Source organism: Benincasa hispida, chromosome 10 (assembly GCF_027475165.1).
Source record: "Benincasa hispida cultivar pf3 chromosome 10, pf3_genome.v1.1, whole genome shotgun sequence".
NCBI lineage: Eukaryota > Viridiplantae > Streptophyta > Magnoliopsida > Cucurbitales > Cucurbitaceae > Benincasa > Benincasa hispida.
The window spans coordinates 58,213,013-58,285,101 of NC_143487.1; the positions used below are offsets into that span (position 1 = coordinate 58,213,013).

Consider the following 72,089-nt stretch of genomic DNA (forward strand, 5'->3'; position numbering starts at 1 on the left):
ATAGAGATTGAGAATTCATGATGAATTCCAACTTACTGGTAGAACTCAGTAAATTGAGAATTTTCAAATACCCTACCATGATCATTTCTAATGTATATCACATTTAGATCTTTCTCTTGTTGTAATTGAAAGTAGAGAACTTGAAAAGCAGTAAATGTATCTAATTTTTCTCAAAGAAAATGAACCCATGTGTATCTTGAGAGGTCATCAACAATACTAAAAACATATCGTTTGTCTTCTAGACTCTCTGATTGCATGAGACCTATAAGGTCCATATGAAGAAGTTCTAGTATACGGGAATTTCCTAAACTCACAGTTCGTAAATATTGTTAACATATTCTATTTATCAATAAAAATGTTGTTGAGTTTTTTATTCAATAAATTATTACTGATATTACATCCTTTTATGAAAATCCAATAAACGAATCCATGGCTATAACATGAATACTTTAACTTTATGTGGCGACATAAAAATGGATCAAGTTTTAGTATGTAGCCAACGGTTTATAAGTATATGGATGAGATTGAGTACCTCATCCTGGTGACACCACTGGATGTGGCCCATTTTATATACTAATACAAATAGTGTGATCCAAAAAATATTTATGTAGAGACATATGAGTGGGGGTATCCTGTGCAATGAGTTTGCATAAGACCAGACCTCGAAATAGTCATTTTTCTTTATAGCAACCGTTTACGGTTAAAACTGACTATCTCAAACTCAACGATCTAGGGTAATTCGATCTTAATCCTGATTTAACTATGAACTCCTGTTTATTCGGGATTATTCTTTGATTTGCATAGGTGAGAGTAGTCCAACACTGCTCAATAAGCCTCCCATTTTGGGGATAAGACTGGATAGATAGCAGTGGACATAGTTTTGCAATATGGAATTCGCTCCTACCCAGTTTAGGGTTAGCAGATAAGTTGTTCTCTTAAGTACTGATGCCTTGTCTTGAACAACGAGGCTCCGCCTTCACATGGAAGAGAGGGTTATGATTTATAAGTTGGACTATAAATCAATTGTTCAATAGAGGATCAATAGGAGCTTAAAAAGCAAAATGTATTTACAAGGGCAAAACAGTAATTTTTGACTCAGTTGTAAATACGAATGACCTATGAAGGATTGACTTACCGATTATGGTTAAAATGGACAGAAATATATCTATAGTGTGGAGAGTGCAACTATCGACACTATAGTGGAATGTTTTGGTAGTTAACAAATAGTGATTAATTCGGTTTAAAGAGTTTAACCAATTAATTACAAATCGTTGGAGCTCATGATCTATAGGTCCATAAGGTCCCTCTACTACCTTGTAATTTGGATTAGTAAATTGAGTAATCTTGATGAGATTTGAAATTAGGGTTTAGAATTTGAAATATTCAAATTTAATTAGGGTTTCTATTTATTGTATTCGATACAATTGAAATGTTTAATTTTATCGAAATTAAACAAAACTGAAGAATTAATCAATGTTTAAATTATGATTTAAATATTAACGATATTAAATTAAATTCATTATAGTGAAATTGGTATTTTATTAATTTAATATTAGATATTAAATTAACAAAATTAATTAAAAGGTTTAATTAATTAGGTTTATTTAAAATTAATTAATTGAATTAATTTTTATAAAACTAATAAATACAAATAAATTGGTTTATTTAAAAATTAGTTTTAGAAATCAATTTTAAAACAAAATTTGAAATTACAAAGTGGAAATTTCCACTATGGTGCGAAGCACCTTATTCATCCAATTCCATTTTGCCCATGAAGTAGGAGCTGACCTTCATGCAAACTTTGAATTTGCATGATAAGAGCTTTATAAATTAAAGTGCTAGGCTGAATAATTAGATTAAGCTTTCAAGAACTCTGTAGAATTCGAAACCCTCCAAACTTTCTTCATACCTTCGTAAAATCCAGCTCAATTTGGTGTTTCCACCATACAATCCTTGCAAAAGAATAGTAGAGAAGATATTCGTGGTGGTCTACTTATAGATTGAAGCACATTTAAGTGGAACTCAGCTGGTGTTGAAGAGGTTTCATCAAAGGTCTTGTGTTCATCAAACCATCTTCTGTAATAGTTACCTTGAAGCATGTTTTAAACTCAAATTAAGTATAATTAGAGTGTTTATTGATTCTGAATTTCTCTACTACATGTTAATATACTCTATCATGTTCAAGCAAACAAAAGATATAAATCAAATTCCTTTTAAAGTTTGGAACAATATACACATTGTCTAACAATATGAATTTAGAATAAAAAAGTAACTTGATGCTCCCTACTGCTACAGCTAATACGACCTCCCCCGTTCCTACCCTGAGTGTTATCTCTCTAGCCTCTAGCTGCCTCTAAGAACTACTTTTCTGTAATGAAGTGCAAACATGGTTAGTGGCTCCTGAATCAAGTATCCAGACATTGTTATCATGTTCCACTAAGCATGTTTCTAGAACAAGTAAATCATATATACCTTCTTTCTCCTTCTTCTTCTCGGCCAAGTAAACTGGGCAATTTCTTTTCCAATGTCCATCCTGGTTGCAGTCGAAACAATTTCCTTTTGTAGCCTTGACCTTTTTCTCTTTCTAGGGTGCAACGAGTGGTATTAGCTTTATTCTTTCCTTTTCATCTATTCTTCTTCTTCTAGTTCTTGGAGGATGAGGAAGAAGACACTGACTTGGTCCCAGAGGTGGAACCTCTGTGGAAATATTTCCAGGAAGTGGCAATGTTTGCCTTCCGGACATTTTTCTGGACTTTTATCAAGGACTCATAGGTTTGCAACTCGTTTAAGAGAGTGGTAAGGTTGTATTGAATCTTATTCATAACTACATTGCTGCGGAATTGAAGATAAGTCTTCGGAAGAGTCTAGAGTATAAAGCTAATTTGATTGGCTTCGTCTATGATAGTGCCATTCATTTCTGCCACGTGAAAGTAGACCATCATATCAAGGACATGTTCCCTGACACACGCCCCTTCAGGCATACGAGCATTAAAAATGGACTTCAAAGCATCATGCCTGAGATGAATGGCTGATTGGCCAAACATCCCCAATAGTGACTCTATGATCTCCCAAGCAAGGACCATGGCTTCATGCTTCTTGGCCAATACTTCAATTAAGGTGACCAGTACATAGATCTTAGTCTTTTCATTGGCCTTAGTCCATCTATCATAAGCCTAATGAATAGTTTGTGAAGCTGTAGGTCTAGAAGTTGGAGGGCATTCCGCCAATAAGACAAATTTCAAGTCATTAATCACAAAAACCGTATTGATTGTATTTTTCCATTATGCGTAGTTATCACCATTTAATTTAGTAGTTCCAACCAAGGTGATTACTGAGCTAGTCATGTTTGTTGTTACAAAACAAATCACTTATTTTAGACACTTATGCAAAAATTCATTTAACCAAATCATTTTTAGCAAAAACTAAATAATGAACCCAACATTATTTTTATTTTGTAATGAATCTTCAGTGAGGTAGAATAAGTGCTACCTTGAGGTGAATAGTTATTCCTTCACTGGATTGAGACATTCTCAATCAAATATTACACTTGAATAACTTTTATTCCTATAATATTTAATTATCATTTATTTGGTCCAGAAACTATTAGCTGTCTTAATATTTTCTTATAAGTCTTAACCCTTGATTTTCAACACTATGACCCTGCTCCAACTAGTCTACCTTAGGGAAGAACATAATTGGAGCTATTGATTATAGTGATCTTATCCATATTTGGAGTTTGATATGTCCCTTTCCCATACATACATCCTAAAGGGGATGCTCCCAGGGCACTATAAGGCCGAACATGAAAATGAAATTTCAAACCAATGAAGGAAACCATAGAATGTGTTAACACACGTCATTCTCCCACTTACTATAAACAGTTTCTCTATTCACCTTGATATTGACCCACGTAAATACCTTCCTAAGGGAGGGTGCGCCCAAGGCACCACGAGGTCAAGCATGAATCTCACCTTATGAACTTCTAGGGAGAACGTGGGTGGAAAAATGACATATCATATACATCTTTTTCCTCCCACTAAGTGTTTTTCAAAAGATGGGTTTATTGACTTAGTAAAATTTTACTAATTAATTTTAACTAAGTCTTTGTGAAATTTGCTCAATAAAACGCTTATATTGAATAGTTTAACTAATTTCAAACATTAAACTCTTTAATGAAATTAATCACTTATTACATGCTTATAAAATATTTGCCCAATTCACCTTCTAGGTTGGTTCTCAAATGGAGGTGTTTCATTTCTATCAGCTTAAATACCCCCTCCTAGACAGAACGTTCTTAAGAAAAAGTGATAACTTGTAGAAATACAAGTTATTATAGCCTTTTACTTAGGATAATGAGGGAAGATATGCATGATATGTATTGATTATACTAAGAATTCATGATTGACATTAATATTGTGCATGATATTGTAACCCTCGCTGACTGCATATCATGAGTTAAATTGCACCAAAGTGTTTATTTTGCAAGTTACTGCAGCATCTGTTCGCATGCACTGATCTTCTACCTGATGAATAAATAGCTTATCACATGCCTTGGGATCTCTGACCCTGTACCAACTAATCTTCTGCCGAAACTTTCAAAATTTTGACCATGATAGCAATGTTGGCATCCTTACCTACCGCATCAAAGATGATGATTAATCAGAGTGGGAATTCCAACAATTGTCCGTGCATGACTCTATAAATAGAGCCTTTATGTCAATGAAGAAGGGTTTCAAGAGTCGAGATTTTTCCTAATACTTGCACCATGAGCAAAGAGAGAACGAAGAGCATTTTTCTTAGAACTTCCAACTCCAAACTTCTCTCTGATACATCATCGAAGCTTCACCGGAGCAAAAGTTTGAGAAGGCCTTCTCCACTCCACACTACCATCTCTTCACCAACAGCCTTGACATATATATATTGGAAGCAAGAAATTGCTGACAACTGTCATTTCCCTTACTTCTTTACTCTTGCTTATTGTTGTATTGCATTTTGAATAACAGATTATTCATTTTGTAAATAACTACTCTATTTTTATCTATATATATCAGCATGTCTACTTTCATCATCTTATCTATCTTTACATTCGCTTTCTCATTTACCATGAGTTGTTAATCTTCATAGGGTAAAGGGAAAGATTAATGCTATGAACTAAGTTGAACCTTTAAAGGTTAACCCTGTTTGCTTAGTGTATGGCTATTTAAATACTTATCTATGATCACTAATTGAGTCAAGTAGCTATGACTAACTATCTAAGAAGTTAAGTAGTGAATTTCACTAAGTAAAATATGAAGTGTATCTAGAGATAGAAATAACCATATGCTCAAATTCAACATCACTCACGCATCATAGAAATATGATAATTGTGACTCGCCTTCTTCATATATTTTACACACGTTAAAGCTGTTGTATATCTCAATTTTCTTAGAACGAAACTCAAAGCATTCCTTGCTTGGTTAGATATTTTCATCACATAGATTTGATTAATCGCATAATTTTTAACTCTCCTATAATTATCTTAGTTCTTGACGCATTCATATACTTTCCAAACATTCTTAGTAAAAATCCCTGAGTTTGATCTCGGCTTACACCGAGGAACTTATAGTTTGTTTATACTTTGCAAACTATAAGAAAACTTATGACAAGTGCATGATTAACTACACTTAGTGCATAATAAGTTCAATGCTTCAGTCTAGTGTAATTCACGATAGACGCACACACAAGATCGCAACATAAAGGTCTCTTATGTACAATTATTTTATAAATTTAATTCTTTTGACAGAATTCATTTTAATCCTATTAAAACGAATTAAAAGATTAACCTATTCAAATCTTATGAGAAACGTTTTTGACATAAGCTTAGGTGAATTGATTTTAAACCATTTTAAAATTAATATGGACCTATGTTTGCATGCAACTCTTGATTATAGATTTAAATTCTAATTTCATTATACTTATAACCGTTACGAAATAATGAAACATAAAATCTATAATTTGAATTTTGTGACATTGATTAAATTTAACAATTATGTTAATCTAAGTAACGTCATGCTCTATGAAAAGTTCATTTTCATTTAAAAATATAAAACTTATATTTATCATCCATGAAAATTAAACATACATATTCATCATTCCATCATACATTATAACATTTATAACATTGTATGATGTATGAACATGCTTAATGAAACATGCATCCATATAATATAACACTTATATTATGATGCATGAGCATGCTTAATTAATCATGCAACCATATAATATAACACATATATTAAAATTGATGCATATGAAACATGTTTATCCTAAGGTGGGATTTTATACTATATGACATACATGATTCATATTACATCTGTTGCATATTTAATTATATAAAAGTCATTAATAGACCGATAGTTGGGTACATAGAATTAAGAAATTTTTAAAAGAAAATAGAAAAAACAAAAAAGAAACCTACTTATGTTCGGCAGTGACGGTGGATAAACCAATGCTCAAAATGATGATCTAGCCGTTGAAAATGAGGCTTTAGGTGTCTTTAATATACTGACCAACTTTAAGCACGATTCAACGGTTAGAACTCGACATTCGACAAATTAGTGAAAGTTATCCTTGAAAAATAACACTGCACCGTTTCTCTCTGTTTTCTCTTGTTTCGCATTTGTTTTCCCGCGTTATTTTCATAGAAGTTTCTTCCAAAATCTACACGAACTTACAGACTCGATTTACAGTAAAAATGCCCAAAAATAATGGGCCCTTACATGATCAAATCAAGTATGACGAGTCTATGTGCCAAATACCAAAAACATCTATTAAGCAAAAAAATGTCCAAATGAAATTTACTGTACTCATCTCATGAAAACAATACACAAAAGCACTCACCATGTTCTCCGTTTTTTGTTTCTAAAAACCAAAAATCAAAACTGCAAGAATTGTCTCTGATACCAATTGAACGGAGTCAAATTCTCGTGGAAGCGTGAGATCGCCTTGTATTTTGTTTTTTAGTTTTTAAGGAAACAAAAATAACAAAGAAAACAGAAATAATAATGGATAAACATTTTAGAAAGAATGCTTTTAGAAAGAATCTCAAACTTCTCAATAAATCCTCTTACTTTGATCATGAACACCTCTTCACGATCAAGGACACCACCGTAATAATAACCTTATTATCCTCTACGAATCTAAGGGTAGAAGAGTGGTCTCTATCACCTTGGAGGAGGAAGAATAATAGAATAGTTGAGAGGAAAAAAATTGAGAGAAAATCTAGATTGGAGGCTAGGGTTTTTCACAATCAAATTCCATCCCCTAAAAATTGGCCATAAAGGGATATTTATATAGAGAAGGGTTTACCTCTTCTGTAAGTCTTTTCTAATTTACCTTTAAGCCCAATTAATTAAATAACATTTATTCAATTAATTAACATACCAATTAAATAACCATGTATATTAAATCCAATTTAATATATATAATTCATTAATTAATAAATAAACATCACATGTTTATTTACTTTCACCTCTCAAAATTAATTAATGAATTCTTCAAGGATTTTATTTATAAGAATTTAAAATTTGAATCTTATTCAAATATTTCTCTCTTAGTTATAGCTCACATCTATAATTAACCATATCATATTAATCTCATTAATATGTTATTCCATTAATTGACTTGAACAATTCAAATCATTCATCTCATCTATCATTTAGTGAGCTAACAAAGGGACCTTATAGACTTACAAATTATAGTTCCAATGATATGAGATTAATTAATTAAACTCTTTAATTAAGGTCCCGTTTGATAACCATTTTATTTTTTGTTTTTGTTTTTTAAAACTAAGCCTATATCATTCACATTTCTTACCATTTAATTTTTACCAAACTCCTAAAACAAAAACAAATTTTTAAAGCTATTTTTTCTTTTAGTTCTCAAATTTTGTGTTTATTTTTTAATCTATTGGTGAAAAGTAGATAACAAAGAAAGAAATTTAGATGTAGTAGTAGTGTTCATAGGTTTAATTTAAAAAACAAAAACAAAAAATAAAATGGTTACCAAAGAGAACCTAAATGTATCAATCTTCTTTAACTACCGTTCACTCCACTAAAAATCGATAGTTGCACTATATGCATTGTAAATATACTTCTATGTCTATGGATATAACCATTCAACAGGGAATGGACCCTTCACAAATCGCTCATAACTACAGCTGGCTCAAATTACTGTTTTACTTCTATAGTTATCTCTAACTTCTTAAGTACCATCGATTCCTCTAATAAACAACAGTTTATAGTCCAACTATAAACTAACACTTCTCGAGCCAGTAAGAGGTTCAGACCTCACTATTCAAGACCCAAAATAAGCTATTAAGGAAGCAATTTATCTACTTTCCCTAAGGATGGAAAGGAGTGGATTCCATCTTGTGTGGTTGTGTTCCCAGCTCCGTACTGGGACAAATCGTCAAAATAGTAGGCTTGTTAAGTCGACTACCAAAGCCACTCTCACCCATACAAATAAAATGATTACCCTTATAAACAGGAGTTCACAACTCACTCAGGATTAAGGTCAAGTCACCTATGCTCATCCTAGTGAAATGTATGTCTGTTCTAGTAATGGTATTATATTGAGAGACTATTCATTTCATAGTCTGGTCTTATACAAGATCTTTGTATAGAATACCTCCGCTTGCATGTCTACACAAGAACGATCATGATCTGATCATCTGTAGCACTTTACAACAACTGTAGCATCTACAAAGCGGGTCTTACTCGTAGGGTCACCATGATAAGATACCCAGCCTTATCCATCACTACAAACCATTTAGGTTATCACTTAAACATGATCCACCTGTGTGTCTCCACAAGCATGTTTAAGTTTCATAAAATAACCTTGGATCTTAGTTTATTGGATTGAATTAATGTAGTCTGAACATCAATAAAATACCTCTTATTTTATTAGATATAAGATTTGTATTTACAAACTACAAGACATATGAGATTTAGGACATCAACTTAAACATTACATGCACTGTAGCAACAAAAACACTAACAATAAGTAAACAAGTAAAGGCACACAAAAATTGGTAACCCAGTTAAGTTATAATTCACCTACGTCTTAGGGGTAAGGTGCCTAGGAAAGCTAATCTACCAATATTAAAGAGTTAAGCAGTTTACAACGTAGCACTTATATGTAATACATGATCACTATAGTGACTCACGTAGAGCTCAACTCACTAACTACCTAGGCTCCCCTAGATGTAAGACTCTCTTTCAAGTGTAATTAGGCTCCTTCTAAGTTTGATAATGTTAGTTTTAGATACTTCGAATTCCGACAGTGTGTGAGACTCTTCTCATTGAGATGTCTTTCCCTTAGTCAGCGAACTCTCTTCACTAATGAATCTAGGATCCCACTAAGATGGAGAACTCCTTCTTTGAAGTTAAGTCTTAGGCTCTCCCTAAGATTGAGAATCCCTTCTCTGGCTTCAATAGCTTAGGCTCCCTTTAAGACCGTGATTTACTTCAAAGTGTTGAACTTCAATAGTTGAAGAACTTGCATGGCAGAATAGTGAGCAACGAGCAAAAATACAATGTAGAATAATTTAGTCGTCGAATAAAAATTGTCTTGCTCAATAAAACAAAATATGGCTAACCTAAATGGATAATATAATTCTATTTAAATAATAGATTTCAAGAAAGGAAACAAATCCCCATTTGGAATAAGAAGGCCACACTTCAATAAAGGAAAATATTAGACGAAATATTACAGCCGAATATTTCCAGATGAGGGAAATATTCGGTAGGAAGATACTCTATTGTCACAAACAAATATTAAGACTTTATTTAAGACATCTGCACAAACCACTGCCTTACAAAAATATAAAGTCAACTAAATAAATCTCCAACAATCTTTTTCTTGTGATAAAGCATTTAAGACCCATTTGATTATTTAATGGTGTTTAATTACAATTTTGGAGACAAATTGTTCTCTATCGCTCTTTTAAGTGGTGGCTATCTTGAGAAATTGGTGTGAAGCATAAAGATTAACAAAATCTCGTTATTAAATGTGGCTGAGAAGTTTGAACAGACTCAGTATATGATTAATGAGGTTGATCTCAATTCAATTAAGCACACAAGAAGGGAAGCACAATGTTGCTAAATTGTAATGGTGCTCCAATCTTAACTTCTTTTGCACATTCTGATTCCATAGATAAAACAATGGTTAAATTCGGAGGACTTCATACTAATTAAGATATATTTATATATCAAGGATTTGTCACATCCAATCTCAGATTACACTATTATAACTAAGATAAGTTGTACAATCGAGAATTATACTGGAATCTATTGTCAAATCTCTCTTAACTAAACACTTAATTTCATTTATAACATAGATATATGTCAAGCTCGTTGAAATATTCTAGTGCACATCTTGTTTTTCAATGACATTTTTTAAAATAGAGTATACAATGCAACGAAAATTATATTTTTTTTACCAAAGTCTCAATATCTAGCTACATTTTGCTAGAAAATGTATATGTGAAAACTTATGAGATTGGTGACAATTTCTATTAAGTATTTTTTTTTTTTTTTTTTGAAACTCGAGCAATTTGATGTAAAAGTAACGGTAAAAGAATGGGTTACCAAGCAAACTATTTACATGCTAAACAAGAGTTCAAGCTCTAAAATTTCACCGAATTTTGAAGCTAATAAGTTTAACAAGCCTAATAAAATTAAACCCTAATCATGTCAATTGAGATCTTTTCTAGGACTCATACCAACTTATGTACATCTCGACTACATAGTCACCCTGAATTGAACCCATGACCTCTTAGTACTTTATTAAGGAAACACAAATGATGAACGTGCCATTAAAATTCATCTATCTAGCCCATGATAAGAGTTTAATTGTGTTACATTATCTCTAAATCCTAAAGATTTAATTGATGTGTTAAGATAAATTTAAGGGTTGTTTTCAAAAATAGGAAAATGCATCAACTTATTTATAAATATAACAAATTTTCACTGTCTATAAGTGATAAATACTGATATATATCTATTAGTATCTATCATCGACACCTGTCTTTTTAGGTTTCAGCTTTGGTTCAGTGCCTTCATCTTCTTTAGATAATCTCGTAATATTCTCTACATTAACCTCTCTTTCTCTGTTGTATGCTTTCATTCTTTGTTCTACCTCTACTAATTGTTTTTTGAGAATCCTATTCTCATTCTGTAGTTGATTGGTTTCGTTCCATAGTGATTGAATGATTTTTCTGCTAACGTCATTTAGGCATGATAAGTCTATGACCTCGACTGGTTCTGTATCTACCCATAGTGTATCCTGATATACAGGAATCCTTTTGCTCTCCAGCTTAATCCCTATCTTAACTAATGTGTCTTTCTTTCTGATGTCAAGAGTGTGCCAATCAACCTTGAAGTTTGATGTAACCTGTACCTTTTCTGTACGAGATGGGTCAGCGTACTGTGACTCAAACCATTCAGGATATACCAGGTCTTTTGCAGGTCCCTTGTACTTGAGAACTGTTTTTCCTCCTATTGGTATGTAACAATAGGATTTAGGGGCTAAAAAATATCCTTTCATTATTCTGTCCTCTAGCTTAAACATTCCTAGGACAGAATTGGAAATCACATCTTTTGGTAGTGGATGACCAAGCACAACAGAGTCAGTGTCCGTGTAGTAGCAGTCATCTTTGGATATAAAGGGGTACATATGGATCCGACCTGATGCAGTGATAGCCGCTGCTAGTTGTACAGCAAAATTCTTCGGTGGGTTCCACAATTCGGTATTTTCGGTATTGCTATAATAGGTAACGATGTAGATGTTATTGCTAAGCATATCACTGGATATGAACTCACTCTTCCTGATCAAATCTTTGAATCGATTCTCATCACAGATCTCGGTTAGTGTGCTTTTAGGGTTAATACCGAATCGACCGTATAGAGAATTCATAAGGATCTTGTACACATAGGACAAGGACTCATTACCCTCTTTCCTAGCAGAAACCCTGCTCTCAAAGAGAGTGCTAACAAAGACCTTGAAAGGGCTTTCCATCTTCTCAAAGAGATATCCATTGATTGGGATCACAGTGTAGCCAAGTCTTCTAGCAAACTTTAACTCCTCACTATAATACACTCCAATAAATTTACCGGTTGGAAAGATTAGAGTGTTATTCTTGTCCCGATAGGGTAGAAAAGGCCTTTTTATAGTATTAGGACATTCCACATATGCTTTAATAAAGCCAAAGACGCTATCATCTAACTCCTTACCCACCAGATTACCATGCCAGACAGGTTTTCCGCCAGGCATTGGAAATTCCTTCATTACAAAGGGATAGAGAGAGTTCACATCGTAGTAGTCAAGGTTTGAACCATAAGGGATGTATGTATCTGTATGACCACCGTAGTAACCACTCCTGAGAAATTCATCCTCATTCCTATTTGGGATGTGGATAGGCCAATTTACATCATCGTAGAATTTCATACGAAAGATACTCAGAGCTAGAGAAGAAAGGGTTATTTTACTTTCTATGTCCACGTTATAGAGATTCCAATAGATCTCTTGAGCTTTTTGCATTACACCACCAAGCAGAAGGATGTCCTGCTTCATATACTCACACAATTCCCTATGTCTCTTCTCCTTACAATTTATATATATTTTCTCCTTTTTCTCATTTAAAAGATAATCCTTATCAGTAGTCAGATAATCCAAATTAATAATCTCATAAGGGATTGAACCTTTCAGGCCTAGTTCAGGGCAAAGATTCTTAGCTAGTGAGTTAAGTTTGCCGGGGAGAAGATGAAAGGAGTCTCGTAAGCGGAATAGAATCTTTGTATCAGAATAGACTACTATCTCGTAAAGACGATGGTTCCTAACCAGAGGTTTGAGTTTGTAATTCTTATGATGACATGCTAGATGCTTAAGTAATAGAATACCATCAAACCTAGAGAAATTGTGAAAGTAAATAGTTAAGTTTTTTCCTTTCTAACAAGAAATACGATCTTTGACACCAAGTCATAAAGGACCTTAGTACTCCTTTCTTCAAAGGAATCTAATATTATTGAGTGGTCCTCGCTGAAATTAGTATAGATCAGACGATCGGTGATCTGTTCACCTGGACGAACCAACAAGAGACCCGCAGCATAAGGCTTATGCAGTTATATTTGTAAATATTTTCAATAGTTTTGTCATTTAAAATAATGACTATAAATTTAATTATATTCTGGGATGATAAGAGAAATAAGTTCTTTTTAAAAGTTTATTTTTTAAAAAAATAACAAGAAGAATTTGGATTTAATTAATTTCTTATTAATTATTAGAAAAACCTCAAATAACACAATAAGGAATTTGTTCAAAAAATACAAGATTTTTTTTTAAGAAAAAAAAAATCATACCAACCTAGATTTTATTCGTACTCGAAATATATTAGTTGTCAATTTAAGAAACACCCTTGACCAAATTAAATAAACTAAAGCCTAAAATCATGGAGAAATTAAAAATAAATAAAAAAATAAACATATTTCAAAATCATTATGAAGTAAAAAATACACGGTCAAATCTAGTCGCTAATTAGTTAAATAATTGTTTCTACGAAATTGCATTGTATGTCAAATACATTTTAAGAAATCAAAGCCATGACTTCAACTTTTTTATAATTGCAGATGTGATAATCACATAACAATCACATAGAAATCAAATAGTAATCACATAAAAATCAGATAGTAATCAAACTTTCAAGTGGAAGTTTTTTGACATGTTTACAAAAAAGCAAAACCTAAAGACAAGCATCCAATATTTATTTCTTTTATTATTAAAGTTGCAATTGCCTCTAAAAAAATTTAGGCGGTTTGGTAGCCTTTTTTGTTTTTTAAAATGAAAAGTGTTTTTTTTATTAGAAATTGAAAAAAAAAAAAAAAAAAAAAAAAAAAGACTAAACATGCACAATTCAAAAAAGTTGTAAAGAAAGATTGGTTGGCAAATAAAAAAATTACAATGTAATTTCCTCCTTGAGGGTTTTCTATTTTTCCAAAAATCTTACATTAGGATCATAAATAAACTTAAGTAACTACAAATATGGATGTAGCATTGAATATTTTAAACAAAATTGTGGGAATTTTGAACAAAACTTCGGACCTTGGGGTGGTCCACGACCGTATTGGCGTTGGCGATGGCGGATATTGCTACTGTGAACAGAAAGATAAAGATGATATGAGAGAGAGGGACAATTATGAGAGAGAAACAAGAGGAGAAAAGAAACACTTACCGATAGTGGAGTACAAGCGATGATAAGGAGGCAATCAACGTCGGCAACAATCGATGAGACGAGCGGCAGCAACCATAAGCAGTTAGGTAGTCCACAACAGTACTGGCTATGGGAGAGAGAGGGACGATGATGAGGAAGAAACGATGGGGGAAAAGAAACCCACTCACTTGTAGTGGAGTATAGGCGACGGTAAGGGAACAATCGAAATTGATAACAAGAAGTGACAATCAATAGTTCGATGGTACATTTGTTACTACAAGGCGACGTGAAGGTGGAGCGAGAGAGTGACGGTTGGAAGAGAGAGGGTCCCTAAAAAAGAGAAACGAGGGTTTTGAAAAAAAATTAAAACACTATATGAGATTTTAAAAACAGGTGAGATCCTGTTTCAAATTCATAACAAATTGCTCTAAATCTTTTGATATTAGTGGTTAGAGATTTGGTTTGTTGGCTTTATATTTTTTTTTAAGGTAGTAGTTCTGCTGATGTCTTAAATAAAGTCTTAAAATCCAATTGAGACATCAAAATATTTTACTGCAGAATATTTTACTTATTTGAAAATATCCGTCATTTTTTAAGCTCGACTTTTTGTTCCAAATAAAGACTTATTTTCTTAATTGGATTCAATTATTTAAAGTGAGTTTTGCAATCCTTTTAGAGTTGTCACATTTATTTTAATTGATCTAAACATTTTCTATACTTCGACCAAACTATTCTACATTGTGTTCTTGCTCGTTTGCTTTCTATTCCGCTATGCATGTTATTCATATATTGAGTGCAACACTTTAAAGAGTTTTACGATCTTAAGGGGAGCCTAAGTCATTGCTGCCAAAGGAGGGATTCTCAGACTTAGGGGAGCCTAAAATTCAGCTTAAGAAAAGGAGTTCTCTATCTTAGCAGGACCTAAGATTTGTCAGTGAAGGGAGTTTGCTGATCCAAAAGGAAGATAATCAAGTTGAGAGAGTCTCACACACTGTCCGGTGTCGAAGTGTCAGACGCTAATATTAACATACATAGGAGGTACCTAGGTTCAGTTGAATGGGAGTCCCATATCTAGGGGGAGCCTAGGTGACGTGTGAGTTAAGCTCTATGTGAGTCATTGTCATAGTTGGTATATTACGGATAAGTACTATATTATAAACTACTTAACTCTTTAATATTAGTGGATTATCTTTCCTGTGCACTCTGCCCCCCAAACGTAGGTGTTTATCATCGAACTGGGTTACCAACTGTTGTGTGTCTTTACTTGTTTACTTATTGTTGGTATTTTTGTTGTTACAGTTGTTGTCAATGACTTACTTAGCATCCGCATATTGAGTGACGAGTCATCCTATTGCCTTTTCCAATTGGTATCAAAGTGGGTCACCTTTATTTTAGGTGTTTCGATCATGGATGGAATAAAGGAAGGAGGTTCTACCACTCGTCCACCTATTTTTTATGGAACAAACTATTCTCACTGGAAAGATCGAATGACTACATTCTTGAAGCCGATTGACAGCAAAAATTGGAATGTTGTTGTATCCGGATGGACTCATCCTACCATCAAAGTTGATGATGGGAAGGAAATTTTGAACCAAAATCTCAGTGGTCTAGAAAAAAAGATGAAGCCTCTTTGGTAAATTCCCATGCCTTGAATTCCATATTCAGTGGTGTAGATCACAACATATTTAGATTAATTAACACCTATGTCTCAGCTAAGGAGGCATGGAACATCTAGTCTGCTGCTCATGGGGGAACGACATAGTAAAGATGTCTAGGCTATAGTTGATAACATCAAAGTTTGAGCATCTTAGAATGCACAATGAAGAATCCATTGCTGAATTCAGTGTACGTTTGTTAGATATTGCAAATGAGTCATTTTCTCTCGAAGGAAAGATTTCAGAAGAAAAACATGTCAAGAAAGTACTTAGATCTCCACCTAAGAGATTTGACATGAAAGTCACTGCCATTGAGGAAGCTCAAGATATAACAAAGGTAAGAGTAGATGAATTATTTGGCTCCTTACTCACTTTTTGAAATGTCCCTTGATGGGAAAGTCGAAAATAAAAATAAGGTAATTGCCCTTCAATTTGCGATTAAATAAAAGTTGGTTAGTGACAATAGAGAATCAGATAATCTTCTTACTGAATTGATTGCATTGCTTTCAGAATAGTTTAACCATGTGCTCAAACGTTTTGGTAAGAGGTCTGGCTCTTACAATAACAACAAGTCAGGTAGCTCTACTCCTCTCAATCAATTCAGATTCCAAAATAGTAAAAAGAAAGCTGGCAAGTTAGGTAATCTATTCTTGCACAAGGAAAAGAACTTCATATGTCGAGAGTGTGGTGGATTCGGTCATATACAGGTTGAATGTCCCACTTTTCTAAATAGACCAAGCAAAGGATATGTATTAACTTTGTCTGATACTGATTGCAAACATAGCAGTGACTCAAAGGATGATGTAAAAGCACTTGTTAGCAATATCTCCTTGATATATCATCATGTGATATTTCTAAATATGATATGTATGCAAAGACCGATCATGATACTACAAGAACTGAGTCTACAAATCCCTCTTATGATACTCTTTTTCTCAAATGGCAAGATGATCAGAAAACCCTTGATGTACAAAAAGTAATAATTGAGACTATGATAGTTGACAATCATAGACTTATGTCTATTATTACAGATTTGAGGCATGAACTCTCTTAAGTTAAAGCTGAAAAGGATTCTGTATGCAAAAATGTCAGAATATTGAATATTGGCACTGAGTCTTTAGAAAACATTTTGACAAAATGAAAATCAACTGGTGATAACTCTAGGCTTGGTTTTTCTAAAAGAGGAAGTCAACATTACAATAAGTCGAAACTAAAAGGGAAGTAAAAGATTGAGTTTGTTAAAGCTGAAGATCCCGAGTCTTATGGCTTTACAGGTACATCTACCAACAACGCTGTATTGAACTTGACTAGACCAAGATGAGTTTGTCCTTATCGTGGAAAGGTGGGGCACAAACATCCTTTTTGCTACCAATTATTGAAGATTCTCTAGAAACCCACCTATTCCAGGAATGCTCCCTACTTCTCAAAGAACCATCACAAAAACCAGACAAGAGTCAAACAAGTATAGAGAGAGAAAAATGTTCAGAACAAATGTAACGTGGCTCTAACTTCACTTAGATGGTCTGCTAAAGGTGATTGGTATTTTGATAATGGAAGCTCTAGGCACATGACTGGTGAAAAGAGCTATTTGTTCGATCTCAAATCTGTCATTTCTAGAAATGTCACTTTTGGTGATGGTGCTTGTGGAAAAGTCATTGGAAAAGGAAACTGAATTATCTGAATCTTCCTCCACTGAAAGATGTAATGATGGTTGAAAGTCTTACTACCAATCTTATTAGCATTAGTTAGTTATGCAACCAAGGACTGAATGTGAGCTTTACCAAAGACAAATATGTTGTCACAAATGATGTCAAAGCTCTCGTTATAATAGGTTTGTATTCTACTAATAATTGTTATCTGTGGAATTCTGATCATTCTTTGTAGGTTTGCCATATCTCTAGACAAGATGAAGCGAGCCTATTGCATAAACGTTTTAGGCATGTAAGCATGAAGACTATTCAAAAGGCTCTTGTAACTAATGTTATAATCGGTCTCCCCACTTTATCAGCCTATCCTAGAATTATTTGTGGAGATTGTTTATCTGGTAAACAAACTCATGTTTCTTACAAGCAATCAGGCCACTCAAGCTTTTCCCATGTTCTGGAACATCTTCATATGGATCTGATGGGACCCATGCAATCTGAGAGTCTTGGTTGTAAACAATATGTTCTAATTGTTGTTGACGACTTCTCCAGGTACACCTAGATACATTTTTTGGGTGAAAAATCAGACACTTTTTATGTTTTTTGACGTGAGAAAAATCTGAATGTGATACGTATTTGAAGTGATCATGATAGGGAGTTTGAAAACTCTCAATTCACTAAGTTCTATCAGTCTATTGGAATTCACCATGAATTTTCAACTCCTATTACACCATAACATAATGGAATTGTGAAAAGGAAAAACAGAACTCTTCAAGCGATGGCTCGTGTGATGATACATGCAAAACATCTGTCATTTCACTTATGGGTAGAAGCTTTAAACATGGCTTGTCATATACATAACAGAGTAGTTTTACGACTGGGAACTTCAAGCACTATTTATGAAATATGAAGAGGTAGAAAACTTGATGTGAAATATTTCCATGTCTTTGGAAGTGTCTATTACATTCTTGTTGATAGAGAGAATAGAAGAAAATGGCATTTCAATTCTGATGAAGGGATTTTCTTGGATATTCTACAAAAGTCGAGCTTACCGTGTCTACAATAAACGAACTCATACTGTAATGGATTCTATTAATGTTATAATTGATGATAATGCGGCATCCTCTAATTCTCCTTCTATTGAAGGAGAAGATCTCAATATCACTCTAATTGTTAACACTAATGTTCCTAACATCTCGTCTGACATGTCTTCAGATATGAATTTCAAAAATCTAGTAGAGATTAGCCAAAATACATCAGAGGAGGTAGAAGCTAGTAATAGACAACCTTCCAGCAGGGTTCGTAAAAATCATCCTTTTAGTAATATTATTGGGGACCTGGAAGAAGGAGTAATGACCAAAAGAAATGATAAAATTAATTATCTTGACATGATCAACAACATTTGCTTCACTTCTCCTGTTAAACCAAAAAATGTCAAAAAAGCTTTTGAAGATGAATGTTGGGTAAATGCCATGCAAGAGGAGCTCGGGCAATTTGTGAGGAATGACATCTGGACTCTTATCCCCAAGCCTGAATCTGTGAATGTTATTGGCACAAAGTGGATTTTTAAAAACAAGTCTGATTAGAATGGAAATGTGACCAGAAATAAAGCAAGATTAGTGGCTCAAATACACACAAGTTGAAGGTGTAGATTTTGATGAAACCTTCGCTTGTTGCAAGATTAGAAGCCATCAGACTCTTGCTTGACATGAAAAGTGCTTTCTTGAATGAAATTCTAAATGAGAAAATGTATGTTACTCAACCCAAAGGATTTATGGATGCTTCTCACCCTGAGCATGTGTATAAACTTGACAAGGCTTTCTATGGCCTCAAATAGGCTTCCAGAGCATGGTACGAGCATCTAACCCAATTTCTGGTCAACAATAGGTACAAATGAGGGGGAGTTGATAAAACTCTCTTTGTAAATAGATATGGTGAACAGTTTGTGATTGTCCAAGTTTATGTTGATGACAGTGTTTTCGGAGGAGCGTCTCAGGAGATGGTTGAACTCTTTGTGAAACAGATGCATGATGAATTTAATTGAGTATGATGTTAATTACTTTAGATGAAGCAGATGTTAATTGAGTATGATGTCTCACAAGATGTTATGACTATTTTCACTGACAATATGAGTGCAATTAATATATCCAAAAATCCAACTCAACACAGTTAAAGTAAGCATATTAACATCACCATTTTATTCATGATCTTGTAGAAAGTAAGTAGATTGTGTTAGAGCACGTTAACACAAAAAATTAAATTGCTAAAATTTTTACTAAGGTTCTCGATGCTAATCGTTTTGAGGCTCTCACAGCAGCCTTGGGTTTCTGTGTTTTTAAGGCATAACAATTAAAGTCTTGGGTCATTCAGCTGAGAATCTTAGCCATCAGTGGAAGCCCATAAGGCAGATCATGCAATTGACTGCCTTAATTATGGTTGGTGAGAACTCGAGGAAGGTTAATCGGGTTTTAACTTCAAATTACTGTTTGAATTCAAATTATAGAAGGTTTGATCATGATAGGTTTCCTTGTTACATCATGGGTTTCTTTCTCCCTCTACTGTATCTGTTCAAAATTTGTGTTCTTGATTATTTCACTTAGTCATCTTTAATGGTGAGTACTCGCCAAAGGACTCACACATTTGACAGCAAAATGGTAAGCTACAAAGAAAAAGTTAAATGCAAGATGCATGTTGTTGATGAAGTTTCATCGCCCTCTATAAACAAATATGGTGTTTGCGTGCAAGGTTTTCCTGTTGAAATTAAAAAAATTGGCATTCCACTTTCCTTAGCAAAAAGAAAATGTTCCAGAGCTAGTAAGCCATCTAAAACTAAAGAGAAAGAAAAGGTAAGTTCATCTTTCTTAATGCTGATTGATTTAATTAGGGCTGGTGTTGAAATTGTTCCAAACAAAACCCCTTCTCGTGGTGAGTCTGATCACATTCATGATTATATCGTAGCACCTTGAAACTCTAAAGAGATTGTTGAACTTTTGTAGAAGCTCATGTAGATGTTAGGGTTTCTGAAGGTAGTTTAGTTGATGATGTTATTCTTGAATCTAGTTCAACTTTTGCTGGTACGACTGTTTAGACTTCTGCTTTTTAGTTGTGTTCTAATGTTGTTATTCCAGATTGCCATGAAACTGAAAAGTTTCTATTCCTACTTCACCTTAATGTCAGTTCATGATAATGTTAAAATTGTTGTTGATTTAGAAGGAAACAATAGTGTAAATACTTCTGATGAAAGTATTTTGAAGTTTGTGGTTGAGAATATTGTTTTGGCCTCCTCAGAACTCGATGTTAGTGATTCATAAAGCGTTCCTATGGTTCTGACTATTATTGGCACTAGGTCAAGTGACGAGGCTAAAAATGTTAAAGAAAATGTTAAGACTTCGTATGAGTCTTCCACTTTACCTAACCAAAATTCTAATAATGTTAATTTGTTGACCTCTACGACTTCTGAGAATATGATAATGTTGGTGAATTTGAAGTTGACATTGATACTAGTGACCCAAGTTTAGAGAATTCTCCCCGCTTCACTCATTCTGATGATGATGACGATATCCCATTTACTGCTTTTTGATCTAAAAAAGTTATTGATTGTGCTAGTATTTCCAAAGATGGTAATGATGATGTTGATACTTCTTCTAAGCCTCTGATCATGTTTCTAAGCAATCTGCTTCTGAGGAAGCCTCTGACTGGGGTTTCGAGAGTAGCTCAGACAACGAAGCCACGGGCTTTGTTCGGGTCACTAGGGCCACTATTTAGACCAAAAGAAAATAACCATCTGTGACTAATGTCCCTTTTGTGCCTCTAGATGAGGTCTATTTCCACACTAAAGAGAGTATAAGCCTGTGGAAATATGTTATAAAATGAAAAATTGTGGATGAGAAAGAATTATTTGATCATACTTAATAATGTGTTGAGCTTATGGAATTGATTCAAACTACTGGTCTTGAAAAATTTGTTTTGAACTTAAAGCCCTACTATCCTCAGCTGGTTCGTGAATTCATTGTGAATCTTCTCTCGAAAGTTGCAAAATCAACTAGTTCAGATTTTTAGAAGGTTCATATTAGACGACATGCTTTTTTGTTTTCTCTACTGCTGTGATCAACCAATTTTCTTGTCGTAATGTGTCTGAAAATGTGAGAGAACAACGTCCTTCTTTAATAGATTTGATGTTTGAGTTGACTGGAGGAGCTTTTTTTACTTGGTCATGTAAGGGTCAACTGTCTACAGCTGCCTTAAGTGTTAAATATGCCCTTTTACATAGGATTGAAATTTATAATTGGTGTTCTTCGCGAAAATATGGTTTGTCTATTGCTCTTGCTACCTTAATGTATCAGATTGGAACCATATCACAATTCAATTATGGTGTGTTTGTAATCAATTAGATTAGACGTCACATTGGGTCCACAGCTCTACAATTGCATAATTGTTTTCCTCGCCTTACCTGTGGTATCCCATTGTCTCAAAAGCCCGATCTTCTCACCGCTTTAGATGTCGTTGGCCCATCTCCAAGTCTTTTCTCCATCAATTCTAAACTTCTGCAGGGTCACCATGTTCCTGATTTGGATACTACCACAACCACTTATCATCTTAATGGTTCAAGTCGAGATTTAATAGCTTCTTCATTCGGTGGTAGTATTCTTCAACTTTCTTCCACTAAATCTCTTGATCTTGAGTCTTTAGTATTCCAGCTTCATGAGAAGAAGGTTGAAGTGGATGAGGTATTACTGATTATGCGATCTATTTTATTTAGAGATGTGGGTTCTTCCTCTTCTCACCATGGAGTTGATGCTTCTATTTTTTTCCAGCGAGAAATGAGGAGTGGTTTTATGGTTGGTTGAGTGGTTTTGTGGTTGGTTTGGTGGTTGGTTATGGTTTTGAATTGGTGGTTGTCTGGATTCTATATGTTTTGGCTTATTTTGTGTTGTATTGTTGTTGTTAGTATTTTTGTCAAGACTTTCTTATAGACATATGTGCTTCTTGTTAAATGGTAATTTGTTGCATTCTGCCTACAAAAAAATTATTATAAGCCAAATGGGAAGATTGTTGGACATTTGGTTTGTTGGCTTTATAATTTTATCTAAGTTAGTGGTTCTGCAAATGTCTCAAATAAAGTCTTAACATTAAATTGTGACATCAAAATATTTTCCTATAGAATATTTTCCTTATTTAGAAATATTTGTCTATGATATTTAGTTTGATGTGTTTCTTTTTTGAAGTGAGGCTTTTTATGCCAAATAAGGACTTATTTCCTTGATTGGATTTGATTATTTAAAGTAAGTTTTTCAATCCTTTTAACGTTGTCGTATTTGTTTAATTGAGCTAGATGTTTTCCATTTTTCGACCAAACTATTCTACATTGTGTTCTAATTCGTTTGCTTACTATTTCTCTATGCATGTTGTTCATCTATTAAGTGCAACACTTCGAAGAGTTTCACAGTCTTAGGAGGAGCCTAAGCCATCGCTTCCAAATAAGGGATTCTCAGTCTTAGGGCGAGCCTAAGATTTAGCTTCAGAGAAGGAGTTCTCTATCTTATGAGGACCTAAGATTATACCACAATTAAATATAGAATTGAGGGTGTTGAATGAGAATTTTTGGACCAATCGCAAATTGGCACGTTATTTACTAAATTGATGACGAATTCTAAATAACTAAATTTGAGACTAATTAGAAGTTGGCATGTGTCCCCAATTGAATTTGAAGACATAAATTGGTGATTCAGATGATGACACATGTTTCCTTCATGACCATGGATCGAATAAAATTAATTTGGTCCAATTTGGTATTATTATTATTATTTGGGCTAAATTCCAATTGAGCCTAAAAATAGGCTTAATTTAACCCAAATAACAAATAAGGCCCAAATCCAATTAATTAGACCCAAAGGCAAGGTTCATAGACCAATCAAGCCCAAGCCCACGAAGCCCATCTGAGAACTCTATAAATAGAGGAGTTTGACTACACTTGAAAGTTGAAGTCCTCTGGAGATAAAACATTCTTCCAAGACTCCAACTTCAAAAACATCGTAACGCCCTGCTTCTATACATCAAGTATACATATTCAACCAAGAGAGAATCAGAGGATTAAGTACTAAAGATTGAACTACATCCACATCAAATCTACATCAACACAAGTTCAACTCCACGAAGTACATTTCTCCAGAAGCATCGTGCGAACACTAATCCTCTAAGAAGATCATCAAACCCAAAGGTCGATCAACCAAGAAAATCATCAAGCCTAAAGGCCGATCATCCAAGATGATCAATAAGCCCAAAGGCCGATAATCCCAGAAAATCATCAAGCCTAAAGGTTGATCATCCAAGAAGATTAACAAGCCCAAAGATCGATCATCCAAGAAGGTCAACAAGTCCAATCATCCAAAAAGGTCAAAAAGTTCAAAGGTCGATCATCCAAGAAGATTAACCAACTTAAAGATTAAAATTTATTTTGAAAGCATCAAAGAATTATGTATTAGAGATTGCACTAGCTATATTGAAATTAATTGTAACATCCCAAATTTTTGTTCCTATTGTATTTTTGGTAATTTCTAGTATTAAAGGGCATTTTTGAAACTTTGGAAATTTAATTGGATTACTGAGTTGTAATTACTAATAAAGGGGTGTTTCAATTTAATTGTTTAATCAGAGAAAATTGTGAAATTTGGACTTTTGTCTTTTGAATTTAATTTTGGAATTATTGTTGAAAATTGAAGTCATTTTGGAGAAAAGTGGCTGAGTTTTGAATTGGAAGTTGTTGGAGAAAAAAAGAAAAAAGAAAAAGAATAAGTGTTGACGGGAAGAAATAAAATAACATAAAATAAAATACAATAGAATAAAATAAAATAAATAAATAATATTATTTTATTTTATTTATTTATTTTTAATTTATTTTCTTTTCTCTTTTCCCTTTCTTCTTCTTCCCTCACGCGACCCCCTCCCTCTTGTTTTTGCTTCGTTTCACGCCGCCAACACGCACGCAGCTGCTGCCACCATCCGACGAGTTGAGGCGCCATCGAGTTGTCCATATCTGAAGCCGTTCATTGCGTTTCTTCCCCCGGACGCCGCCCAGCCCTCGTCTGCCAGCCGCGACCATCTGCTCTAGAACAGCTGCACGTCAGATCTGAAGGCCCCAGCCGCGAGTGTTCGTCGCCCATGCTGTTCGCGAGTCTCTAGCCACTCGATCTGTCAGCGTCGCCTCGGCTTGCGCCGCTTTACCTGTTCCGTGTGCTCTGTCCGGCATCGAGTCCTAGCCGTAAGTCTTCAACCGCCCTACGCCGCGCGTTGGGTCGTCTGCTAGTCGCCACTGCCAAACTAGCGCCAACCTTCAGCCCGATGCCCAGTGGCCCAGCCCCCTTCATCGCACTAGCGCTGTTCGAGCCAGCCTTCCGTCACTGGCGCCATCATTTGGGTTTCGTTGGACTTTGAATAATTTAGGTAAGAGCTGAGTTTTGGATTTTTTCTTTGAGGGGTTTGATTATTCCATTTGGTTTTGGGTTAAAATTGTTAATCTCTCATTATGTTTGGACTATAGAATCAAGGATTGAAGATTTTGAGACATTGCTTTGAAGTTTAAGACCAATTTCAGTGGAAAATTTGTTAAGGTTAGTAAATCTTTGTGAGTTTTGAAAATTAACTTTGGACCAAGCCATGATTTCAAGAAAGTTAAAACTAGAGACCTTGAGTAAATTGGTTAATTGGAAATGACTCAAGAGATTAATTTAAATATTGGATTTATTATAGGCGTCGCTTCAAGGCTCTGTTTGGCAAGGAGGGCATAAGCTTGCTTGAACAAATTTGGATTTACTTTAAGCTAAGTAATCTTACTACTGGAATTGCCCTAGTGTCATGCAATGATAATTATGATGTATTGAGGATTATTAGTTAGCATGATATTTATGTATGCCTTCATTGACTGAGGTTCGAAAGGACTGGAGTCAGGTATTGATAAATATGATTTACTGAGTATATATTGATGGTTTGATGTTTATGTATACCTTGCTGACATGAGGGTTTAAAAGACTAGTTATGCATAGAGATGTTTGAATACTAGTATGATTTGAGTATATTATTATTATTGGAGATCCTGCAGAATCTGAGGATGATGAGATGTATACGTATGTTATAGAGCTATGATGAAGAAATTTATGTGTGTTATAGAACCATAATGATGAGATGTATATGTATGTTATAGAATCATGATGACGAGATGTATATGTAGGTTATGAGACTAGGATGACGAAAGGTATATGTATGTTGTAGAATCATGATGATGAGATGTATATGTATGTTATGGGACTAGGATGACAAGATGTATAGGTAGGTTGTAGAACCATGATGATGAGGTGTATATATAAGTTATAGAACCATGTTATGATACTTGTGATGTTAGGATAGCGATAGTGTCCTCACTGATTAGTTAGATACCCACTAGAGGTTGTGTGTCCTTCGGGATTCACTAGAGATGGTGGTTTCCTTCGGGATCTATCAGAGGTTGTGTTTTCTTCGAGATTCACTAGAGGTGGTGCTTTCCTTCAGGATTCACCAGAGGTTGTATTTCCTTCGGGATTCACCAGAGATTGTGTTTCCTTCGGGATTCACCAGAGATGGTGTCTCCTTTGGGGTTCACCAGAGGTTGTGGGTCCTACGGGCCTTACTAGAGGTAATGGGTATACTTAACTACAGTAGAATGAAATTCAATTATTCATGTATGTATGTGTCCCATGAGGACTAAAGAAGTTTATATGTTTCGCCAGAGGTAAGCATCTAAAGGACATAGATTCCTAACCTGACCTGGTTACTTATTATACTCATCCTTTCTCATGTTGTTGTTTCAAGTAAAGGTAGAGATGCACCGGCGATTCACAAGCGAAATCCGTGATCAAGCCACTGGGACCAGTTCTATGCTTTCGCTCATGATATTTAGATTTCTTTTCATGTTCTTCATCTTTCAGTTTTGATGTTTGAAACTTACTATTAAGATTTATTTTCATACCTATTTATTATCATTTATGATTTATGGGTACCCTATCGTCTATTTTTAATATTTGAATTTAATAAAGGTCTTTTGAATTTGTCTTATTTATTTAGCATTTATTTCACTATAAAAGGGTATCGTTTTAAGTTCCATGCATGCATATGTTTAGTAACAACCTAACTTGGGTCCTAAGGGGTCGGGTCATTACATTAATACAAATACAAAAGTTCAAATTCCACGAAACAAGTTTCTTTGAAAACACTGTGTGAACAAATTGACACACCCAATAGGACCTCACTACCTCTCATCTCTATCTCGTCATCTAAATCAACAAATCAAAAAATGACAACAAAGGAAGCCACATCCAAAGTTACCATTGCAAGCGACGCTTACACGGGATCTATCACCCGTAGTCATTCAAAAGATATCATGGAGGAACAAGAACAAGGTTCTGTCTTCACAACGAAAATATGGGAACAATTGACGAAATCTACTAAAGGCAAGATCTTTATCAAAGAAAATCTCTTGTTCGACAATTATGCTCCTACTTCTAATCAATTAGAGAAAGAATCACACTTTGATGTAGTGTCTGACATGATAGAGCTGACAAACACCAAGCAGCAGAAAGAAGAGCTAGTTCGATTACATCATCTGGTGTAGAGCTCTGAGTCTGGATTGCAAAGATAAAGTCAACGAATTATCTGTAGTGGAAATGTGCCCTGAGGGCATGCATTGGGAGCTTCTCCATATCCTACAAGGAAGAAAACATCGTACATTTGAGAAGTTGATGGCACACGTTCATGACGTGAAGTTGAGCATCGCCAATAGGGGAACCAAAGATTCCCTAGTCTTTGAAAGGAGAAAAGACAAGAATGAAACCAAAGGCATTGAAAAGATTGCTCGATACATATAAAATCATTAAACAAACACATTAAACATAGTAACGACCTAGAATTAAGAAGAAGAAAATAACAAATTTTTGGAGCTATCAACACCTTCGTTTGAAAATTCTGCAAAAAGATTCAATATCCAAATTTTGGTTAGCTACGTTTCTAGAATCCCTAGCAACGGCACCAAAAATTTGTTGCGTTTCAACTGTGTTTGTGGTTTTGAAGTTAAATGATGATGAAAATGAATGATTATGACAAAGATTTTTAATCTATCTCTTGGTATAAAGATGATGTTATACATCAAACTAATGATAGATTTATGTCCATACATATCTTGCTAGTTGCATACAAGTTCCCTTAAGCTAGATACAAGTATAAATCTAACTTAAGTGTCCTGGTAAGTTCTGTTGGGGATGATGCTCTAAGGTCTCGTGTCCTGTAGTTTGTAAATAGTTTAATGCTTGTGATGTATAATATATGATATTTATTTCGCTTCTTGACTTTGCATATTGGATGTTTTATTTGCTTTACCACAAACCAATAAACTAAAATCCCTGGTTGTCATTATGTAACTTAAGCATGCATGTGGTGACATACAAATGGATCATGTCTTAAATGATAACCAAAATGGTCTGTAGTATATGGATATAGGAGGAAAATCTTACCTTGGTAATGCTACGGATGCGGCCTGCTTTGTGGAATGGTTATAAGTGATGTGACTTGCCATAGATGGTCTGATCCTGATCATTCATGTGGGGACATGTGAGTGGGGGCATCTTATACAAAGAGTTTGTATAAGACCTGACCACGAAGTGTTAACGTCTTGTTATATAACGCAGTTCATGACAGAGACTTCACTTTACTAGGATGACCATAAGTAACATGATCTCAATCCTGAGTGAGTTGGGAACTTCTGCCATTGAGGGTGGTTCTTTGATTGGCATGAGTGCGAGTGGCCAGGCTACTAATAACGGGCAGAAATTCACATTATCATAGTGCTAAGTTCTTAAACAATGCTGACTTGCGTTGATAAAATATGTTAAATTGCGTCCAAAAAGCATCAAATTCATAATATTGCAGTCGCATGCGTTCATTGCATAGAAACAATTGATTTTTTTGGTTTTATGCAGAATATGCGTTGACGCAAGGCGCAAATTGCGATCATAGGAAATCATTGGTCGAGCGCAGCATTATCGCAAGACTTTGCGGTGATTGTGTTTGTAAACATTTGCTTAAGAAGGATTGTCGCAACTTGGTCAGCACAATTTGGTGGGCGCTTCTGAGTGAAAGGCATAATTAATCGCGATGGGACAAAAAGTTAATGACGGTCAAATCCGAATTAAGTTGACAGCCACTAACGATAACAAGTACATTCAGATTTTCAGTGACAAATATTCGACGCATCAGTTAGGGAATTAAAGTTATCCCATCTGTGCAATCATAAGAGAGAAGCTGCCTTCACCCCGAAGCTCTATAAATACTAAAGGTATCCTTCAGAAAAGGGGTTGACCAGTTCACGAGTTCACCATCTCACGAGCTCTGTTTATAGTTTAGCCTTGTTCTTAGATTTTCTTTTATTTTAAGGCAAACGTGAGAGAAGAAGGTTGTGCCAACAGATCGTTCCGATAAGCTTGGGAGAGCGCCGAAAGCTTCAAGAACAGAGAGAGGGTCGACTCCTGCGGAAGCAGGAATATCTTTTGAACCAAATAGAGATTGACAGTGTAAAAGCCTCGGTCAGCAAGAAATTGCTACTAGGCTCTCTACCTTTATCTTCCATTGTTATTTTGTACTCAAACTCATTTATAAAAATGAAATTTCCTTCTCTATATTTGTTCACTCTCTGTTATTTACGCATGAGTAGCTAAATCTGTTGAATGTGTTGAGAAGCATTTAGCTTGTAACGATCGGATCCTTACATATTATGGTCCGACCGCTACGACATGCATACTTAGACTTTTCTATCATGAGATGAGTTTTGGCAAAAATCTCAAAAGAACATATCTAAGATTTTATTAATTAGGTAGAAAACTATATAAAAAAAAAGTTTATTTTACAAAACACCAGGATCCATAAAACATCAGCATAGTGATACAAAAATGTATATGCCTATAATAGTGAGTTTGATGGTTGGCCATTTGAGCGACGTCCAGTTCTGCTACCTATGCTGTGTCCTTACCTACAAAGTCTGTAAAAATAGGATGAGTATATAATATACCTAGTAAGTAGTTCTCACATAGTGTAGTGACCAAATGCACAATCACATGTAACATGTTCTGAAAACATATGATTGGAACCGAAAACATATAATAACATGTGGTGGTCGGTTATGCTTCTAACGTAAATTTCTCCACCCTGATAGGAAGATGAGAACTTAGGTGGAAACTAACCCATATGATGATTAGCGAGTCATGCAGTCAGTAGGGCCAGAGTTGCATCCAACATTAACCATTAACATAAACGTAAGATTGGACTAGAGGGGTGCAACCATACATACCCCGTTAGTCCCTAGCATAATCTTGACATAGAATTGGGTCTAGAGGGGTGCAACCATACATGCCCTGCTAGCCCTAGAAGCATAACCTTTATCTAATTAAAATTTAATCTTATTTCATCGTTGTGAACAAACATAATGCATGGGTTCCCTTGTCGATAAACGTATTTTAAACATGTAATGCACAATAACATAATTATGCAACATATTAAAGGTACACTACCATGAAATACTTAAAGAGAGGGTGAGATAAACTACTTACCTTGACTGCGATCTTAGTTATTCCTTATTATTCCTTATGGTTTAATTAATAGAGCTTTCCCTCTTAAACCAGAAGGAAATTTGGGCAGCACTTCCCTTGCGTTTCCTCCTTCAAACTAACAGAATTACTTCACCCTTTTCACACGATTTTTACTACTGAGTTTTGTTTGAGAATGAGTTTAACTTCCAGCCCAAAGCCTCCTATTTATAGCCATTTCTATCTCTTCTCTATGTGACAACTCATCCTACAAATGACTTCTTTAAAATTAGTTAGGATTAAGAATTTCTCTTAATGAGACACCTAATTTTGGCTAACGTTTGCCCTTACGTCTTCAACCTTTGTTTGAATTCAATTTTAGGGTTCTCCATGTATAATCTATAAGATTGTGGCTAAATTCAACGCATAATCTATGCTTCTGTCCAAATCTCGCTCTCTTTGTTCTTAGAATCTTGCTCTCTACAGCTTTCTCGCTGGTTTGGCTCTCGTGGTTCTCGCTCTCGCTCTCGCTGGTTTTACTCTCATGGTTCTCGCTCTCTTCCACTTTCTCGTTGAGACTCTCGCTCTCTCCAATTTTCTCTTCAATCTCGCTTTCTCCAATCTCACCAGTGTGGCTCTCTCCTTCATTCTTTCCATCTTTTCTCTCCAACTTTGCTCTCTCCTAGTTTTCTCTCCAATATTTCTCTCCAATCTCGCTTTCTTCAGGTTTCTCTCCACCAATCTTGCTAATTTTACCGCTTATGACACGTGGATTCCACTTCCTTTTTTTTTTTAACTCTTTCAATTTTTATCCGTATAATTAATTCACCTCCAATTCTTTCAATGGGCAGTGCCCAAACAAAAAGTTATCTACTGTCCTTTGTCTCCCGAATTAGCTAGCGTCCAACTTCTAATTAATCCTCCCTGATTCTGCCCCCTTATTAATTATTTTTGGATAATTAATAAATTTCTAATTTTTTTCCAATTTTAAATTTCCACCCGATTTTCCTATTAAATTTATATATTTTTCATTCTTAATTATATATTTTATTTGTTTTCTTGCTTTCTAAATTAGGATTAGGTATTACATTTACTACCCCTTTAAATAAAATTTCGTCCTACTTACCATTTGATATTTAATTTCCTGTAGTGTATGCCTACAAATTTGAGTTGTTACATTCTTCCCCCCTTAAGAACTTTCGTCCTCGAAAGTTTCTTGGTTCTTAAACAAGTAAGGGTATTTGGCTTTCATCTCTTCTTCTCGTTCCCATGTAGCTTCTTCTACTTGCTGACTTCTTCAGAGAACCTTCACTAAACTTATTTCTCGATTACGAAGTGACTTTTTCTCTCTTGCTAGGATGCAAACTAGAGTCTCTTCATATTCCAAGTTTTCTCTTATTTGTAGAGGTTCATGATTTACTACATGTGATGGGTCGTATTTTCGAAGCATCGATACATGAAAGACATTATGTATTGTAGAAAGAGTGGGTGGTAATGCTCATCGATAAGCTACTTGGCCAATACATTCTAATATTTCAAAGGGTCCAATAAAGCGGGGGCTAAGTTTGCCTTAATGCAGGTCTTGCAATTAACTGTGCTATTTGAGTTGTGAAGGTTCTTGGTATTAGTGAAATCTCAGTTCTTTCAAGGTCATCCATTATGCGTTTGGAGATGGTACTTAGGGCTGCTGTATGAGCTGACTTTCTGCTAAGAGCATCAGTAACAATGTTAGCTTTTTCTGGATGATAGAGGATCTCACATTCATAATCTTTTACTAATTCTAACCATCTTCGTTGCCTCATATTTAACTCTTTCTGGGTAAAGAAGTACTTAAGGCTTTTATGATCTGTATAAATTTGGATCTTTTTCCCATATAAGTAATGTCTCCATATCTTTAAGGCAAAGACTACGACAGCTAACTCCAAGTCATGAACGGGATAATTTTGTTCATAAGGTTTTAGTTGTCTTGAAGCATATGCTATTACCTTTCCGTGTTGCATCAATACACAACCAAGCCTCTTTTTCGATACATCACTGTACACAGTTAAACCCTATGATCCGTCAGGTATAGTGAGAAGAGGGGCTGTGGACAACCTTTCTTTTAGTTCCTGGAAGCTTTGCTCACATGCTTGGTTCCAAACAAAAGGATTATTCTTCTCGGTGAGGTTAGTTAAGGGTAATGCTATACTTGAGAAATTCTTCACAAATCGTCTATAATATCCTGCTAATCTAAGGAAGCTTCGTACTTTGCGGACTGTTGTTGGGCGAGGCCACTTGTTAACTATTTCAATCTTAGCAGGATCCACTGAGATTCCTTCTTGCTTTATAATATGCCCTAGATAAGCAACTTGCCGCATCCAAAACTCACATTCGGAGAATTTGGCATACAACTTTCCTTTCTTAATATGAAAAGGACGTCCCTAAAATGTTTTTCATGTTCTGCCTCAGACTTGGAATAGACCAAAATATCATCTATAAATACGATCACGAAGTTATCAAGATAGTCCTTAAAAATTCTATTCATTAAGTCCATGAAGGCTGTTAGGGCATTCGTTAATCCAAAGGGCATTACAACGAATTCATAATGCCCATATCTTGTTCGGAAAGTAGTCTTGGGTATATCAGACTCCTTGATTCGTAGTTGATGATATCCAGATCGTAAGTCTATTTTGGAGAATACTGAGGCTCCTTGTAATTGGTCAAATAGGTCATCAATGCATGGGAGTGGGTACTTATTCTTTATTGTCAACTTATTCAACTCCCGATAATCTATATATAAACGCATTGATCCATCTTTTTTCTTAACAAATAATATAGGTGCTCCCCATGGAGACACGCTAGGGCGTATAAATCTCTTATCTAACAATTCTTGTAATTGTATTTTGAGTTCTTTTAATTCCGCAGGTGCCATTCTATATGGTGCTTTAGATATTGGTTCAACTCCGGGAATTAGATCTATACAAAATTCTATTTCTCGACTAGGTGGTAAATCTGGTAACTCTTATGGGAATACATCTTCAAATTCTCTTATTACAGGAATGACCTTAATTTCATCCTTTTGGTTTCGTAAATCCACTACACTTGCTAAATATGCCCAAGCCCCATGGTTGAGCAAATGTTTAGTTTTTAAGGCTGAAATTATTCTTGGGGCTGAATGTGTATTAGAATTCTTAAACTTAAACTTGGTTACTATTGGAAAGGTGAATATGACCTCTTTATTATGGCAATCTATGTTTGCATAGTTTGCTGCTAACCAGTCCATACCTAGTATTATGTCAAAATCACTTATGTCTAGGATGATAAGGGTCACCCCTAGTTTATGTCCTGATACTGACAATTCACAGTTTTCCACTACTGAGTTGGCCAACATAGATACTCCGGCAGGAGTAGCTACGGATAGAATGTAGCCTAAGGGCTTTGATGTTAATTGAGCATGTTGTGCAAATGTTGTAGAGATGAATGAATGACTAGAGCCCGAATCAAATAAAGTGAAGGCATAATACTCGAGGATGGGTAATGTACCTGTAATAACTGCATCTTGATCCTTTGCCTCTTGACATGTAACAGCAAACACCCGTCCTTTCTGTTGTTGGGTAACCTTGTTACTAGTAGGCTAGGTGGTCTGGGCAGTTGATACTTGGTTGATGAGCTTTAGGCAAGCCTTTACATAGTGACCCGTCTGGCTGCAGTTGAAACACACCCCTAAGTTCCGTAAACATTACCCCTGATGGTGTTTTCCACAATTTCTGCACTTAGGATATGTGAATGTTTGTCTCTTCTATTGTGACTGTACGCCCTGAGTGCTTTGGGAAATTTTTGCTTGCCATTGTGAACGTTGGAAGCCTTGTTGGGTGAATTTTCTTTTTTGATTTGGCATGAATCCTCATTCAGAAGTTGAGGTTTTGACAGCAAGATCTACTTTCAAGAGTAAGGCCGACTCGAGGGCAAGAGCATACTCTTTATGTCGGAAGGCAGTAACAATGCCTCGAATGCCTTCTCTTAATCCCCAAATAAACCTTTCCACCTTCTTCTCAACCCGTTCATCTGCATACTCAGGCATCTATCACACAATCCTACTTTTCTCAAATCTGTCACATTTGTTTATTTTTCATCACTGCAAACAAATACCTCAACAACTATTGATTTATTTCGTTACCACAAAGATTTCCTAAAAATTAACATCGCAACCTGTTTTCACAAGTCCTTGAGTTTGACCCTGGACTTACCAGGAACTCAGTGGGGTTTACACTTGGATTCCACTAAGAAAACTTGAGTGCTCAACACATTTTTCACCATCGTATTTCATCCACATTTCCACATCATAAAATAACGCATCAAGTTTTTGGCATTGTTGTCGGGGACTTCAGCAAAATAGTGTGCTAACGGTAATTTTTCTGATTTCTTTGCAGACTCTCAATCTCTGGCGAATTACGACTCGGAGATTTAGAGGACATTCAGAAAAAGATTAAGAGACCGCCAATAACAATAAGAGAGAACACCAAGAATGGCGGAGTAACCGGAAGGAAGGGTCGCTAACGCGAACAATATTATGGCCAACCCCGTCCTTCTGGCGAATGATCGCAATAGACCCATCTAGGACTATACGTCGCCTAACCTCTATGATTTCTCTCCAAGAATCATGAGGTTGATGTTAGATAGATCGAGGTTTGAAATGCAACCGGTAATGTTGTAGATGATTCAGGCTGCTGGGTAGTAGGTAAACGTCGAAGGGGAAAGAGACATCACTTTAGGCTTTGTTGTAGTTTGGAGGAAGGCGTGGCGAAGACCCGCACGCCCACCTCCGGAGCTTCATAGAAATATACAAAACTTTTGTGTTCCCGAATATCTCCACCGAGGAAGTTCAGATCACTTTGTTCCCATTTTTCTTATGCAATCAAGCAAGAAAATGGGCATATTCTCTTGAACCGGGGGAGATAACTTCGTGGGAACAGATGGTGGTAAAGTTTATGAAGAAGTGTTTCCCACCAACTGAGAATGCTAGGAGAAGGAAATTAATAACAAACTTTGAACAGGAAGATGACGAATTGCTCAACAATGCCTGGGCGAGGTTCAAGCGGCTGGTAAGAGACTGTCCACATAATGGCTTACTAGACTGCCTGCAGATGGAGATCTTTTACCAAGGACTAAATCCCTCTTTGCAGACCGCTGCAAATGTGGCAGCTGCTGGTGGTCTGCTCGACAAAACATATGAGGAGGCAAAGGGTATACTTGATCGCATTTCCAAAAATCACGAGGATTAGAGGGAAAATAATCAAAGATTAAGAATTAAAGATAATGACGCAAATAACGGGGCCATCGCATCCCTGCAAAATCAAATGACTGTGATGATGAGTTTGATACAAGGCATCGCAATTAATAAAACGGGAGCGAAGAAAGGGCAGGTCAGTGCAATTACTCAAACGACCGTAAGTTGGGTCATTTACGGAGATGCTCACTCGATGGAAGAATGCCCAACAAACCCGCAGTCGGTATGCTTCATGAGAAATAATCCTATTCCAATACATATAACCCAGGCTGGCGAAACCACCCAAATTTTGCGTGGAAAAATCAACAACAAAGCTTTCAACCTGTGGCACAAAAAGGAGGGCCACCCAGCTTTTTTCCACAAACAAACAGTCCAGCGCATAGCCAAGCTAACAGCTCGCAAACACCGCAATCTTCGTCCTTCGAGAGCTTGTTGAAGTAATACATTGAGAAAAACGAATTAGTGCTTCAGAATCAAGTTACATCTATTAGAAATCTCGAAATTCAAATGGGACAAATTGCGTGCGAGCTAAAAAATAGACTGCAAGGAGCGTTGCCGAGCTCAACTGAGCTCCCTCACAATGCTGAGGGTACCGGAAAGGAACAATGCTTACCAGTCTTCTTGCTAAGCGACAACATGACTGCAGAAGTAGGGGAGAAGCCCATTGCGACCAACTTGAATGCGGAGACAACCAAAGACCTGTTGAACTATAGTTCGGAAAAGCCTGAGAAAATAGACCCTGAAGTTACATCCACCCTTAAGCCTCTAGATCTTGAGACAGAAGAAGTCCAACCACCAGCAACTCCGCAAAGATTGAAAGAGAAACAAAATGATGAAGTCAAGATCGCAATAGTGGTTGTAGTGCAAAATTCTATGATCCCACCAAAAATGTGCGACCCAGGAATCTTCACGATACCATGCTCCATTAGAGGGATCTACAGTGGCCAAGCACTATGTGATCATGGGGCAAGTATAAACATAATGCCTCTATCAATCTTCAAACAATTGAATGCCGGCACACTCACGCCCACAAAGGAAACTCTCCTACTCGCGAACAGATCTCGAAACACCCTGAAGGAGAGTTGAAAAATGTTGTAATCTCAATCAATAAATTCATCCTGCCGGCAGACTTCCTTATTTTGGATTATAAAGCGGACGAAGATGCACCCATCATATTAAGACGACCATTCCTTTTGACCGATCGCGCTCAAATTGATGTGCGCAAGGGGGAAATTATAATGAACATTCATGGGGAAAAGCTCCGGATTAAGGCAGTCAAGATCAAGGATGCAATCCTTTTGAATATCCTTTTCCTGCATCAAATACTTCATGAACTTTTATCATCTCATTATTTATTATCGCAATTACCTCTTTGTTACCAGCACCGTTCTTAGTCTACAAAAAAAAATTACAGTAAAAGAATGTTGTTTTGTTTAAAATTATTTGACCCTCTCACTGTTTTTGGTGCAACGATCGAGGCATAGGATTGTGGAGGTGCTACACGAAGAAGAAACTTATCTTACTCTGTCATCGCAATCCAAAGAAGATAGATCGCCGCAAAGAATGATACATCAATACATAATGTGGGCGACAGCGCAAATTTGGGGGTTGTATTCTTCCTTCACTTTATTTCAAATTTTGCACTATCACATCGCATTTTAGCTTTAAAAATTTTATCATCGCATCCTCTTTGATTACCGTAATCATTTGACATGGATAAATTTAGTAAGTTATCGCATACTGTCTCTTTGCCAATTATGATTTCAATGATGAAAAATATGCTTCTATTTATTTCATATATACTAGAGTCAACTTAACTTTAAGATAGTCACCTCATGAAATATTTCTAGAAGTTAGGGGTTTGCTAGCTTTCTTTCAAACTCTCTTTACGAAGTTTTCTAAGAACATCGCATGACTTATTTTAATCTTTTGACAATGAGGACATTGCCGCATTTTAAATTTGGGGGTGAGGTATTTATTTTCGACCTTGCTATTTAGAAAAAAAAAAAAGGAAGGAAAATTTTGAGAATAACAACTCCACTGTCAATGCAATGGGGAAACCCAAGTTGATAAGAGTTAAGTTGTGAAGGGCACTTATCCGTAGTTGGATGTCCACATGACACACGTGGGGGCAAGCCAAAACGAAAGTAAGTCACCAGGATCAACACATAAATAATTTACCACAACTCCGTTACCAAGTAGATATGAGTTTAGTCTGAGAAATAGCGCATTGCTCGTAGTTGGATGTCCGCATGACACACGTGGGGGCAAGCCAAAACGAAGGCGAGGCACTTGGATCAGCGCGAGGTTAGAAAAAAATAATAACATCAAGAAATATGCAAGGATAAAATCATTTAACACCCCGGTGGAATTTTTTTTTAAAAATGAATCATGCGATGTTCCGGAATTTGGTAAAGTCCTTTTATAAGTTTAGTTTGCAATCCCTAGGTCTTAAAAATATTTTAAGAGGAGACTTGAATAAGACTTAAGAAAATTTGGTATATAGGATTTAAATGAAGTATCCTTGAGAAATCTAGGAAAAGAACATTGCGGTTGACTTGCTAAAGGAAATCTTTAGCTTATGCTTGAGGACAAGCATTGTTTAAATTCGGGGGTGTGATAACGGGCAGAAAAGCACGTTATCATAGTGCTAAGTTCTTAAACAATGTTGGCTTGCGTTGATAAAATATGTTAAATTGCATCCAAAAAGCATCAAATTCATAATATTGCGGTCGCATGCGTTCATCACATAAAAACAGTTGATTTTTGTGTTTTTATGCAGAATATGCGTTGACGCAAGGCGAAAATTGCGATCATAGAAAATCATTGGTCGAGCGCAGCATTACCGCAAGACTTTGTGATGATTGTGTTCGTAAACATTTGCTCAAGAAGGATTGTCGCAACTTGGTGGGCACAACTTGGTGGGCGCATCTGGGTGAAAGGCATAATTAATCGATATGGGATAGAAAGCTGATGATGGTCGAATCCGAATTAAGCTAACAGCCGCTCACGATAACAAGTATATTCAGCTTTTTGGTGACAAATATTCGGCGCATCAGTCAGAGAATTAAAGTCATCCCATCTGTGCAATCATAAGAGAGAAATCACTTCACCCCGAAGCTCTATAAATACCAAAGGCATCCTTCAGAAAAAGGGTTGACCAATTCACGAGTTCACCATCTCACAAACTCTGTTCATAGTTTAGCCTTGTTCTTAGATTTTCTTTTATTTTAAGGTGAACGCTAGAGAAGAAGGTTGTGCCAATAGATCATTCCGATAAGCTTGGGAGAGCGTCGGAAGCTTCAAGAACAGAGAGAGGGCCGACTACCGCGGAAGCAGGAATATCTTTTGAACCAAATAGAGATTGATAGTGTAAAAGCCTCGGTCAGTAAGGAATTTCTACCAGGCTCTCTACCTTTATCTTCCACTGTTATTTTGTACTCAAACTCATTTATAAAAATGGAATTTCCTTCTCTATATCTGTTCACTCTCTGTTATTTACGCATGAGTAGCTAAATCTGTTGAATGGGTTGAGAAGCATTTAACTAGCACAACTGGGAATCTTCATTCTATGCGATTATCTTGTATTATGTATGCTTCATTCGTCTATTAGAGATACTCAGGAGGGTAGTCTAAAGACAGGATCTAAGCTTGGGAAAGTCAGGCTAGAATCTAGGCTCAGGAGAGTCAGATTAGAATGCATATCAAGAGATAGGAGCTTAGGAATAAGCATTGTTTGCTATTAATGAATCGCATGCATCCTAGAGATAGGATATGATTGTGTGCGGTCACCTTGCCTTTATGCATCTTGCATCATCGCATAGGACAAGAGTAGAGACTTAGGAATAAGCTCTATGGACACTTTTGTATTCAACACATGCGTCCTAGACTTAGAAACATCACATTTGCATTGGAAAATGACTTGTTGTGCATGGTTGTAGCATGATCGCATAGGCTGACGTATTCCCATGTAACGCTAGCTAAAGACCTTCTCAACCCGTTCATCTGCATACTCAGTGCATCTATCACACAATCCGACTTTTCTCAAATCCGCCACATTTGTTTATTTTTCATCACCGCAAACAACAACCTCAACAACTATTGATTTATTTGATTATCGCAAAGTTTTCTTAAAAATTACCATCGCAACCTGTTTTCACAAGTCCCTGAGTTTGACCTTCGACTTACCAGGAACTCAGTGGGATTTACATTTAGATTCCACTGAGAAAACTTGAGTGCTCAACGCATTTTTCACCATCGCATTTCATCCACATTTCCACATCATAAAATAACGCATCAGCTGCCGACTCAAACCTACCACTTTGGGGAGTCCCCTGATTTGGGAGTTGGGAACTTAGCTACACAAGATGGAATTCACTCCTTCCCCGAAGTAGAGATAAGTAGATAGATTTCTCCCTAAAGGACTGATCCTAGGGCTTGAACGATGTGGCGCCACACACCTTCTCATGACCCGAGAGGTGTTCACACATAGTAGAACTATGTTGTATTATTCATTAGAGGGATCAGTGGTACTTAAGGAGAAAGATGTAACTACAGCGGTAAAACGGTAAACTGGCCCAGATGTACTTACAAGCATCTGTGAAGGGTTATCGTACTGATGATTTGTTTATCCGATGGACAAAGAAAAATATCTGTGGTAAAAAGAGTTCAGCTGTCGGTCTTTAGTGGAATGCCTGGCAGTTAACGGATGGTGGATCTTGTGGCTAAAGAGTTTAGTCAACTATTCACGTACCATTGGAGCTTCGAGCCATAGGTCTATAAGGTCCCCTTGGTAGCTTGGATACAAGTTGAGAATCAGTTTTTGGGTCAGTTTGAAATGTTCAAATTGAAAAGAGGGAGTTTGATTATACATGATATAATTGAACTGGTTAATTATATATGATATGATTGACTAAATGTATGAGATACATTAATTTGGAGGAATTTGGATATAAATATGATTTATATCAAGGAGAGGAGAAAACATTATGGTTAATATATGATATCAAACTATAGGTTATGAATATAATGTGATCATATTTATTATTTTATTAATTGGACAGTTATGGAATAATTGCCAGGCGTTTTCTCCATAACCATGCGTTAGTGGAAAGTTCAATTCGGTTTTCGTAACTAAAGAATAAAATGAATTTTTTTTTCATTTTGCAGATACGCGGTTAATTTGTTAGCATCCTATCGCTTAGTGAATTAAGAGCCTATACGATAACAGCTAACATCTTACTAAACGATCGCTCACTCGCACGCGTGCTTCTCTAAACGATCGCCCATAGTTTACTAAACGATCACTTAGCGCCCGAACTTTTCTAAACGATCATATAGATGATCGCCTAGCTTTTCCTACACGATCGTGTACCTTGCCTAAACAATCAAGTACCTTGACTATACGATAGTCGTTGCCTTCTCCCACTTGCTTGATCGTTGTACACGATATCTTTTCCTCCTCACCTCTACCAAATCAGTACAGAGCCCACACTTTGGATTCTCATTTCGAGAATACTAAGGGCTCCAAGTGGTGGTGTCGTCCCCATTTCCTATTGTTCGTTCAAAGCCGTTCGTGGTAGATGACTAGGGTGTTATTGGACGATTGCCTGCTGTTCTAGCGAGAGCGCAAGAAGGCTGTTCATAGAGAGAGCGAGATTTCAACCGAAGAGAGTCTTCAACTGGTATGTTTTCTCAGTCTCTTGTTTGTTTATCTGTAAGCATGCCGATAAATTAGTAGTGCTAATGCATATCTGTATATGTGAATGTATATGTGAAAATTCTATGATAATGAATTGGAAAGATCCGCTTCCGCACATAGGGACGAACTTGTATAAGAGTTCTTTCAAGTCCAGGGTCGAACGCGGGGATTCTAAAGTACATTAACTCAAGTTTTTGTCTTTAGATCTATTGTAGGGTTGATATGCGTTGGTTATGTCCACTAAACTACTGGCATGCATACAAGAAGGAAATAGGGATTTAAAAAAAGGGAAAATGGTTCATGGATGATAGGATCAAGCGTAGATGATATGCGTTGATTTCCTAGTGGGAACAACAAGGTTATGACAATGAAATGGAAATTGTACAGATGTCTGCTAGAGTCTAAGTGTACATGTGATGCATTGGAAGTCTATTCTTTAATTTATGTTCAACATCTCTCCATGTAGATGCCACACTTATCATATCTCTAGTTTGCATGCGTTAGTTAAAATGAATAGGCAAATGCCATGAATAATTTTATCTCTAGAATTACTCACGCCCTAGCTTGATGCGTTCAACAAGTAACTACTCTCTTGAGAAACTAATTGTTTTTTCACTTCAATCAACCGATCAGGTGGATTCAAGCAACAAATTTTATGCATTTATCAAGCCAGAGGATTCACATACACAAACGACTTAGAAATTTAACAGATGGAAATGTGAAGCATGGTTGAGATTGAGATTGAATTAAAGAAATACGTCTTGATACATACAACCTTAGTTCAATGAAGTGGAATAGTGAATGAGAATGCAAAATAAAAGAAAGAAGTCAAACTGTTGGATTCAATCTCTTGTCCCCTTTGGCTTGTTTTTATGCTTGTTGTTGCCAACTAAGTGGAGGTTGAAGAAGATGTCTCTCTCGAGATTTTCTCCAGCAACACCTCGTTGCCAACGATGGAGAATGGCTATCATCCCTCCTATTTCTTGCTTGTAGTCAGAAAATGTGAAAAACTAGAAAATGGCTGACTCTCTAACTAACTCCTCATTGTAGGCAACATCTCTTTATATAGGCAATCAGAACAACCACTTGGTGATGTGATTGCATTAAATTCCACACTCTAAGACAGTTGCCTACTATTTTGCCTTGATTAGATATAGCTAGTCAGATGCCCATGCATGCAAGTTGGATTTGATGTGGATTGCACAAGCCAAATGAATCTTTCGTGCGCCGGGTAAGCTAGACGCATTCTCTTGTGTTAGGCTTGTCTACAACACTTAGTAAATTTTTCTGATTCCTTCATTAAAGTGCGTTAGTGATGCAATGTTTCACTTAAAAAGATACTTTTGCATGAGTTTATCACATATATACAATTTCATGCACTTTTCTTTATTATGAGTACGTTTACATAACTCATAATCCTAATTATTCAATGAGAGGAAAATAACTTGTATTTATACATGTTACCAAGAACAATATGTTGTCGTTTCTTCGTCTTTCTCCCTTCTTCTCTTCTTCAAAATCGCCTCATTCATTATTTGAATAAATTTCTCTTCATTTTTTTTTGCTTTTCTTAATCAGAACTGATGGTCGAGAGTCATCATTGTTCTTGACGAACTTTATTGGAAACTTTTGCAAAAACAAAAAAGGTTAATTAAATAAAGAAATAAAGAAATTAGAGAAAAGGTTATCATTTCTTTATTTAACCTTTTTTTCTTCATTTATCATTTTTTTTAATTTTTTACATTTATTTATTTAATTAACCTTTTTTCTTTTGCAGGAGCTTCCAATCAAGTTTGTAAAGAAGAACGACGATTCTTTGTTATACAACATGGCAATTCTTGGCGTTACCCACGATGCAAAATGGAAGGTCTAACTCAAAAAATTGGATGTAAACTTCTATTTTCTGAGAGGCTAGCTGGAATTCGTCCAATTTTATTCTATTCAACATGGTTATTTCTTTGTGTTCCAATTGAAAGCAATTTGCTGATTCAATGTCCACATTTTCGATACCACCCCTACCCAAATCAATTATCCAACTTGTCGGCCACCGATTCTAATTATGAAAAGCAAAAACAAAGATGAAGAGAAGTCTGTTCAAATAGTGAATGAGGCAATTTTGAAGAAGAGAAGAAAAGAAAAAGACGAAGAAATTGCAGCGTATTATTCCTTATTGAGAGTTGAAGAAGATGATGAGAAAAAATATCTTGAAGAAAAGCACATCAACATCGTTTTTTCCGAGCAATCTGAGGTTTTCCTCGCCAAAACTCACATGTCTGGTACTTTTAAAGCTCTCTTCTACAAAAGTTGTAAGCTCACTTGTCACATATTTCCTGACTACCCAACTGTTGAGTGCAAATACTGTCACAAGCGTGGTCATATCCTTGAAAATTGTCCCATCCGACCACCCCGACCTCCGGGAAATTTTTCAAAGTAAAGACACGTTAAATCTGGCTCTGCCTCTACTGAGCCTAAATCTTCTCCGTCTACCTTTCAAATGAGTGATTTACAAGATTTGCTTAAATAGGTGATTTCATCCAATTCCTCCGCTCTTACGGTTTCCTCGGGTAATCGGTGGCTCCTTGATTCCACTTGTTGTAACCATATGACTTATGATTGTTCTCTTGTGACTACACCCACTCCCGCCAAATCTCTTCCTCTTATTTATGTTGCTGACAGTAATTGTATGACCATATTCCATGTTGGCTCTATTGACACTCCCACACTACAACTTTTTAATACGTATTGTGTTCCAAACTTGACCTTTAATCTTACCTCCGTCGGACAGATATTGGCTTAACTATTTCTTTTTCTTCTACTGTGTGTTAAGTTTAGGATCTACAGGCAGGACAGACAGTTAGTGCGGGTTGCAAAGTGGGAAGATTCTTTGAGCTCACATCATTCCAGCTACCTTCTTGTTCTCTTTTTGTCCTGTCACTAACTCTATTATATATCAATGGTATCTTCATCTTGGTCATGCTTCTTCCGATAAACTCCGTCATTTGATTTCTATTAAAAAATTGCATAATGTTTCCAAGTTTATTCATTTTGATTGTGTGAATTGCAAACTTGCTAAATAGCATGCATTATTCTTTTCCTAGTCCAGTTTTATATGTGGTCAGCCTTTTGACTTAATTCACTCTGACATAGGGGTCTTGTCTCTACTCCCACTGTCACTAGATACCGCTATTTTGTTCTATTTATTGATGATTACTCTCAGTTTATTTGGATATATTTTCTTAAACATCGTTATGTCTTATCTCAAATATATATTGACTTTGCTAATATGATTCATAGTTAGTTCTCTCGTACAATAAAACTTTTCGTAGAGATAATGTCTTATAGTATAAAGATTCTGGTCTTCTTTTTTTTCTCACTCAGCAAAGTACTCTTATTCAGTGCTCTTGTCCTCATACCTCTCAATAGAATGGGTGAGGAAAATGTAAACATCACCACATTCTGGATTTTGTTCGAGCTCATCCTCTATCTGCCTCCTATCATACAAAATTTTAGGGAGAGGTTGTCCTTACTTCTGTGTACACAATCAATCGTCTTCCTTTGTCTGTTCTTCACAATGTTTCTCTATTTGAACAATTGTATGGTACTCTTCCCGATTACTCTAATCTCAAGGTTTTTTATTGTGCCTATCTTGTTCTTCTCTACCCCCATGAACATACAAAGTTAGAACCGCATGCATGTCTCTGTTGCTTTTTTTGGCCATGGAACCGAGCACAAAGGTTTTCATTGTTGGGATCCTCTTTCCAACAGATGGCACATCTCTGTCATGTCACTTTCTGGGAGCATACCATGTTCTCTAGTCCGACTTTTCATGCTTCTCTTTTAGGTCCTTTTAACTTTCTTCTTGATGGTTCAGTTGATCTTTTCCCTTCACCTGCATCTTTTGGGGATACCGAGCTTGAGCAATTTGTGCCCATCTTTATTGACTCGGATTCGTCATCTATCTCACCTGTGGAGTCTGAACCTACTCCTGACCCTGCTCTCCTATTCGATGCTCCACTCAGGTAAGGGCACCTCCCACTCATCTTCAAGATGTTCACTATTTTTCCACTATCAGTTCCTTGATTGAACCTACCACTTTTCATGAGGTGAATACTAACCTACTATGGAAGCAAGCTATGTGTGACGAACTTCAGGCCTTAAACAAGATGAACATATGGGATTATGTTGACTTGCCTCCTGGTAAGAAGCCCGTTGGTTGTAATTGGGTCTACAAGATTAAGACTTGCTCTAATGGTTTTATTAAACGTTATAAAGCATGGCTAGTGGCAAAAGGATACTCTCAAGAATCTGGGATCGACTATGAAGAAATATTTGCACCCATGGCCTGGATGAAATTCGTTCGATGTCTCTTAGTCGTTGTAACAACCAAACAGTGGCCTCTATTTCAGATGGATATCAAGAATGTTTTCCTTAATGGGCCTTTATCTGAGAAAGTCAATATACAACCATCCCCAGGTATCTCTCCACCATCTCAGAAGGTGTTTCTCCTTCGTCTAACGTTGTATAGGTTTAAACAGACCCCACAGGCCTAGTTTGCAACTTTCAGTTCCACAAATTTTCAACTTGAATTTACGTCTAGTTCTCATGACACGACACTTTTTACGTGTTAGATGGACTATGGTATTGTTCTCCTTCTTCTGTATGTTGATGATATGATTATTACTAGGTATGATCCTCACACTATTTCTGATTTGCAACACTACCTTGGCAAGCACTTTGAGATGAAGGATTTAGGGTCATTTAGTTACTTTCTTGGCCTTGAAGTATCAATGAGCTTTGTTGGCTACTCATTGTCTCAAACGAAGTATGCTACAGACTTATTGGTTCGCTCCAGGATCACTGACTCTATTACAGCCCTGACACCACTCGACCCTAATGTTCACCTGACTCTATTTGATGGTGTTCCTCTCGAAGATGCCACTCTCTACCATCAATTTGTTGGTAGCCTTATTTATTTAACAGTGACTCATTCTGACATTGCATATGTTGTTCACATTGTAAGTCAACATTTTTCATCCTGCTGCTCGAACCATTCATTTTACTGTCGTTCTCTGTATTCTTCACTATGTCAAGGGTTTTCTGGGACATGGTCTTTAGTTTTCATCCCAACCATCCTTAGTCTTATCCGGCTACTCTGATGCTGATTGGGCTGGTGATTCTACTAACCAGCATTCTACCCCATGTTACTATTTTTATCTTAGCGATTCTTTTATTTCTTGGCGAAGTAAGAAACAGAGTGTTGTCTCTCGTTCTAGTACGGAGTCTGAATATCACGCCCTAGCTGATGCTAAGTCAAAGTTATTGTGGCTCCGTTTGCTTCTTGCTGATATAGGAGTTCCTCACTCATCTGCTTCTATCCTTCATTGTGACAATCGTAGTGCTATCCAGATTGCCTATAAGATGTCTTTCATGAGCGTACCAAGCATATTGAGAATGACTGTCATTTTGTTCGACATCATCTTCAGAGTAAAACTCTTCTTTTACGAGCCATTTTCACTATTGAGCAACCAGCTGATATTTTCACCATTTCCTTCCACTACTTAACAAAGTCAAGTTGATTCCTACTTTACCACCTTGAGTTTGAGGGAGGATATTAACGTATGTATATTTAGTCTAGATGGTTACAGAGATTAAAGAGTGTTTAGGATTAGTTGAGTTTCTTTAGAGTCTATTCTTAGCTCCTTGAAGGTATATTTATACCTCATACTTTCCTGTACAATATAACAAATTGAAATACATTGTACAATCTGGAAACAAATTACTCATGGAGGCAGAGCAATTATAGGGTTGCCTTCATATTTGAATGCTACAAAATGACCGATATAAATAGAACAAAACTCTTCAAACTCTGCCCATCCTTTTTTATAACCAAACTTTTTGGTTACTTTTTTTAATCCTATTTTCCACTTTGTCCCATTCACGACTTTAAGGCATACCTCAGCTTGTAGAGCTTCTCCATGTATTCTCACAAATTTCATTGGAACCACACTATAATTATCGAGTACTTTCCATGTTCTCTTTCTTATTCAATTCTTTAGTTGTGGAGTTTTTTTTTTTTTAATCATTTATTCCTAATTTTTTAACGAAACCTTCGCTTATCACGATTCAGTCCTTATATTTTTAATTACAATCCAATTAAGAATGGGATTCCAATTTAAAGAGAGTTTGTTACAAATAATTGTATCAATTTACATACACTCAAATCAACAATTGTACTAAAAAAATTTAAAATTATTAACAAACTTCCCTAACTAGTTGTGTCATTATTGTTATTATTATTAGAAAAATTTTTACAGATAGAAAAAATGTCAAATTATTTATAGAAATACCAAAAATAACCATTGATAGACATTGATAGACTTGTATCAGTTTCTATCAGTGATAGACTTGTATCGGTTTCTATCACTATAGTATCAATGATAGACTTCCATAAGTTTCTATCATTGATAGACTTCTAAGCAGCTACTAGTGATAAACTTGTATCAGTTTCTATCACTGATAGACGCCGATAGATTTCTATCAACGTCTATTCATGACAGACATTGATAACAATGTCTATCACAACTATCTAAAAGTAACAAAACTCAAATCTAGCATCCAACTTCATGAGTAAATCAATTTTAACACCAAATTTAATGGGTCTTCAAGAACTAAACAAAATTAACTCAAAATGCCCAAAATTTTGCCCGTAACGACCAAAAATCCAGTGAACTCTAGTGCTAGTGGCGACAAGATAGCCCAGATGAGGATTGGGCTGGACGGATCTAAGAGTTAGAGGAAGAGAGAGAGTGAATCGAATAGAGAGAAAAATCAGCTCACCAAAAATAACGTACAACCAGATCTGTAATGTAGGTCCAAACAGAGGTGGATCAACGGTTGAGCATGAGTGCAGTGGCTGCCAGACATGCGTGGATTAGAGAGAGAGACCGAGTGGACCGAAGAAGAAGAGGATTAAATTTTGCTATTTTGTGTAAATTGTTTCATTTTTTTTCTATTTTTTAAAATCCCCAAACTATTATTATCATTTGAAAGAATTCGTTATGACATTATTGTCTGAACTAGAAGACTTATGAGGTTTATATCTCTTCTCTACGTATTTTTTATTTTCAAAAATTATTTTAGTTAAATAGTTATAATCAATTGCAATCTCTAGGGTAGAGGGTGGAATCCCTACCCAACCACCTCTTGTTGATTTGAAAACGAAGTTATGATTTTTTTCCCTCTTTTTTTCTAATGGTTATGATCCATTTTCTAATTCTTCGTTTATGGTAAAATTTGATGTTTATGAATTCTATGGAATTAGCTAATTTAATTTTTAGTCGTAATGTATATCTAGTTTTTATTTTTTTAGTATAATAAGAGTAGGGGAATTTTAACTACAGATTTTGTGATCAATAACAATTCTCGTACGTCAGTTGAATTAGGTCGATCGTTTTGGCCTAATTTTTTAAAAAATTAATTATTGAAATTTTTTTAATATTAATTATTTATTGCATGAGTAAATTCGTGCAAAATATTCATTATATATTTCTTAAATTAACTGAATGAAACATTTACATAATATTTCTACCAAAGTTCTAACAAAAGACCATCTAAAACTTATAATCTGACCATTAGAAAACTAAACAAAAGTTTGAGTGCAACTGAAATTTGAAAAAGTATACAAATTAAATCTCCAAAGATAAAGTCCATATGATTTTGCATTTCATATGGTTTTCTGTCTAACGACTCTCTATAGCTCATTTTTTGTACTATTGTATCATCAATTGAGATATCTTGGTGTATCTCTAATCCCTTTTATCTTATAAATATTATTAAAAAAAAAAAAATAAACAAATTAGCATAATCATACATAAACCACAAGTTCACTACATATGACCAAGATTTACCTAAAAACACAAAATCCTAAGATAACAAAAAGTAGGACCCTATTTCTCAAAACACCCAGAAATATGATCAACATCCAAAATAGTAGTGATGCATTGATTTGGTTGATCAAGAAGCTCGAAAATTTTCAACTTTGAAACAGATTCTTCTACTATTTTTTCTAATCATTTCAAAAACACAGAAATCACCAACTTTTAAGTTATTGTCTCGAACAAAATTCTTCCAACCATATCTAAAGTCCGTCCTCCTTTGCATTTTACAAGTCCAATAAAAGCCACAACGACCACTCCACATTCTTCCATCTGAAACTTGGAGAATGATCTCTGTGGGCTCTTCTAGATGCATCGCAGCAAAACTTTTTGGTACATTCTTTTCACAAAAATAAGAAAATAAAGTTAAAATATGCTCACAGTACTTTGAATTACATTTTATTTTGGTCTCCATACTTTTTAAATTGTTCATTTTTTTAAATAAAAAAAAAAGTTAAAAATTAAAAATAAACTTCATATTGAAACTATTTTGACCAAAATTAAACCATTGAGAGTAATTAAAAATATGCCAGATAATTAAAAATAATAATTTTTTTTTGAAAAGTGATTCAAAATTCATATAAATACTATGTTTTTTTATTGCAGAAAAACTGAAGTTAAGTTTGCCTACAAGACATCTTCCAAGATGAATGTGTGAAGGCCAAATCTTGCACATGAAAGAAGGATTCAAAGTCATGGATTGAAAAGCGGTAGCTTCCGCCATCGCCCTTGCTCGTTGGCTCTCTGTCGACGGTGGCTTCCACCTACTGTTCATTGGTTTTCTGGCGCCCAAGCTAATTTCTTCGACTTTAAAATCTATACAATAAAAGTGACATATTAAATCAACAAATAAAAAATAAAAAAAAAAAGTCAAGTTTGATAATTATTCGATTTTTTTCTTTTATTTTTATTTTTTGTTTTTCAAGATTAAGAGAACTATTATAACTCCCCCTTCTAAATTTCCTATCTTCAAACCAAGTTTTATTTTTTATTTTTTAAAAAGATAGTTTTTTAATTCTTATCATAAAACTGAAAATCATGACATAAAAATTGAAATATTTCATTAGTAAAAATGAAAATCATGACATAAAAATGGGAGAAAACATAAAAAAAAAAAAATTCAAAATTTGAAAACTAAAACCGAAATGGTTACTCGATTAATACAAATTAGATATTTGCGTAAACTATTTTGACGTGGGTTAAAACTAACAAGTTTGAAATGGGTTTTTTGAGAAATAAATAAATAAAGGGGTTAAGCTAGACAATGTGAAGGTTAAAGTACTAAACTAATTGTTTCTTGACATGTTTATTTATTTATTTAAAATTGATATTTTAAAAAGTTCAAAAAACTAAAATGAAAAAATCTCTAGAGTCCAATACTAAAATGAGACTTATTTTTTTAAAAAAAAAAATAGTAATAATAGAGTAGACATTATTGACATTCAACATCAACCCTTAGGCAAAGAAACATACCTGGGGCAAGATCATCGTCAAAATATATCTCCATTTCTATCTTTTCCTCAGTTTTATCAAGACGAATGTTTTTAACGGGATACTCTATTTCCATGGCGGTAAGATCAAAGATGACGACGTTGAAACTCGAAGATCGGTTTTCATATTTAAAAACTAGAAAGTACCCCAATCCAAGAGAATAAAACTCTACAAACTGTTGCCAACCATGATAAAACCACACTCTTCTTCCATTATTACTTTTTGTCAAACCCATATTCCACTCTTTGCCATCAGCCACCTTAAGAAGAGTTTGGTTAGTTACAAAAGCTTTTTGGCCATATTCTCTCACAAACTTTCTTGGGATTTCCTAAACATAAAAATTGAAGAATAATATATTTTAGAGTTAGAAATGGAAATAAAGGGAATACAAATAACAAAATAAATACACATAGAATAATTTTGCTTACAAGTTTTTGTTCCTTGAGAGCATCAGAAAGTACAACCTTAAAGAAATGGGGATTGTCCGACGCTTTATCGGGTCGTTTAACGATGTAGTTTGGCCGGTGACGGGAGGAAGAAGCCATGACGGGGAGCTCAACTTGGTGAAGGAATTTGAAACATTTTTCTTCTGTGATTAAAAATTGAACTTAAAAATCGTGCTTCATGCAAATATACTAATTAATTATCTCGACCTTTGTGTTAGTTTATTTAATGAGTGTTTAATGTGTGTCTGTCAATTTGTGGGATTGGGTTAACTGTAGAGATCGTAAAATCATGTTTATTAAATGTTGATTAGAAGGAGATGGGAAGATGTTATTAATGAGGTTGGTCTAAACCTATACTTTAATCTCAACTTCTTTTTAATGATTCTAAACGGGTATTTGGTTTAATTTTTCAAGTGCTTAATTTTAAAAATAAATTATTTTAAAAAAATTTGTATTTGACGACTACTCAAAATAACATTTGAAACATTCTCAAAGTGTATTTAAAAATTTTCTATCAAAAGAGTTTAAACAAAAATAACTTTTATTAAAATATTTTTTCTTCCGTCAATCCAAAGAGACCCTAACTCTATAAACAAACAATTATTCCTTATTTTTAGTTAAGCATCCTCTATTATCTTTTTTCAAACAATGGAAACGTCATTATTTTTCATTGACAAAAAAAAATTGAATTTATGAAACACAACTTCTATTATTAACTAATTGTGTTCAAAATTTGTTAAAAAAAAAAATCGACCCTAGTCACATACTATAAACTTTCAATTTTATGAACTCTAAACTTAATTACTAAGACCTAATTTTATAATCACTAGAAAATATTGACTTGTATTGCACATATGACGATTATATTGTAAATTCAAACAAAAAAATTCTTGTTTTTTGTTTTTTTCCTTTTAAATTTTGGATAAGTTTTAAGCTTATATTAATGTATAAGTTAGCATTAATAGCATGAGTAATTTGAATCGTAATTGCTTACATGACAAAATTTTAATTAGTAGTGGATTCAGAATTTTATGTTGGGCACAAATATATATAAAGTTAGAAGTTTAACCACAACTTCTAGATTTGTATTTGTATATATAGATCCTAAACTTTAAAAAAAATGTTTAATAGGTTCATGAATTTTTTATTTTTGTATTTAATGGATTTCTAAAATATGGTACTAAAACAATTCTTAAAATATCAAATATGCATTCAATAGGTCTTTTACACATTTGAAAATGCTAAAAAATGTTATATTAGATATTAAATTTAACTTTGTGCTTAACAAGTACGATTAAACGTAAAAAAAAATTGTCTTACAAAACAGTTAAATTTTAAATATTTTACTATTTATGAGATCTATTAGATATAAATTTAAAGTTTATAAAATTGAAAAGTTAGGGATTTATTAGTAACAATTTCAAAACTTAGGGATTAAACTTATAATTTCACCTTCATTTAAATGTAATGTTAAATACATTGATATATGATATCTAAATTAAGTAATAACAAAATTGTTATAAATCTTTGTAGAATTGTTCACCAAAATTTATCAAAAAAAAAAAAAAAAAATCATTCCATCAATTTTCGTAAAATAATTTTATAAAATTCTAAACATATTTGTATACTTCTATGCGTATATGAGGGAAAATTAAAATGTAATAAGTTTTCTAGAGTTGTTTCAATGTACTAAAATTAAAATATTATATATTTTCTTAAAACAAAAACAAAATAAAATATATTTGGTAAATAAAAGGTGTACATTGAAAAATTGGAAATATGAAAGGTTATAAATTAAAATAAGAAACGAATTTAGTAAAATTCAATCCCTTGACATGACGCGCAAGCAGGAAAAAATTAGGGTCCCCCACACCACTGAAGCATTCTTATTGGTAAATAGGTATATATAATAACTATCATTATAAATTTTTAATATTTAATGAAAATCCATATACATTTATACTATCTAAAATGAGCTATGGAGAGATACATTTACTTTTCCCTTTTCCTCTTTTAATAGATGGTTATAGAAATATATTAGATAATTTCACGTTTAAAATCATTAAATAAATCATTTTGTCCCTATTTTTTAGCATCATATGAAAAAGAAAGAAAACATAAAATTTCTCTTATTTTTTAGCATCAAAAGTGAATAATATAAATAGTTTTAAAAAATGGGTTTCATTTTAATATGAATGATATCTCGATTCATTAAGGAAAAAAGTAGTTTCAATTTTAATTTATTTTCAAATTTTGATTTAAGATCAATTTTCGCTAAAAATTCAATCATGCTCCAAATTTTCAACCATTTCCTCTTTCTCTCTTTCTTTCTCATATTTTTTCTTTCTGTTTTTCTATTTCATTAATAACTCTTTGTTTTCTTTTTTCAGGGCGATGTTTAGATTTTAACTCCAACTCCAACTACTCTTTCATAGTTGGTTTATTTCTTTTTTTCATGATAAAACAATTGTGTATTAAATATTTATGAGCTTTTGCTACTAAAAAGAATCTCGATTTTCCACTCATATTTACCTTCTTTTCGCCATTTTTTTTTCTTTTTATGAATACTTTTATAATTGAATGTGAAATTAAATTTGATTGATTATATATCGTGAGTTTTTATTTTAGGTTTAGAGTAGACTATATAAAAAATGTGAATTTTTCAAATCAAAGAAATTAAAGTGTTAATCAAATCATTGAATGAAATAAATATTTATTTGAAATAAAGTTAGAAAGCAAAAAGAAGCCACACAAATTTTGTTAGGGTTTATGTTTGAGAAACGAAATAATATTGAAAACAAAAAAAAATATTTAAGTTTAAAATAAAGTTTGAAATTAAAAGATGATCACATCATCAAAATCTAAACTAAAAAGATTTTTTTACTAAGTGAATTATGAGAAAATAAAAACATTAATAAAATTAAAAAGACAATCAACTCATTCAATTCTAAATAAATAAATAAAGATTTTGTGGGTGAAAAAGATTGTTTTTTTTTTTTAAAATTCAGATTGGATTATCATGAAATTAAAAAAAAAATAATGATATTTGGGTTAAAATGAAAATTTGAAGCTAACCACATCAATAAAATCATCAAATCTAAAATAAATAAATAAACTAAAAGAAGATTATCACAAAAATTAAGTTTAAAATTAGAAGGATATCTAAATCAAAAGAAAAAAATATATTTAAAAAAAATAAAACAGGGTTATCACAACTTTGAAAAAAAATAATCTTTGTATTAAAATTAAAATTTAAAATAAAATAATCAAATCATTCAAATAAAAATAAAAAAGAATTACTTTTATCGAAGAGACAATTATTACAAAATTTTAAAAGAATTTTTGTGGAAAAATTACTTAACCCATGTATCTTCTATTACATATGTTTTGTAAAAAATTATTCAAGTATTTATTTTATTCTTATAAAATAGGTGTAACACAATTCGGCTAGTATATCAAAATCTCTCAACTTGGGATGCAACGCCCCTTGATAGACCCGCCCCTAGAAATAATGCTAGTAGATTTTCAAATTACGAAGATCATATTTGATAACTATTTGGTTTTTTGTTTTTGTTTTGAAAATTAAGTCTATATACATTATTTCCATCTCCAAATTTCTTTTTTTATCTTCTTTTTACCAATGATTTAAAAAATCAAGCCAAATTTTTAAAACTAAAAACATTAGCTTTCAAAAAGTTTTTTTGTTTTTGGAATTTGGTTAAGAATTCAGTCATTGTACTTAAAATATGCAATTCATTATAAGAAATGATGAGAAAATAGGTTTAATTTTCAAAAATAAAAAACAAAAATATACAAATTAGCATTAAAGTTTTTTTATAATAAATATTAATTTTAATAATAATAAATTGTTATGCCATTAAATATTTATTTAAATAAAAATCTCATATTATGATAAACATTGAAAAAATAAAAAATTTGGAGTTACCCATACATTTATAACCATGAGTCTCAAACACATCTAACAGCTCTCATTTTCTCGCTACTTTTCAACAAAATTTTTGTGAATGACACCTGCTTTGAAACTCCAACTATTTTAGAACGATTTCAGTTCATGGATGAGCATATTCTCTATTAGTTTTGCAACTTCACAATAATATATTACCAAGTGTAATTCAAAATAAAACTATATATACATTAAACTTGAATCAATCTCGTACACAAAAAGAAAAGAATTGTTCTTTACTTAACAATGAGCTGAACTTTCAGTTATAGTCGGTTTCTGTGAATATCGCATTCTTAATTCTCTTCACTATTACTTAGCAATGAGCTTCTTTTCAAATGCATGAATATATCATAATAATCATTTAATTTTTTATTATGGAATTTGAAAATCTAAAAAAGAAAGTTATAAAAGAAAAACCAAAACCTTCAAGAAAAAATCTACCTCTAAAAAAAGTTTACTATTAATTAACTTATTAAAAAAAAAAAACCGTATAAACAAATTAGAAAAAAACCTTCCAAATTCTTCCAAAAAAAAAAAGAATAAAAAATAATAAACATACCAAAAAGAATAATGAGATTAGGAAGGGAAAAAAAAAAAGACCTTCCAAATTCAAGTATAAGATACAAAAAGTTCACTACGTTTTAAAATTTTTAAATAATACACTATTTATTAAGAGAATTTGCGGTTGGTGGCATATTTAATATACAATTTATCAAGCGTGTCATTTATATTTGTAATTTTGTAAATATATCAAAATTTTAAAATCTGAATTTTTTTATTATTTATTTCAAAATTGCCAAATTTCATGTTCTCCTCCTTTTCTTTCTAGCTTTCTCACCTTTCAGTTATTTTTAATTAATTTATGAGGATTCCAATTTCTATTTCTTCATCCCTCACAAAATTCTCCAACAATTGATTCTTTCATTTTTACTTCCATTTCTTTGATTTCTTCGCCTTCTCGCAAAGTCCTCCAATTACATTCAAAAAGTTTCTCTTCCATGCTCCAATTTCTTCATCGTCTTCATTGTTAGCACATCCAAATTTACACTCCCTCTTTAATTTTCCTATGTAATTCCATTCGAATTTCGATTTGATAGCCATAGATTTGCCTTCCTTTTTAATTTCTTTCATTCATAGATTATTCACAAAAAAAAGAAAGAAAAGCAAAAAAGAAGCCACGGATAAAGATGTTAGAAGGCAAGGACGCCATGAAAGAAATTGACATGTCGAAAAAAATATAGATTCACGTAATGGCGTATGCATCTACTTTTGATCTCTTTATCATCTCCAATTCCTCTTTCTTGTTGCCCATATCTAGAAGAAAATTGTATAGTTTTATTTTATTTCATTTCACGGTATAAAATAAAATATAATTAATTTATTAAGAATATAAAAGACTTATGAAACTAGTTGGTAATGTGAGGTGAGTTCCAACTTTGGCAACTTATTCAATAAGATAACAATATGATTTTACAGAGATCGGGGGTATATATTCGTTAATAGGGTCTAATTTTTATTTTATCATTAATAATCATTATCAAATAATAATCCGTCAACAACCAAATAGTAATCGGTATCAGTAGTAATCAATACTATTTGGTAATCATACAACAATTAAATGTATAAGGGATTGCTGATAATATTTCCAATAAGTATAAAGTAACAATAAATATCATTAAGAATCAAAATCATATAGTAGTCAGACAACAATCATATAACAATCGATATCATTAATAATCATCATCAAAAAGTAATCAGACAATAATCAAATAGAAATCAAAATCAGATAGTAATCAGTCAATAATCAAAAAGCAATCAATACTATTGGCAATTAGTATCTGATTGTAACTAGAAAACAATCAAATAGCAATTAGTAACATTGATAATCAAATAACTATCAATATCAAATATCAACCTAATAAAAATCAGATAGTAAATCAATATCGTTAACAATCTAAACAATCAGATAACAGTCAAATAGTAATCATACAACAATTAAATAAGAATCAGTGTTATTTTTTAACTTTTTATATTTAGTAATCAGTAGGCCAGACTATTTTTGCTATTTTCTACCAATTTGAAAATAGAGAGAAGGGGCTAATTCTTGTATTATTTTTTGTAATAGTGCAATTGCCCCATTTATTAATCTCAAAGCTTCTTAATTAATACAAATATAATGGCTAAAACGATACAAATATAATATTAAAGAAGTAATTGATGATTACATGATATATTTGATATTAGAGAATTATTAATTGAATAAATAAAAATATCTACATATGATCCTTCACGTTAGTCACTTTTTAAGATAGCAAAATAAGATAAAATTTTGCCTACAACTTTAAAATAATATATCATTAAGAATAAATTAAAATAAAATCAAGCAAACTATTATAATTGTAATTGTAGGCTAGACATTCAACAACCAGAAAAAAGGGAAGAAGAAGAAGTATAGAATTACCTCTTCATTCATAACAATGAGTTTGAGTACATCTAGTCATTCCTCTTTCTTGATTCTTTCTAACAATTCTTTTGTGACTAACCTTTGTTTTGAAATTCCAATTATTCTGAAAATATTTTAGATCACATATAAACATATTTTCAATTGTACTTCCAATTTTACAATAGTATATTCATTAAGAGTAATTTCAAATGAAACTAAATAAACTATTGTAGTTATAATTGTGGTCTATAAAGGAATTTTGGAAAAAAACCACTTTATGTATATATAACAAAGTATCAAAATTTCGATCTTCTTTGGTAGAGGTTGATAGAAGTTTTTCCATGTCTATAGTGATAGAAACTGATAGAAGTCTATTATTGATAGACGCTGATAGAAGTCTATCAGTGTTTTTCTTTTTTTGCTATTTTCTTTAAATAGTTTGATATTTTTTCTATCCATGAAAATTTCACATAATAATAATTCATTTCTTTTTTGGTTATAGAATTGGGAAGGGTTGGTTAACTTATTGAAGAATCTTTAAAGAAATTAAAAAAAAAAAACCTTCCAAATTCTTTCGGTATAAAAACAAACTGGTTTACTAAGGTCCCATAACAATTTCATTTTTTGTTTTGGTTTTTGAAAATTAAATCTATTTTCTCCTTATTTCTTATCATGGTTTGCATTTTTATTAAGTATAATACTTAAATTCTTAGCAAAATTTCAAAAGCAAAAACAACTTTTTAAAAACAATTGTTTTTAGATTTCAAAATTTGGCTGTCTTTTAAACCATCGAGTAAGAAATTTGGAAGTGGAAGTGGTGTCTACAGACTTAATTTTCAGAAACAAAAACAAAAAATAGTTATCAAACGGAGCCTAAATTATTTAACCTATTCAAATTTATAAAGAAATTAGAAAAAAGATAAACGTTCCAAATTCTTCCTTAAAAAAGTTATACTAAATTAATGAAAAAGAAATTAGAAAAATAAAATGTAAAACCTTCCAAATTCTAGAAAGAAAAAAAAAAAACACATAATGTTTACGACTTAAATGTTTTAAATGACACATTATTTACTACTTTTAGAACTTCTTAACTAATCCAAGTATAAATATTAAAAAAATAATAATTAACTAAGGGACACACATTTGATATTACAGAATTATCAGGGACAAAATGGTCCAAAAATGATTCTCAATGTTAGTCATTTTTTAAGATGGACAAAATAATAAAAAAAAAATTATTCTCAAAGTTAGCCACTTTTTAAGATAGTAGGATAAGATAAGATTTTAGCACATCATATTTTTTTAAAAAAATATTTACATAAATTTCGTTTGGTAACTATTTGATTTTTTTTTTTTCTAGCTTTTGAAAATCAAACCACCAATTTCATCTTTAGATTTCTTGTTTTATTATCTACTTTCTAGTTCCTACCAATATTTTCAAAAATGAAACTAAATTACAAATGAAATGACATTACATGAATTCGAACACATGATATCTTACTCTAATAATAGGTTAAATCATCACTTAGCTCAAAAGTTAAGATGATAGATTTGTCGGAGCGGATTTCGTCGCCCAAATCCAAACCAAATAATTTAACTATATCCACTCAAAATAATATAGTAGTAATAGTATAGGCCGAACTCAGGGAACCTTCATTCTCAATTAAAGTAGTTTGTAGTCCTTGGGTAGCCAAACGAGGGTTTTGAAGATCATTTTGTTGCAAGAGAAATTTAGATGCATAAAATAAAAGGAAAGTGATGAAATTCAATTTGTGAAAGCCTAGCTTGGATTATGACAAAATTCTCATATTCAACGCATTCAATCATAGAATTCTCATTACTAGAGTCAAACAATTGTTTATTCCTAACCAAATTAATTAGGATATCCTGTTAATTCGACCTAATCAACTAATTAGCCCAATTCAAATCGATGAACAACATGTTAATTGAAATTGGCCTAATTTAATTAAAATCTAGGGCAAAGTTAGGTTGAATATCTAACCGGAACAACCTTAATTAAGTATTCAGTTGATTCGATTCTAGGTTGGTTAGAACATACTCATCTCAATGACTTGCAAGCTAACCAAACCTATTACTTCTAATTGATTAACACAAGATTAAATGTCACATATCCAGTGTCAATCAAAAGCGATAATTATAAAATTTTCAAGCGCCTAATAATATAATCATAATCATTCAAGAACATAATCAAATCTGACATTATAATAAACTAGTTCGAAAACTCACAAATACATCAAATAGGTAGAAAAATCCCAAAATCCAAGCTATAAATGATTGCCTTAGTCCATAATATTAATGGAAAACACCAAGGCATCATTTTGATACTTTCTCAAACTAAAAGAAGAGAAAAGAGGAGAGAAATCGGTGTTAAATCGGCTGAAGTCGACAGAATAATGGAACTCTCCCTACCTAGCTACACAGCAAGAATCCTATTAGAATGATTGATTCTTGACAAAAACTATTAGAATTTGTATGTTGCCAATATTTATTCTAGTTCGACGGATGCCTATGCATTCGATTTATCTATCAAAGGGATGTTTTCTAGAAATGTTCATTATGCAAAATCTTTTCCTTATGTTGTGCGTCTGCCGGTCACCGCCTTCAAGTTTTTGAAACTCGCTAGTGTACTATTCAACAAGTTCCAGAGTTTTGGAGTGCATAACTGATTTGAATCTTTAATCGAAGTTTGGAATAAATTTGGAGTAAACAAAACGTTTGAGACATTAATTCAAGTTTTTGTTGGAGGTTGATTTCTTGGATTAATTTTGAAATTTCAATTCGAGATAAGTAATCTTACTACTGGAACTGCCTATGTGTTAGACAATAAATTTAAGATTAATTTTTTAGGATTCTAAGACTGCTTACATCTGAAGGAACTCTTAACGAAGAGCATCCATGAGTGCGTTCGGATCTTTCTAATTTCATTGTGACTGAAATACAACACGTACATTCTAGCAGATAGTTATGCAAATCAACACTAATTAACAACATGCTTTGATAAATAAAATACAAAAGAATGAGTTCTCATACCAGTTGAAGACTCTTTTCAATCTCAAACTCAACGCAGCGGAAGAACCTCTACGAACTCTATCGCCCAGCAAAACAGTCGGCTACGGCAGCATGATCATCTACACGAACGACAACAACACGAACAAGTAAGAAGCAGGGACATCATCACCAGTTGGAGCCTTTGGTATTCTCAGAGTGAGAATCCAAAGTGTGGTCTTTGGTGAATTTGGTAGAGGTAGGAGGAAAGGCTGATCATGTAGACGATAACCAAATGGGAGAGAAAGCTATCGTATAGTAGAGTCCTTATCGTTTTGACAAAGTTATCCGATCGTGTAGGTTTTACTAAGTGATCGTCTAGTAAAATGTATACGATCGTTTAGAAAATGCGACATGCTTGGTTATCATTTGGGAAAGCTAAGCGATCGTTTAGAGAAAGGTACACGATCATTTAGACACGAGTGTGTGATCGTTTAAACGATGAGACACTATCGTATAGGCTCTTAGCTAGGCGATCGTTTACATTTTCACACCAATTGAGTTATATTCGAATTTTTTTGTCAAATGAAACAAATTTTTATTTTATTCTTCGATTACCATAACCAAATACGGTTTCTCCCACTAACGCACGATTGACGAGAGTAATTCGGCCAATTATCTCATAATTAACAATTTAATAATAAATGAATATAATCATATTATATTCTTATCCTATAGTTTGATATCACATATATACTATAGTAATTTCTCCTCCACTTGATATAAATCATATTTATATCTAATTTTCTCCAAAATAATGCATCTCATACATTTAGCCAATTATATCATATATAATCGAACTCCCTCTTGACAATTTGAACATTTCAAACTGACCCAAACACTGATTCTCGACTTTATCCAAACTACTTATGGGACTTAATGGACCTGTGGCTCGAAGCTACAAAGGTACATGAATAGCTGACTAAACTCTTTAGTCACGAGATCCTCCATCCGTTAACTGTCAAGCATTCTACTAAAGATCAACAACTGAACTCTTCTTACCACAAATATATTTTTGTGTCCATCGGATAGGACCAATCTTGAGCACAATGATCCTTCATTGATGCTCGTAAGTACAACTAAGCCAATTTATCGTTTTGCCCCTGTAGTTACATCTCACTCTTTAAGTACCACTGATTTCTCTAATGAATATTACAACATAGTCTAACTATATGTGAACACCTCTCGGGCCAAGAGAAGGTGTGTGGCACCGCATCGTTCAAGCCCTGGAATCAACCCATAAGGGAGCTATCTATCTACTTACCTCTGCTTCGGGGAAGGAGTGAATTCCATCTTATGTAGCTGAGTTTCCAGCTCCCAAATCAGAAGAATCCCCAAAATGGTAGGTTTGAATTGATGACCTGACCACCCGCACCCATACCAATCACAGGACCACCCTCAATGACAAAAAGTTCCCAACTCACTCAGGATTGAGGTCATATTACCTATGGTCATCCTAGTGAAGTGAAGTCTCTATCATGAACGGTGTTATATAACGAGACGTTAACACTTCGTGGTTAGGTCTTATACAAACTCTTTGTATAGGACGTCCCCGCTCGCATGTCCCCTACATTCATGATTAGGATCAGACCATCCATAACAAGTCACAACACTTGTGACCATTCCATAAAGCATGCCACATCCATATCGTTACCAGGATAAGGTTTCTCTCCTATATCCATATACTACAGATCATTTTGGTTATTATTCAAGACATGATCCATTTGTATGTCACCCCATACATGCTTAAGCTTAAGTTACATACAGATAACCAAGGATTTTATGTTTACTAGTTTGTGGTAAAGCAAATAAAATATACAACTAAGCAAAATCAAGAAGTGAAGTAAAATATCATATATTATACAACACAAGCGTTCGTATAAACTATTTATAAACTACAGGACACGAGACTTTAGGGTATCAACCCCAACAATCTCCCATTTGTCCTAAAGTGAAGTGGGGTGTATATAAAACTAGTACAAAATAATAAACAAGGGCATAAAAGCCCAGTACAAGAAAATCTCCCACTTGTCCTAGTCCAGCCGCGGGCGATCTTGTAGACCCATGCTCCGTAGGTGACTCTCAAACACTATAGTCGTGAGAGCCTTCGTAAATAGGTCAACAACATTGTGCTCCAAAGCGATCTTCGTGACGATCACGTCCCCTCGATGCATTATCTATGTATTTATCGTGCCTGTGACTGCTCGGCTCCTTGGAGTTCGCCACTTCCCCACTATTATCACAATAGAGGGTAATGTGTCTAGACATATCTGGAACAACTTTCAGTTTTGTCAAGAACTTCCTGAGCCAAATGGCCTCCTTAGCAGGTTTGCAAGCCGCTACGTACTCTGCCTCCATAGTGGAATCGGCGATGCACCTCTACTTAGTGCTTCGCCACGCTACAACTCCTTCGTTTAAAGTAAAAAACTAACCCTGATGTGGACTTACGAGAGTCCTTATCAATCTAAAAGTCAGAATCCGTGTACCTAGTAAGGATAAAATCCCTAGATCCATATACGAGCATGTAGTCCCTCGTTCTTTGAAGATACTTGAGGATGTTCTTCACTGCAATCCAGTGACCCTAGACTGGGTTAGACTGATACCTACTAACTATGCCCACAGCGTAGCAGATGTATAGACCAGTATAGAGTATCACGTACGTCATTATATCATTATTGGCTTAAGAATTTGTCGTTTAATAAACCACGTGAATCAAACCTCTTCGAGCAAATCAAGATTGATTCGGTTATTCTTTTGGTACTACTACCTTTAATTATAATAAACAAAGCTTAAATTACAATTTTAGCACCTTTTTTAAAGTATTTACAATTTTAGCACCTTTTTTGAAGTAATCACAACTTTAGCACTGAACTTAACAAGTGTAGAATAAGTTTTTAATTTTTTTTCCAGTTCTTAACTACAGTCAGTAGACTTACATCATTCCAAATGAGTAGTATATCGTCTACGTACAAACTAAGAAGACTACTGAAGCGTTGATGATCTTCTTGTAGACACAAGGTTCATCAACGTTCTGGTCAAAGCCATACGACTTGATCGTAGTATCAAACCGTATGTTCCAAGATCGAGACACCTGTTTCAGCCTGTAAATGGATTGATTCAGCTAGTAAATCTTTTACTCTTGACCTTAGGCTATGAATCCCCCGGGTTTCACCATATAAATGGTTTCCTCAAGATTTCCATTTAGAAAGGCCGTCTTGACGTCCATTTTCCAAATCTCATAATTATAATAAGTTGCAATGGACAGAAGGACGCGGATCGACTTTAGCATGGCAACAGGCGAGAAAGTCTCCTCATAGTCGACTCCCTCTACCTGGTATAACCCTTTGCTACAAGTCGAGCCTTGAAGGTTTGTACCTTCCCATCAGTACCTAGTTTGCGCTTGTAGATCCATTTACAACTTATAGGTCTTACCCCATCAGGATGATCTACAAGATTTCATACTAAGTTGAAGTACATTGAATCCATCTCGAGATCCATGGCCTTGACCCATTCATCCCGATCAACATCCACTATTGCCTTCTGATAAGACAATGGACCCTTAACGTCGCCATCTACTACCATACCAAGGATTTTTCATGAAACCCAGATAGCGAACGGGTGGGTTTGAAACCCTCCCACTACGCCGAGATTCTATCAACTCTTGAGGTGGAACCGACTTACTAGATGAACTCCCATCAACAACTCTTGCTGATGTAGTAGGCTCTTCAACAACTTTTGTTGAAGTTTCAGTAATTTCATTAGAAAGCTCATGCAACATGACTTTACTTCGTGGACTATGCTCCCTTATATAATCCCCCTCTAGAAAAGTAGCATTCGTTGAAACAAACATCCTATTTTTTGTCGGATCGTAAAAATAACCCCTTGTTACCTTTGGGTAGCTGATAATGGGAAGAAATGCACGTTATTACAGCGCAAAGTTATAAAACAATGCAGGATTGCGATGATCAAAATATACAATATTGCGTCCAAAAGCATTAAGTTCACAACATTGCGATTGCATGCGTCCATCGCATTAAAACAACAAATTTATGTATTTTTGTGTAGAAAATGCGTTGGTGCAAGGCAGAAATGCGATCCAAAGAAATTAACGTCCGAGCGCATTAAGAGATTGCGTTAATGCAAAGTTATGCAATCATTTGCACTCGCAAATATCTGCTCAAGAAGGTTGCCGCATAGAGCCGGTGCATCATGGTGGGCGCATCTGGGTGAAAAACATAATAAATCACGTTGGGACAGAAAGCTGATGATGGTCAATTTTGAATTAAGTTGACAAGTCGTTAAAGACCTACTGTAGCAAGTACACTCAAATTTTCGGTGACAAATATTCGGCGCATCAGACAGAAATTAATGGCATCCCATCAGTACAATCATAAGAGAGAAGAAGCCTTTCACCCCGAAGCTCTATAAATACCAAAGGGCACCTTCAGTGAAGGAGTTGGGTTCAATTAGTTAGTTCGCCCAGTCTTAGAGTTCTTAGTTTTCTTACTTAGAAGGCGGATGCGAGATAAGGGTAAAGACGCTGGAAGATCTTCCTGATCAACTCGAGAGAGAACCCAGAAGGCGTGGAAAGACAGAGAGAAGGCCGACTCTTGTGAGAGCAAGATTATCTTTTGAGCAGAGTAGAGAAGAACAGTGTAAAAGCCTTAGGAAGCAAGAAATTGCTACCAGGCTCTTTATTCTTATTCCGCATTATCATTTTGTAATTCGATTATATACTTATAAAATGGAACTTTCTTATCTACATCTGTCCACTCTCTTTAAAACACGCATGAGTAGCTAAATCTATCGAATGGGTTGAGAAGTACTTAGCTAACATGACCTAGGATCTTCATTGCATGCGATCATCTTGTCTTATGTTGCGTCCAACACCCTTTAGAGCTACTCGAGAGAGAGAGAGTTTAAAGAAAGAACCTAAGACTTGAGAGAGCTAGGTTAAAATCTAGACTTGAGAGAGTAAGATTATGAGAAAACTTTCTCAACTATTGCCATGCTCAAGTCTATCAGGGTATTCCTGTCCATAGCCACATTTTATGATTATGAGATATGAAAAATGGACGTCAAGGTTGCCTTTCTTAATGGTAATCTTGAGAAGACCATCTATTAACTCAACCAGAGGGGTTTGTAGTTCCAGATTAAAACCAAAAAGTTTGCAAGCTTAATCGTGGAATATTAGATTTGACACTGCAGTCAAGTTGTTTGGATTTGATCAGAACGTTGATGAGCTTTGTGTCTACAAGAAGATCATCAACAGCTCAATAGCCTTCCTGGTACTGTATGTGGATGATATCCTGCTCATTAGGAATGATGTAGGGTATCTATCTGACATTAAGAAATGACTAGCTACTCAGTTCCAAATGAAAGATTTGGGTGAGGCACAATATGTTCTAGGGATCCAGATCATTGGGGATCGTAAGAACAAGAGGTTAGCCTTGTCTTAGGCATCGTATATCAATCAAATGTTGATCATGTACATAATGCAAGATTCCAAGAGCGGTTTGTTACCCTTCAGGCATAGAATCGTTTGTCTAAGGATCAATGTCCTAAGACACCTCAAAAAGTTGAGGAGATGAGACAGATTCCCTATGCTTCAGCTGTTGGAAGCTTAATGTATGCAATGTTGTGTACCAGAACCGACATTTGCTATGCAGTATGGATTGTCAGTCGGTATCAATCCAATCTAGGATTTTATCACTGGACGGCGGTCAAGACGATCCTCAAGTCTCTTTGGAGAATGAGGAACTACATGTTTGTGTATGGAGATAAGGATATGATCCTTACAGGATACAAGACTCTGACTTTCAAACTGATAGAGATTCTCGTAAATCGACATCAAGGTCAGTGTTTACTCTAAATGAAGGGGCTGTAGTATGACAAAGCATCAAGCAAGGATGCATCGCGGACTCCACTATGGAAGCCGAATATGTAGCTGCTTGTGAAGCAGCTAAGGAAACTGTTTGGCTGTGGAAGTTCCATACTGATTTGAAAGTTGTTCCAAATATGGATTTGTTGATCACTCTCTATTGTGATAACAGTGCAGTTATGACAAATTCGAAGGCGCCTTGAAGTCATCATCAGGGCAAGCATATAGAGCGAAAATACCACTTGATCAGAAAGATCGTGCATCGCGGTGATGTGATAGTCACGAAGATCGCATCGGAGCACAACGTTGCTGATCCATTTACAAGGACTCTCACAACTAAAGTGTTCGAGGGTCACCTAGAGAGTTTGGGTCTGCAGGACATGCAGCATCTTGTCTAGGGCAAATAGGAGATGATACTTTGGTATGTCCTAGTTTATTGTATATTGTACATGTATTTATCTTGTATTGTACATTAGTCTCCCGAGGCATTAGGACAATTGAGAGATTGTTGGAATTGGTATCCTAATTCTTCTGGAGTCTTGTAGTTTGTAATTTATACACATTTTTATGAATAAAATAAGATTTATTTTATCTTACATTTACTCATATCCAATAAACAAAGCTCCATGGTTATTGTATGTAAACTTAAGCATGTATATGAGATATACAAGTGGATCATGCCTTAAGTAATAACCTAAATAGGTCTGTAGTATAAGGATTAAAGTATAATACCTGATCCTAGTGACACTACGGATACGACCCACATTGTAGAGGTTTGCAAGTTTGTGAACTACTATAGATGGTAGATCCTGACCATTCATGTGGAGACATGCGAACGGGGGTGTCCTATGCAAAGTGTTTGTATAAGATCAGACCACGAGATGATTCATCTCTGTATATAACGTCGTTGATACTGAAGACTTACATCTCACTTAAATGACCATAGGTGACATGACCTCAATCCTGAGTGTTTTGAGAACTCCTGCCTTTGAGGGCGATTCTTTGATTAGTATAGGTGAGAGTGGTCAGATTGCCAACTCAACATGTCTACCTTTTTGGGAACTTGTCTGATTTGAGAGTTGGGAACTCAGTTACACAAGATGAAATTTTCTCCTTCCCCGAAGCAAGGGTAAATAGATAGATTACTCCCTTAAGGGCTAATTTCGAGGCTTGAACATAGTGGCCATAGCTTCTCTTTAAAAGAGATGACCCAGTCATAGTAGAAGAGATGACCCAGTCATAGTAGAACTATGACTTATGTTCATTAGAGAGATCAGTGGTACTTAAGGAGTTAGATGTAACTACAGGGGCATAATGGTTATTGGCCTAGCTGTACTTACGAGCAATCTATGAAAGGTTATCGTACTGTTGATTGGTTAAGATGGAGATATAATATATCTGTGGTAAGAAGTGTTCAGCTATCGGTCTTTAGTGGAGTGTCTGACAGTTAACGAATGGTGGATCCCGTGACTAAAGAATTTTAGTTATTCACGTATTGTTGGAGCTTCGAGCTACAGATTCATAAGGTCCCCTTGGTAGCTCAATGGATTCAAGTTGAGGATCAGTTCTTGGTATTGATTTGAAGTGTTCAAATTGACAAGAGGTAATTCGATTATATATGATATGATCGGTATGATGTATGAGATACATCTAGTAGAGGATTAATATAAATGAGATTTACATTAAGTAGAGGATTAATATAAATGAGATTTATATTAAGTACCATGAAATAGAAAAAGAGCTATGGTTTATATGTTTCATGAGATGAAATATTAAAACTATAGGTTATAAATATACTATGATAAGTTGGTTATCATATATATTTATAATAATATTAATTATTGGATAATTATCTCTTTTCCTCTAATAACCAATTGAATGAGAGGTTATTGGTGGTTTTATGGTAACGCTGAGATAAAAGGAAAATTATTTTCCTAAATTTAGTAGTTGATGATTTGAGAGTTTATATTCTCGAAAATTTCTCATGGTGTCTGTCAAGTAAATACGATTTACTAAACGACAGCTGAAGAGAGACTAGACGATCGTGGAGTGTTTCTATACGATAGTCACTCAGCTGGCCTATTAGCTAAACAATCGTGCAACTTTTCCTAAATGATCACATAACGTTTGTTAAACGATTGGGCATCGTCTATACGATAGACACTATCATCTCCCACTTACTCAATCGTTTACACGATTGTTCTTCCTCCAGTATCGTTCTCCAACCAAGTCCACACAGAGCCCACACTTTTGGATTCTAACAACAAGAATACGAAGGTAGCCATTGTGGTGGTGTCGTACTCAACTTGACTAAGACGAGGTTATTTGGAGGTCGTCCGCTGTGTTCGTGGTTGCTGTGGATCGTGCAGTGTAGTGGTCATAGTGTTCGAGCGTTCAAGTTGTCCATCTTGCTATGAACGAGCATTCGTGATCAAGGGTGTTGAAGATGATTCTTCAAAGGTATGTATAATTCTATCCCTTTATCTATAGTATAACATGCTATAATTTCGTTGTATGCATAGCCTGTTGTTTCCGTTTCTTGATTATAATTTTTAATGTTCATATACGAATGAAATTTGGAACAATCCTTCCATTGCTCATGAAAATCCTCATGTCTGATTTTCTTCATATAGATCATTTTGGCTATATACTCAAACTTGATCCTCTTTTATGTCTCTACATAAAGTTTAAGTATTCATGTTATAGCCATTTGTTCATTAGTTTATTGTTTTTAGGAATCTATAAATGCAATTATATGTTCAATAACAACTTTATTGAAACAATCTCAATAATATGTTTAAAGTTCACAAACTACGAGTTTTAGGATATATAACCTAACATTTGGCTCGTGCAATCCACATTAAGTCATAACTTGTAGGCATGGGCATCTGACTAGCAACATCTGATCAAGGTAGAATGGCAGGTGGCTGTCTCAAGGTATGAAATTTAATGCAATCGTATCACCAAGTGGTTGTTCTAATTGCCTATATAAAGAGATGTTGCATGCAAAGAAGAGTTAGTTAGAGAGTTAGCCATTTTCTTGTTTTTCACCTCTATCGACTACAAACAAGAAATAGGAGAGAAGATAGCCATTCTCCACTGTTGGTAATGAGGTGCTACTGGAGAGAAGCTCGAAAGGGACATCTTCTTCAACCCTTCCACTAAGTTAACAAGAGCAAGTATAAAAACAAGCCAAATGGGACAAGAGATTAAACCCTGTGGCTTGACTCCTTTCTTTTACTTTGTATATCTTTTCGTTTTCATATGCATTCAGCCGCCATTCGTCCAATTCATTTAGTTGTAGCTTTTGATGTTCTTCAGCGACTTCCAAGTCTAAGTTCAGCTTCTTAACTGCCCAATACCCTCTGTGCTCCAATTCTAACGGCAAGTGGTATGCTTTCCGAAACACTAAGGCATACAGAGACATTCCTATTGGGGTTTTGGATGTGGTTCGATATGCCTAGAGTGCTTCATCAAGTCTCTGTGCCCAATCCTTTCTTGATGCACTAACTACTTTTTCCAAAAAAAAAAAAATATTTCTTTGTTTGAAATTTCAGCCTACCCGTTTGTTTGTGGGTGGTAGGCGGTGGCCACCTTGTGTCTAATATTGTATTTAGCAAGTAACTTAAAAATAATACAATTTATGAAATGCGTATCTTCATCACTAATTAACGTCCTAGATGTTTCAAAGCGTGTGAAAATGTACTTTGTCAGGAACTTTGAATTGGTCATCGCATCATTCTTTGCACAAGCTACTGCCTCAACCTACTTTGACACATAGTCTACTACTACCAAGATATATTGCTGACAAGAGGAGGGGGGAAATGGCCCCATGAAATCAATACCCCAAACATCGAATAATTCCACTTCAAGTATGTTGTTAAGGGGCATTGCATTTCTTGCTAATATATTACCCATGTGTTGGCACAGGTCACATTTTAGTACATAGTCTCGTGCATCTTTTAATAGAGTGAGCCAAAAGTACCCACTTTTAAGAACCTTTGCAGCGGTCCTCTATCCTCCAAAGTGACCTCCGAGGGGAGTCATGACATTTAATATGCGTTGTATCTCAACTTCGGGAACACATCGACACATGATCAAATTAAGGTCTTGCTTGTAAAGGACTCATCCCAAAAGTAAAACTTGTTGTCATGTACGAGCCATTTTCTCTGTTGGGCATTGAATTCTTTGGGAAACTATATGGTGGTTAAGTAATTAATAATATCAGCATACCGAGGTTCTCGATCTTTAACTTTATTCAGGAGTTCGTCAGGAAATGTTTATTCAATTTCAGCTAGCCCTAATTGAATTTCCTTATTCTCCAAGCGTGATAAGTGGTCAGCCACCTGATTCTCTATCCCATTTCTATCCTTAATTTCCTGATCAAATTCTTGTAATAGTAGTACCCAACAAATAAGTCTAGGCTTTGTGGAGTCTGGGTTTTACGTCCTTCTTATCCATCAATAATTTAATGCAATTAGGGCGTCATATGCAATGAGTTTGCATAAGATTGGACCAAGCACTCTTACTTTATAACGATGTTTACTGTTTAAGACTGACTATTTCGGATAGATAACCTAGGTAACTCGACCTTAATCCTAAGCTAACTATGAACTCCTGTTTATTCGGAATTATTCTTATATTTGCATAGATGAGGGTTGGTTCAACAACACCGACTCAATAAGCCTCTCATTTCAAGGGTAAGACTGAGTAGATAGTTGGGACATGGGGTGCAAGACGAAATTCACACCTACCCAATTTAGGGATAAGAGAAAGGTTCTTCTCTTAAGTGCTGAATCCAGGATTTGAACAAAGAGCCCTACCTTCTCATTGGCCCGAGAGGATTCAATTTAGTGATTGGATCACAAACTAATTGTTCATTAGAGGATCAGTGGAACTTAAGGAACAAGATACAATTTCGGGGGTAAAAGAACATTTTACCTAGCCGTTATTGTGAACAACTTGTGAAGAGTCGACTTACTAATTATGGTTAAATCAAGTGGACAAAAAATATATCTACAGTGAGGAGAGTGCAATTATCGAGCTATAGTGGTGTGATTCGGTAGTTAACGAGTATTGATTAATTCAGTCTAAAGAGTTTAGCCAATTAATTTCAAATCGTTGGAGCTTGTGATCTGTAGGTCTATAAGGTTTTTCTACTACATCGTAAAACATTAACATCATGGATTAGTGAATTGAGTGATTTTAAAATGTTCAAATCAAAATTAAGATTTTCAATTTGAAATGTTCAGATTGAATTTTAGGGTTTTCAATTTGAAGTGTTCAAATTTCCAATTAGGCTTTTTGAATTTGAAATGTTCAATTTCAAATTAGGGTTTGGATAATTACATTTGATATAATTAACGTTTAATTTTGCTGAAATTAAATGAAATTGGAGAGTTTAAAATATTTAAATATCGATTTAAATATTAAACTACATGAATAGAATTCATGTATGAAATAGGTGTTTAATTAATTTAATATTTGATATTGAATTATTATTTATTTAAATTAATTAAATTTGTTTAATTTATTATTTAAATTAAATCAATTTCAATTAAAGAGATTTAATTTAAGAAAATGAATTTTATATTATATTTAATTTTATTATAAATTAAATATAATTTAGTAAACAAAAATTGAAAAACAATATTAAGATAGTGAAAACATCCAATTCATGAGATTGTGATGTGGTTTCTTCTTAATAACTATACCTATTTCTTCTTGTGAGTGTCATTTGAAGTGGCAATGGTTG

The 72,089-nt window shown here is 34.4% G+C and overlaps 1 protein-coding gene and 1 long non-coding RNA gene across 4 annotated transcripts; one reads left to right on the plus strand and one right to left on the minus strand.

The window, feature by feature from the left end:
- The first annotated feature begins 24,435 nt into the window (after window positions 1-24,435).
- Window positions 24,436-47,310, plus strand: LOC120088484 (uncharacterized). Of its 3 annotated transcripts, XR_016523633.1 has the most exons (5): window positions 24,436-24,983; window positions 25,081-25,150; window positions 25,290-28,899; window positions 28,998-42,792; window positions 42,887-47,310. It is a non-coding gene; the product is annotated as an uncharacterized LOC120088484 (long non-coding RNA). The 3 variants fall into 3 exon arrangements; XR_016523632.1 differs by having other exon boundaries at window positions 25,290-42,792; XR_005484934.2 differs by having other exon boundaries at window positions 25,290-42,340; window positions 42,887-47,309.
- A 1,691-nt stretch (window positions 47,311-49,001) lies between these two features.
- On the minus strand, window positions 49,002-51,115 carry LOC120087621 (B3 domain-containing transcription factor VRN1-like). Its single transcript, XM_039044451.2, has 4 exons — window positions 50,963-51,115; window positions 50,517-50,862; window positions 49,675-49,859; window positions 49,002-49,383 (listed from the first exon to the last, which is right to left on the minus strand). The coding sequence occupies exons 1-4, from the start codon at window positions 51,077-51,079 to the stop codon at window positions 49,123-49,125; spliced, it is 909 nt and encodes a 302-aa protein (XP_038900379.1). The 5' UTR covers window positions 51,080-51,115; the 3' UTR covers window positions 49,002-49,122.
- Between the last annotated feature and the right edge of the window lie 20,974 nt (window positions 51,116-72,089).

What these genes read in the sequence shown, in the direction of transcription:
- LOC120087621 (XM_039044451.2), bottom strand. Translation starts at nt 51,079, where the DNA reads ATGGCTTCTTCCTCCCGTCACCGGCCAAACTACATCGTTAAACGACCC. An exon ending in TGACGATGATCTTGCCCCAG is followed by an intron (nt 49,860 to 50,516) that starts GTATGTTTCTTT and finishes TTTATTGTATAG; the next exon opens with ATTTTAAAGTCGAAGAAATT. An exon ending in TTCATCTTGGAAGATGTCTT is followed by an intron (nt 49,384 to 49,674) that starts GTAGGCAAACTT and finishes TTTTGTGAAAAG; the next exon opens with AATGTACCAAAAAGTTTTGC.